This window comes from Oncorhynchus keta, unplaced genomic scaffold, assembly GCF_023373465.1.
Source record: "Oncorhynchus keta strain PuntledgeMale-10-30-2019 unplaced genomic scaffold, Oket_V2 Un_scaffold_15365_pilon_pilon, whole genome shotgun sequence".
Lineage (NCBI taxonomy): Eukaryota > Metazoa > Chordata > Actinopteri > Salmoniformes > Salmonidae > Oncorhynchus > Oncorhynchus keta.
This window is the reverse complement of record NW_026290799.1, coordinates 109,166-181,254: the sequence shown is the minus strand read 5'-3', so window position 1 is coordinate 181,254 and position 72,089 is coordinate 109,166. Positions and strand designations below refer to the sequence as shown.

The 72,089-nt window shown below is 42.6% G+C and overlaps 1 protein-coding gene and 1 long non-coding RNA gene across 5 annotated transcripts; one reads left to right on the top strand and one right to left on the bottom strand.

Annotated features, from left to right (window-relative positions):
* The first annotated feature begins 16,108 nt into the window (after positions 1-16,108).
* On the top strand, positions 16,109-18,221 carry LOC127927583 (uncharacterized). 4 transcript variants are annotated; one of them, XR_008128069.1, is made up of 3 exons: positions 16,109-16,131; positions 17,432-17,528; positions 18,159-18,221. It is a non-coding gene; the product is annotated as an uncharacterized LOC127927583 (long non-coding RNA). The 4 variants fall into 4 exon arrangements; XR_008128068.1 differs by lacking the exon at positions 16,109-16,131 and adding an exon at positions 16,235-16,257; XR_008128067.1 differs by lacking the exon at positions 16,109-16,131 and adding an exon at positions 16,842-16,864.
* A 13,939-nt stretch (positions 18,222-32,160) lies between these two features.
* cxcl12b (chemokine (C-X-C motif) ligand 12b (stromal cell-derived factor 1)) lies at positions 32,161-49,546 on the bottom strand. The gene is made up of 4 exons (XM_052514188.1): positions 49,379-49,546; positions 43,782-43,899; positions 37,244-37,327; positions 32,161-35,459 (listed from the first exon to the last, which is right to left on the bottom strand). Exons 1-4 carry the CDS (start codon positions 49,443-49,445, stop codon positions 35,429-35,431), a joined length of 300 nt encoding a protein of 99 aa, XP_052370148.1. The 5' UTR covers positions 49,446-49,546; the 3' UTR covers positions 32,161-35,428.
* Between the last annotated feature and the right edge of the window lie 22,543 nt (positions 49,547-72,089).

The following is a 72,089-nucleotide window of genomic DNA, read 5'->3' as shown; positions in this document are numbered from 1 at the left end:
CTCCTCCTTCCTCTCTTGCCTCCTTTTGAAAAAGGTCAAAGGTAATCGAGGAGAGGTGGTGAGGAGAGGGAACATGGAGTGCTCTTGTATGAAATGAGACTCATCACCACTCACACGTCATCAGGCAAATGACGTTTACAGGAGTGGAATCCCCAAATAAATGACGTTTACAGGAGTGGAATCCCCAAATAAATGACGTTTACAGGAGTGGAATCCCCAAATAAATGACGTTTACAGGAGTGGAATCCCCAAATAAATGACGTTTACAGGAGTGGAATCCCCAAATAAATGGTTTACAAAATCCCCAAATAAATGACGTTTATAGGAGTGGAATCCCCAAATAAATGATGTTTACAGGAGTGGAATCCCCAAATAAATGATGTTTACAGGAGTGGAATCCCCAAATAAATGAACAGGAGTGGAATCCCCAAATAAATGACGTTTACAGGAGTGGAATCCCCAAATAAATGACGTTTACAGGAGTGGAATCCCCAAATAAATGACATTTACAGGAGTGGAATCCCCAAATAAATGACGTTTACAGGAGTGGAATCCCCAAATAAATGACATTTACAGGAGTGGAATCCCCAAATAAATGACGTTTACAGGAGTGGAATCCCCAAATAAATGACGTTTACAGGAGTGGAATCCCCAAATAAATGACGTTTACAGGAGTGGAATCCCCAAATAAATGACGTTTACAGGAGTGGAATCCCCAAATAAATGTGTAAAGTGATAAAACAAATGTAGTTAGTTTGTGAAAGACATGATCTAAATAAAAGTAGCATATCGTCTTTTAATGTTTGAATGTTTCCTCCTTCCAGAAAACAACTGCTTCAAAGGGAGTAAGACAGACAGGGAGACAGGACGGACAGCTGATCATCCTCGCAGTGGCAGACCACGTGTAACAACACCTGCACAGGATCGGTACATCCGAACATCACACCTGCGGGACAGGTACAGGATGGCAACAACAACTGCCTGAGTTACACCAGGAACGCACAATCCCTCCATCAGTGCTCAGACTGTCCGCAATAGGCTGAGAGGGGCTGGACTGAGGGCTTGTAGGCCTGTTGTAAGGCAGGTCCTCACCAGACATCACCGGCAACAATGTCACCAAAGGGCACAAACCCACCGTCGCTGGTCCAGACAGGACTGGCAAAAAGTGCTCTTCAATGATGAGTCGCAGTTATGTCTCACCAGGGGTGATGGTCGGATTCAAGTTTATCGTCGAGGGAATGAGCGTTACACCGAGGCCTGTACTCTGGAGCAGGATCGATTTGAAGGTGGAGGGTCCGTCATGGTCTGGGGCGGTGTGTCACAGCATCATCGGACTGAGCTTGTTGTCATTAAAGGCAGACATCCTCCTCCCTCATGTGTTACCCTTACTGCAGGCTCATCCTGACATGACCCTCCAGCATGACAATGCCACCAGCCATACTGCTCGTTCTGTGCGTGATTTCCTGCAAGACAGGAATGTCAGTGTTCTGCCATGGCCAGCGAAGAGCCCGGATCTCAATCCCATTGAGCTTGTCTGGGACCTGTCGGATTGGAGGGTGAGGGCTAGGGCCATTCCCCCTAGAAATGTCCAGGAACTTGCAGGTGCCTTGGTGGAAGAGTAGGGTAACATCTCACAGCAAGAACTGGCAAATCTGGTGCAGTCCATGAGGAGGAGGTGTACTGCAGTACTTAATGCAGCTGGTGGCCACGCCAGATACTGACTGTTACTTTTGATTTTGACCCCCCCTTTGTTTAGGGACACATTATTCAATTTCTGTTAGTCACATGTCTGTGGAACTTGTTCAGTTTATGTCTCAGTTGTTGAATCTTGTTATGTTCATACAAATATGTGCACATGTTACGTTTGCTGAAAATAAACACAGTGAGAGGACGTTTATTTTTTTGCTGAGTTTATTTTAAAGTAGCACACTTGAACACAGAACTCTGACTGCATCATAGACCTAAAGGCAGTGGCACGGTAAGTCAATGTGTTAATGTGAAGTAATAACTAAATCATCAAGCACCGGCCTCTCTGACACTTTAACAGCTTGGTAATGTGTTACAGCCATGCGAGCTGAGCTGTTAATGTCTACAGGGAGGTGATGATGTTCTCGACTCAGAAACACCTTGCATGAGGTCTAGTCTACACAGCACCACACACTCTAAGCTGAAGGAGTAGCTCTGTGTTTAGTGTCGTACTTTGACCAAGTGACCTGGACACCTTAACGTGTTACCAGGTGCATTTTGTATTGTCAGTAATGTGTGGTATTTTTAAATGGGGTGTGTGTGACGCCCATAAAGTGACCTCATGCGGTACAGGAAGTAATCCACTTGTTTCACCATGAAGAAAAATGTGTGCAGCAACAAGTGCATTCAATGCAAGAGTCTTACGCCTTTTGACAGCATTGTTGGTTTATAACATGTTCCACTCACTACTTACCTGATGTTGTGGATGGTTAATGAGTACACCTCACATGACTACTGTCCTGTGTCTGACATGATGCCGTAGTATCAGTAACATGTGGTGCACCAGGCAGCCACCAGACCAAGCCTGTCAGATTTACAACCAGAGAAAGTGAACAGCTCCCTGGCCTGCTGGGTTCAGTGGAAGCATTGGCCCTGGGACCGTAAATTCTATGCTTGTAGTTATAGTAGTGTGAGTGTATGTGTGTGTACTGTGTGTGTGTATAGCCTAGTGTATGTGTGTGTATACTGTGTGTGTGTGTGTGCCTCAGTCTCACTCCTCTCTGAGCTATAATTAGAAACAGCCCTAACTCCAGCATTCAGGAAGAAGGCCTGGGTCCGTTCTGTGTGTGCGGTGCGCTGGAGGACTGCACTGACAAAGGGAGGAAAGTGTAGACATCAGGCCGGCATGCAGTGTAATTGTTCTTTAGCGGTCTGGTATTCCAGCCACCGGCTCACCTCGTTAGTATGTACAGGTGTATGAATAGAAGGAATGAATGAGATGTACAAGAGGAAAAGAACACAAGTCGTTATTCCATGTTCTGTTTAGCGCTGCGTAGGCTATAGTACGTGATGGAATTCTGCACTGTTCCGTAGAATCAACAACAGCTCATTACCGTGGCGACCGGAGAAATCCAAATGGCTCTAGAATGCATGAGAATTCCATCTGTTGTCCTGTGAATTCCTGGTGCATTTGATGTGAATGAGGTCATATATAGACTGTGCTCCATGGTAAGAATATTCTAATACCTTAGATATGTTTTATCCATAGAATGGCTATTCATCTATCCGTCTTACTTTGTTTTAATGGGGGTTGTACATAATTCACTTCAATATGTTCAGTGAGTCTGGTTCTACGGTGTGTTCTGTAGATCTCATGAGGTGGATCCTATTCTGCTGAGGTCGGCAAAGTACTGACCCAGTTTGTATCTACGATCCCTTAGCTATGGAAATGTATGTTCAGAGAGCTATGGACTCCTAATGATGTATACTTCATGTAGGATATTTACCAACGTTTCTCAGTACTGACAGGCATTCCATCTAAAAACGTAGTCTAAAGCTGTCCAGCTAGTATTGTGTTGCAGCTTTTGTTTTAAGTTTATAAGCCATAAAGTAAGATGGTGGGACACTTATCTATTATTTTAGATGTCAAAATATGTTTTCTTTACCCATTGAGAAACAACCAGAGGATAAACGATTGGTACAAAATATTATTCTTTGTTAAAAGTTGGATGAACAATCAGTTTTCTTTTGAAATATTCCTGGAAAATATTGGTTCCAAGATTAAAACATTAAGGTATGAAGTTCAATCAGTCTTTGGACAGAAAGGAAGTTGAACGAACTACAAAGCCTGAACAAATTGCCTTGTGATGACAACGAGCAAAACCATTTAAACGAACAAATAAACAGAGGAATCCATCAAATATGGAAAAGCAAGCCGTGCTCTCGACCGTTAGTACCGACAACCCCGAGACTTCCTGTTTATTATAAGGACAGATCATAGTTTGATTTAACTTTTGAAACAAAATGGCTACCGTCATTACCATCAGTTTCCTAGGCGTATACTGTGTGTTCTGAGGCCAAACTTAGACCCATGGCTCTACTCTAGTGAGTCACCCCCAAAAAACAAAGAAATAGAAAGAAAATAATGTTTTGTTCAAAAGAGAAAATCAAGTCTGTAATTCTGAAGGGAGACACACAACTCGTCCTTGGAAGACCCTGAATTTCCGTAAAGGGCAGGTTCTTGGACACTCTTCACGCCATTCCCTGTTTCATCAATTGTTTTTGCGGGCCTCAACTCCCGACGCCGTGGCAACGCCAGCCAAGGGAACACAAAGCGCCTCACTGGAGGATCTGCTTGAAAACAAAAAGAAGCAGCCGATTCATTTGTTCACTGGATGTTTCCTCCAGTCAGGGCAGAGAACATTGCATGTTTCTCTATAACACAGGGAGAGGCTTGAGGGACAACACAATAGACAATGGTCCGATCAGCATTACTACATAACATCCATTGTCTCCAGGGTTAAAATGTCTCCTCATTAGATTTTTCAGAGGCCAAATATTCCTTTCTTTGAACTGACACCAAGATTTCTCCCCAAACATACTTTCACCAGGGAACCCACCCCACTGAGACTCAGATAAATCTAAGTCTATTTTTGCATCACATTACTGTACTCAGAAACGACTGAAAAGAAGATGTCCATTATTATAAGGAAAAATGACCTTGCTATAAAAAAGAGACTACCTTATTTGGACTGAAGTGTACAGTAGCTACATACATCACGGGCGATGCTTTACCCGTATATGGCTAAACAACTGTACAGTCTGGAGTACGCTGACTAAGGCCCAACAGTACTTCAACACAATCAACCTAGGATCAGACCACGTTCTATAGGCCAGAGCAGGTGTAGGTAACCCTGGTCCTGGGGGGCTGCAGGCACAAATGTTTTTCATTTAACCGACCTGGAAGACCAGGAGTGTAGAATTTAGACAATCACTGAACTGATCAATTAGCTCAGCTGGTCAGGTGTGGTGCCTAGTTGGGACATTATCCTGCAGTACCTGTGGCACTCCAGGAACAGGGTGGCCTAAACCTGGGCCAGAAGCTGATACGTGTTTAACCCAGAATTAGCTCAAGTCAATGCATTTAAACCTCCACCCTTCTGTGCGGTACTTTCCCTCTTTAGACAACATAACACAACTAGGCAAGCCTGAATAACCCAGACGTTCTCACAGACCATACAGGGAGCGTGTGTCCAAAATGGCACTCCATTCCCTATGGGCCCTGGTCAAAAGTAGTGCACTACATAGGGAATAGGGTGCTATTTGGGACGCAGGAGGAAAAACCTGGAGGCCACTGGAGTCTGGGGGACGCTGCTGTACATTTGAATTCCTTTGGAGCAGACCCTCTCTCACAGCAGGGGGTTCCCAGCTGAAAGGAATGCGCCCGGTCCCTCTCACCGCTCCCTTCCCAGCCCAGTCGCCTCTCTTTGTGAGGCTGAGACCTCGCCAATACAGGATGGAGGGAGAGGAAGATCATTCCGCTCGTTCCGCTCATAAACCAAAACGGTCCTCATTCCCAATTCCCAAATTGTTCCTGAATGGCGTTGTTCGGAGTTGGACCGTCCGGTCCCCTCATCAAGACAGGTAGCGGATTGGTGGTAGGGTTTACGGAGACGTCTGATTGGTTGTTTGTTTACCTTTGTTCACCTTGGCGCCACTCCCCAGACCGCAGGTCTCTGTTAGACGCTCTGTTACTCCCGAGGGGATAAATACAGTTGTATTGAATTGAAGCTCTATGGGGGGTGATTTCCCTCAAAGCTGATGCCATAGTTCCTCTAACGTGCAACTATACCACATAGGGAAGTGTCAGTGGGAAAGAGGGAGAATTAATGCCAAGGTATATATACCTACCGCTGAATGATTAAACCATCTGATCTTTAGGATTTCCCTCAAGGAGGCCTTAATATGTCACAATTGAATCGCCGTTGGCTGTAGTGAAGATGCCAAGGTATACCCCCCTAACTACCTACCTGCTGCTTAACGACGTCATCTATATGTGTAAATATAAGAGAACTGGCCCATAGGGATTCCTAGAATGAATACCTTGATTACAGTACAATACAATACACACCAGCCTACAGCACAATGAGTGGGACAGGAAGAGACTGTGATGGTGTATTTCTGAAGCTGGCAGGTTGACGGTCTAATCACGATGCCTTCTGGCAGACCTATTGTGTGGAGTACATGTGCTGTAGTGAAGGCTGTTGTAGATGTAGAGTATTATGCTATAATGTGGGAATCAACTAGAGTGAAGCGGAACGTTTTATTCAGAAACAATGAGGGCATAAAATATTGAACAGAAGGCAGTGTAATCCATATGAACAAATATCCCATGAATACAGAAACAGTATTATTACAGGGGGAGTCGTGCATCTCTTCAGACACACAGGCTGCATACCAAGCGTCTTGCAATATGGGCTCGGTCTCCCTTTTTCAATATCCTACCCATGAATTACTCATGTCTCAGGAGTTTAGCCATAGAAGGGCTATACAGCAATGATTCATGTACGTCTTTAATATCTCTTTAAAAGCTGTTCTGGAGCTGAATTAAGTGGAAGATGAATGCGAACCCATAAATTATAATGTCTCTATATTTTTTATTTGACATAGAAATATACAATATGTATTAAAATCCGTGATTATATATATAGGCTGAACATATCTTGATTCCCAGGCCTGCCAAAAACCTCCATGCCATATGAGGTGAAGGTGAACACACACACACACACACACACACACACACACACACACACACACACACACACACACACACACACACACACACACACACACACACACACACACACACACACACACACACACACACCTAAATATATCTCTCTGTATCATACCGCAGGACTCTGTGGCGCTCCATGCTGCCTCCCCCAGGACTACTGAATAATCCCTGCTTGTGTGTGTCACTACTTTTGTCATATTAGTGCATATTATTATACTGAACCACTCGGATTCCCAAATGACACCCTATTTCCTTCATAGTGCATTACTTTTGACCAGAGCCTTAAGGGCCCTATAGGGAACAGGGTGGCATTTGGAACGCACCTCCAGGTCTCAGGTCTCAGGTCTGTCTCAGACTCGGTGGCAGAATGGAAGGTTCCTGTGTTTGTGCCTGTTCTTGTCTCTTCCTGTCTCCCGCTGTCACCGCGCTGCCGTCGCCATTGTTTCCGTAGCGACCGGCCAAGCCTGGTTCGGGGCTCACTCGCTCGCCATTTCCCCCCCCCCGATGGAAGGGAGTGGAGGAGAGGGCAGGGAGGGACAGGACGGAGGGGAGGGAGTGTCAAGCCACAGATACTCACATAAACACACACAGACAGGGAACACACCCACCCCAAACCCCCACCCGAACACAACACAGCCACATGTTATTGTGTTGATAAATCCCTGTGTTGATCCCACAAAACAAGAATAAAGTGGTGATCAGATCAGGATCAGACGGGGTCTCCAGGGACGACCAGGACTACAGAGATCCAGGTAAACAGACTGGCTCTGCCAGATAGGGATGTAGAGAGAGTGTGTGTGTGTGTGTGTGTGTGTGTGTGTGTGTGTGTGTGTGTGTGTGTGTGTGTGTGTGTGTGTGTGTGTGTGTGTGTGTGTGTGTGTGTGTGTGTGTGTGTGTGTGTGTGTGTGTGTGTGTGTGTGTGTGTGTGTGTGTGTGTGTGAGAGAGAGAGAGAGAGAGAGAGAGAGGGATGTGAATCAGAGCCTGATGGAAGTCCCAAAGTCTCAGTGCTCTGACTGGACCTTGGCCTGCTCTGGACAGACTTCCACAGAGTAGCCTTGAAAACGATACTGTCTGTACTTAAGACTACAGTTTGCATGACAGTAGCCCTGTTGGCAGAGTATATGTGTTTTTGAGTATTTTATCTAATTTTGTGTATTTGGTGTGGTTGATATGCAGTGATGTAGGGGGTCTTACGTGGCAAGGTAAAGGGGTTGACAACATCCACATCTTTCACAGCTGCCCATACTGACCACACACAGCTGCCCATACTGACCACACACAGCTGCCCATACTGACCACACACAGCTGCCCATACTGACCACACACAGCTGCCCATACTGACCACACACAGCTGCCCATACTGACCACACACAGCTGCCCATACTGACCACACACAGCTGCCCATACTGACCACACACAGCTGCCCATACTGACCACACACAGCTGCCCATACTGACCACACACAGCTGCCCATACTGACCACACACAGCTGCCCATACTGACCACACACAGCTTTGCAGGGAGTTTTCAAAACAGAAAGTATTCCTTGGTTATTCTACTCATGGAACGTTAATGTCTTGGCAAGACAGCAGGATTCAAACTGGCATGTTTGCGTAGCATTTCCACCACCAACAATTCTTCTACTGGGGTAGTTCAGCACGTCAAATCACCATGACATTATCCTGGCTTATTCACGCTGTTTCAATGTTTATATTATCTCACTGCCTCCCTATAAGGAGGGATTCAGAAAGTGTGAGTTTTGTTAAGAAGCAGACATTTGTTTTAGGGAATGCAGTGGTTCACATAAGTGATTGTTTTCCCAGCGATCATCAGGATAATGATGTTAATTGGCTGTTTAAGGGGTTGTTTGGTTCAAACATGGTTCATTTGGATCCCTGCTGTGTTTCACCATGCCTGCATAAACAGCAATTACTAAATCAGTCAGGATAGTGGTCAGAAAACAATTACACATGCTACTCAGATGTTGGTATTAGTTTATTATTACAGTGAACACAGGCTTCATGTTGTAGTGAATAAGAGGACACATCTATTGATATAGGCGGATATAATCACAAAGATATCAATATAGATTGAACCCGTTCATCCGTCTATACGTCTCTACTATGTAAACAGTGAAAACATACTTAACTCTCTCAATGTCTCCTCCATTTTCCTTTCTCTGACCCGTCGGCTTTCTCCCGCGGCGCTATTTTCTCAGCTGGTTTGTAAAAAGCTATAGGGCCTCCCGCCCCGGGTCCAGAGAGCCTACAGGGCCTCATTGGGTTTAATACAGTATCCTGTTAAATATCTCCAACCTTCCCTCACTTGAAATAACTCATTCCCACTTAAGTCCTCTTCTTATTTATCTTCTCACCTTCAGAAGGTATTAGGCTGACCTCTGCTTTCTGAATGGTGTTTTCATGGCTGACCACAGTCACTGTGTATCCTTAGCGTAGCTAATAATGGATTTTAGGCTTCTGGGGTCAGATGTCTTCATTTAAACATGCCTTGAAGGTGAGTCAACACCAGTGGGGAAAGGTAGAGGGGGAGTAGGGATTTCTTTCATTCAATACGTTTCATTTAGTGACGGTGACAAATACCATCTGTATTGAGTTGTCATCAGTATCTGGTAGCTAACTGCATTAAGGCTTATGTCATACTTTGAATTCCGCAATGTTCCACCTGGGCTCAAACACTTAACTAATGGACTGCGTCATCTGGTTGTGATGAGGTCAGGAAATAGACCCTAAGCCCTGTTACCGGACTGTGTTTTTACGCCAGTTGAGGTGTGTGAGATTTTCCAAACCTATTCATGCTTGGTGAGTAAAGGTAGATTCAAATCATGATAACGCTGTAGACTGTTATGACTGTGACATTAGCAATCTCCTTTTCCTGAAAAATCTAATAAATATTGACACGAACACTTCATCTGGTTATATCAGAGCTCATGGTCATAGATCCAATATTAGCCATCATCTGATTCATTGATGACGTTGGTGTTTAATTAATATTCACCAACAACTGACAAAATAAAACTGGAGAACAAAGACAAAGTATGACCAGATAAATCTTTATTCTCGTATTGTTTGAAAGTCTCCTGACATTTCAGTGGTTCCAGACACAGTTCACCCCTGCAGTCGTGTGCCCAGACCCCAGGTAAGGTTACATCTCTGAGCTCCAACTGAGATGAATTACAAATACAGCCCTCGAGTAAATCTACAATGATGTATGATTTACGGAGGTCCTTAATTATTCTGAAAGACAAATATACAGACCGCTCTCCCTCTTACGACTGTCATGAGTGAAATCATAGAATAACTTTGAACACGGCTATGGTATCAACTCCCTCGATATCACAGTGTGATATGATTAATTTAACAAGGTGTGTGTGTGTGTGTGTGCGTGTGTGCGTGTGTGTGTGTGCGTGTGTGTGTGTGTGTGTGTGTGCGCACGTGCGTGTGTGTGTGTGTGTGTGTGTGTGTGTGTGGACCCCACTCTGCTTCCCCCAGTGAATACACCACTAAAGGAATCGATTACGCCTGACATGATCATTTGGTTCTCCCTCTCTCTGTCTCTCTCTCTCTCTCTCTCTCTGTCTGTGTCTGTGTGGTGTGTCTCTCTCTCTCTCTCTGTGAATACACCACTGGAATCTCTACGCCTGACATGATCTCTCTGTCTCAGGAACAAAGAGTCTATGTGGTCTGTCTCTCGCAAATTAAAACATGACTACTATCTCTCTTGTCTCAAACTGTCTGTTTTGGGATCTCTCTCTCTCTCTCTGGTCTTTATGAGCAGCTCCCTTATTTATGAAACATCTCTCTGTCTCTCTCTCTCTCTAAAATCTCTGTCTCTCTCAAAAGACTGTCTCTCTCTGTCTCTCTCATCTGTCTCTCTCACAGACTTTCTCTCTCTCTGTCTCTCAGACACTCTCTCTTTGTCTCTTTCTGTCTCTCGCTCAGACTCTCTCTCTCTTCTCTCATCATTCTGTCTCTCTGTCTCTCTCTCTCTCTCTCTGACTCTGTCTCAGACTCTCTGTCTCTCTACAGACTGTCTCTCTGGTGTGGGTCAGATGAGCAGCTACAGAAAGACATCTCAACAAAACACTCTCTCATCTCTCTCTCTCTCTGTCTACAGACATGAGCAGCTCACAGACCCCATCTCCCTCTCAGACATTCTCCCTCACAGACATTCTCAGCTAGACACAGACATTATTTATGAGCATCTCTCTCTCTCTCTGGTGTGGGTCATTTATCTTCTCTCATTTCAGCTACAGGACAGACATTCTGCTCATTTATCTCTCAGACTCTCTCTCTGTCTCTCTCCATCTCTCCATTCTGGAGGGTCTTTATGAGCAGCTACAGACCAGACATTCTCTGGTCTCTGTTCATCAGCTCTCTCTCTCACTTCTCTCATTTATGAGCAGCTACTCAGACATTCTCTGTGGGTCATCTCTACTCTGTCTCTCTCTGAGCTCCCATCTCCAGCTAGACACAGACATTCTGGTCTCTTCTCTCCCTCTCTCTCTTTATGAGCTCTCTCTGTCTCTCAAGACATCTCTCTCTCTCTCACAGACATCTCTGTGGGTCTCTCTCTTGGGGTCTCACAGACATCTCATCTCTCTCTGGCTCTCTCAGAACACTTCTGGTGTGGGTCTTTATGAGCTACAGTCTCTGGTGTGGGTCATTTATGAGCCTCCATCTGGTGTGGGTCTCAGCTCTCTTCTGGTGTGGGTCATTTATGAGCAGCTACAGACACAGACATTCTGGTGTGGGTCTTTATGAGCAGCTCAGACACAGACATTCTGGTCTTTATGAGCAGCTCAGACACAGACATTCTCTTTCTCTCAGACACAGACATTCTCTGTGGGTCTTCTCTCTCTCTCTCAGACACAGTCTCTTTTCTCTCTCTCTCCCATCTCCCTCTTCTGGTGTGGGTCTCCCTCTCTCTCACTTTGAGATGTCATTCCTGGATTCTTCCTGTTCACTCCCATCTTTCAACCTGTCTACACTGACACTGCTAACCAGGAACAGAAGCAACACTTAGTTGGAGTATTTAGCATTTTTCAAACACCTGAAACAGCTTTTCCCTGCAGTCTAGAGTCATAATCATTATGCTTGATTCTTTGTAAAAACCGAAGCATAACTAAGCATACCTCTTGAGCTGTCTGTACCCTCCTGACTGGTGGTTGGTTTTTGTAAAGAAACTAAATATGCTTCTCTGCATCTCTGCTAAAATCTGGGTGAAAGATTTAAAGGAATGTGAGTGTTAATCAGCTTTTCTAACTTGACTGATAGGTTGGGAGGTTGGGAACCTACCTGGGATCGCTAAAGCCAACTTCATAGCATTGCTAGGTGGCTAGTAGTATTTAAACAGGACAAATCTGAGGGGGCACGTGCCCCCTATGGGCATGACGCCTATGCTACGACTCATAGTGGAATCACAACTTAGAACAGTGCTATCAACTCCCTTGATATCACAGTGTGTGTGCGTGTGTACATTGACCCCCTCAGTATCTCCCACTTAATACACCACTAAATCTTGTGTAAGGGCCCAATTCAATCTGTAGCGCTGAAGATCCGCTTTATAGCAAGACTGACAATTAAAGGCAATGTTCATGCTGTCAAGGAGACTGCATTCATGGTAAACACTGCATATGTCGGCTCAATCGGAAGTTACCTTTAAAAGTGAGCCGTGCTACAATGCAGATATTCTGCACTACGTATTGAATCGAGCTCTAAATCTGGCGTGATAATTTCTGCTGTCGAACATTGCAGAGAGCAGATTCATTGTTCAGTTGAGGGGCTTTGTTTAAATAGAGTTTGGTTTTGCATTAACTTTAGGGTGCAGTGCTCAGGGGAGATGTCAGGACAAAGAGTACTGTGTGGCCAGGTTGTTTTTGTAAACTGAGAGATGGAAGAGGGAAGGGTGAGGAGAGAGAGAGAGAGGGGGAAGGGGGAGAGAGAGAGAGGAGGGGGAGAGGAGAGAGGGGAAAGAGGGAGAGGGAAGGGAGAGAGAGAGGGAGAGAGAGAGAGAGAGAGAGGGGGAGGGGAGAGAGAGGGAAGAGGGAGAGAGGGAGAGGGGAAGGGGGAGAGAGACAGGAGGGGAGAGATTTCATGGCCCGAGGGGAGAGAGGGAGAGAGAGAGCAGGGAGGGGAGAGAGAGGGAAGGGGAAGAGAGGGAGAGGGAAGGGAGAGAGAGAGAGAGTGGGAAGAGAGTGTTTCTATGATTTTCTATTTCTATGTTTTGGCCGGGTATGGTTCTCTATCAGGGACAGCTCTCTGTCGTTGTCTCTGATTGGGAACCATACTTACCCTTTTTCCCACCTGTGTTTGTGGGAAGTTAACTGTGTTTGATGGCACATATTCTTAAGCGTCACGGTTTGTTTTGTATTTTTTATTGTTTTGTCGGCGTCATTTCGAATAAAAGAGAAAATGTGCGTTCACCACGCTGCACCTTGGTCCAGTTCTTTTAACGGCCGTGACACATATATGATAACAGAGACCCCAGCCTAACAGATAACAGAGACCCCAGCCTAACAGATAACAGAAACCCCAGCCTAACACATAACAGAGACCCCAGCCTAACAGATAACAGAGACCCCAGCCTAACAGATAACAGAGACCCCAGCCTAACAGATAACAGAAACCCCAGCCTAACAGATAACAGAGACCCCAGCCTAACAGATAACAGAGACCCCAGCCTAACAGATAACAGAAACCCCAGCCTAACACATAACAGAGACCCCAGCCTAACAGATAACAGAGACCCCAGCCTAACAGATAACAGAGACCCCAGCCTAACAGATAACAGAGACCCCAGCCTAACAGATAACAGAGACCCCAGCCTAACAGATAACAGAGACCCCAGCCTAACAGATAACAGAGACCCCAGCCTAACAGATAACAGAGACCCCAGCCTAACAGATAACAGAGACCCCAGCCTAACACATAACAGAGACCCCAGCCTAACAGATAACAGAGACCCCAGCCTAACAGATAACAGAGACCCCAGCCTAACAGATAACAGAGACCCCAGCCTAACAGATAACAGAGACCCCAGCCTAACAGATAACAGAGACCCCAGCCTAACAGATAACAGAGACCCCAGCCTAACAGATAACAGAGACCCCAGCCTAACACATAACAGAGACCCCAGCCTAACAGATAACAGAGACCCCAGCCTAACAGATAACAGAGACCCCAGCCTAACAGATAACAGAGACCCCAGCCTAACAGATAACAGAGACCCCAGCCTAACAGATAACAGAGACCCCAGCCTAACAGATAACAGAGACCCCAGCCTAACAGATAACAGAGACCCCAGCCTAACAGATAACAGAGACCCCAGCCTAACAGATAACAGAGACCCCAGTCTAACACATAACAGAGACCCCAGCCTAACAGATAACAGAGACCCCAGCCTAACAGATAACAGAGACCCCAGCCTCCCATTTGTTCCTCTTTATCACTTTTATCTCTCTTGGTGATGTCATTACTGGTTCCTCCATGTTCACTCCCATACCCCCCCTGCCCTGGTTCTCCAGGCCCCAGTCTGGTCAGTCTACAGGGAGAGTCCCGTCTGTCTGTTGACACGGTGGATTGATGAGGCCCAGTAGATGTGAAAACATAAGGGGTTGTATGTCTATGTAGCAGTGCATCTCATCTCTGTGTATCTCAAGCCTGGCATAGAACCTATTGTAGACCAAATACATGTAATATAGAACATTTGTATTGTAGAACCATCCCATGAGAACCAACCCCCGAAGATGAGCAGGGGATGGCTCTTAAAGACCAACCACTTCTCCAGTAGACTCTAAGAGGTGTCTCCTGAACTGACACCTGTTGCTGGGCACATTGACAGACTGGAAGCTGTCTCTGTCGTTCAGGTGAATCACCTGTCTAATCTGTCTGAGAATGTCACAGAGAAGACACCAGTGAATAATGTGTTCCTGGCAGACCTCATTTAAATGATTGACATGCCCTCCTCCAGGACATGAGTGTGTAATTAGTTCATTTTGCCAAATCTTTCTCACCATGAACTGTAATGTGAGGTGAATGAAGAAGTCTGACAAGCCTGACAAGGTTTAACAACGTTGCCGGTGTAAAGTCGTGTGGCTGAAGAGGCAACAGAGGCATTTGGTGTTGCTCATTTGAAATCAAATGACCAAGCCTCGATCGAGAGTCCTCTCTTTTTAACACTCCTCCTCCATTACTCCCACATGCATCCGTAGTGAAAGGCAGTGTCATTCTGTCTAAACTAACTGAACTAATGTGATAATGTGGGTACAGTGTAATGTTGACTAAGCTGTCGACAGAGACATCCAGTACCCGGGCAGAGACCCAACGCATGCCAACTACGCCCTGTCATGCCCTGGCACGGATGCCAAGACAGTGGGTTGTGAAGACATCAGAGGACATGAATCATTGGGTAATTAGCCTGAGAACTACTAATAATGAGAAATAGAGAGAGAGAGAGAGAGAGAGAGAGAGAGAGAGAGAGAGAGAGAGAGAGAGAGAGAGAGAGAGAGAGAGAGAGAGAGAGAGAGAGAGAGAGAGAGAGGTCGTTACAACACTGTATATAGACATAATATGACATTTGTAATGTCTTTATTCTTTTGGAACTTCTGTGAGTGTAATGTTTACTGTTCATTTTTATTGTTTATTTCACTTTTGTACACTATCTACTTCAAATCAAAATCAAATCAAATGTATTTATAAAGCCCTTCTTACATCAGCTGCTGTACAGAAACCCAGCCTAAAACCCCAAACAGCAAGCAATGCAGGTGTAGAAGCATGGTGGCTTGGAAAAACTCCCTAGAAAGTCCAGAATCTAGGAAGAAACCTAAAGAGGAACCAGGCTATGAGGGGTGGCCAGTCCTCTTCTGGCTGTGCCGGGTGGAGATTATAACAGAACATGGCCAAGATGTTCAAATGTTCATAGATGACCAGCAGGGTCAAATAATAATAAACTGGAGCAGAAGCAGGGCCAGGTGGCCTGGGGACAGCAAGGAGTCATCAGGCCAGGTAGTCCTGAGGCATGGTTCTAGGGCCAGGTGGCCTGGGGACAGCAAGGAGTCATCAGGCCAGGTAGTCCTGAGGCATGGTTCTAGGGCCAGGTGGCCTGGGGACAGCAAGGAGTCATCAGGCCAGGTAGTCCTGAGGCATGGTTCTAGGGCCAGGTGGACTGGGGACAGCAAGGAGTCATCAGGCCAGGTAGTCCTGAGGCATGGTTCTAGGGCCAGGTGGCCTGGGGACAGCAAGGAGTCATCAGGCCAGGTAGTCCTGAGGCATGGTTATTGGGCCAGGTGGCCTGGGGACAGCAAGGAGTCATCAGGCCAGGTAATCCTGAGGCATGGTTATTGGGCCAGGTGGACTGGGGACAGCAAGGAGTCATCAGGCCAGGTAATCCTGAGGCATGGTTCTAGGGCCAGGTGGACTGGGGCCAGCAAGGAGTCATTAGGCCAGGTAGTCCTGAGGCATGGTTATTGGGCCAGGTGTCCTGGGGACAGCAAGGAGTCATCAGGCCAGGTAATCCTGAGGCATGGTTCTAGGGCCAGGTGGACTGGGGACAGCAAGGAGTCATCAGGCCAGGTAATCCTGATGCATGGTTCTAGGGCCAGGTGGACTGGGTCCAGCAAGGAGTCATTAGGCCAGGTAGTCCCGAGGCATGGTTCTAGGGCCAGGTGTCCTGGGGACAGCAAGGAGTCATCAGGCCAGGTAATCCTGAGGCATGGTTCAGGGACAGGTGGCCTGGGGAGGTCAAGGCCAGGTCCTGAGGCATGGTTCCAGGGGACTGGGGAGGTCATCAGGCCTGGGGACAGGTAGTCCTGAGGCATGGTTCTAGGGCCAGGTGGAAGGAGTCATCAGGCCAGGTAGTCCTGAGGCATGGTTCCAGGTGGAGGGCCAGGTGGACTGGGGACAGCAAGCAAGGAGTCATCAGGCCAGGTAATCCTGAGGCATGGTTCTAGGGCCAGGTGGACCGGGGACAGCAAGGAGTCATCAGGCCAGGTAATCCTGAGGCATGGTTCTAGGGCCAGGTGGCCTGGGGACAGCAAGGGAGTCATCAGGCCAGGTAGTCCTGAGGCATGGTTATTGGGCCAGGTGTCCTGGGGACAGCAAGGAGTCATCAGGCCAGGTAATCCTGAGACATGGTTCTAGGGCCAGGTGGACTGGGGACAGCAAGGAGCCAGCAGGCCAGGTAATCCTGAGGCATGGTTCTAGGGCCAGGTGGACTGGGTCCAGCAAGGAGTCATTAGGCCAGGTAGTCCTGAGGCATGGTTATTGGGCCAGGTGTCCTGGGGACAGCAAGGAGTCATCAGGCCAGGTAATCCTGAGGCATGGTTCTAGGGCCAGGTGTCCTGGGGACAGCAAGGAGTCATCAGGCCAGGTAATCCTGAGGCATGGTTCCAGGGACAGGTGGCCTGGGGACAGCAAGGAGTCATCAGGCCAGGTAGTCCTGAGGCATGGTTCCAGGGCCAGGTGGACTGGGGACAGCAAGGAGTCATCAGGCCAGGTAGTCCTGAGGCATGGTTCTAGGGCCAGGTGGACTGGGGACAGCAAGGAGTCATCAGGCCAGGTAATCCTGAGGCATGGTTCTAGGGCCAGGTGGACTGGGGACAGCAAGGAGTCATCAGGCCAGGTAATCCTGAGGCATGGTTCTAGGGCCAGGTGGACCGGGGACAGCAAGGAGTCATCAGGCCAGGTAGTCCTGAGGCATGGTTCTAGGGCCAGGTGGCCTGGGGACAGCAAGGAGTCATCAGGCCAGGTAGTCCTGAGGCATGGTTATTGGGCCAGGTGTCCTGGGGACAGCAAGGAGTCATCAGGCCAGGTAATCCTGAGGCATGGTTCTAGGGCCAGGTGGACTGGGGACAGCAAGGAGTCATCAGGCCAGGTAATCCTGAGGCATGGTTCTAGGGCCAGGTGGACTGGGTCCAGCAAGGAGTCATTAGGCCAGGTAGTCCTGAGGCATGGTTATTGGGCCAGGTGTCCTGGGGACAGCAAGGAGTCATCAGGCCAGGTAATCCTGAGGCATGGTTCTAGGGCCAGGTGGCCTGGGGACAGCAAGGAGTCATCAGGCCAGGTAGTCCTGAGGCATGGTTATTGGGCCAGGTGGCCTGGGGACAGCAAGGAGTCATCAGGCCAGGTAATCCTGAGGCATGGTTCTAGGGCCAGGTGGCCTGGGGACAGCAAGGAGTCATCAGGCCAGGTAATCCTGAGGCATGGTTCTAGGGCCAGGTGGCCTGGGTCCAGCAAGGAGTCATTAGGCCAGGTAGTCCTGAGGCATGGTTCTAGGGCCAGGTGTCCTGGGGACAGCAAGGAGTCATCAGGCCAGGTAATCCTGAGGCATGGTTCCAGGGACAGGTGGCCTGGGGAGAGCAAGGAGTCATCAGGCCAGGTAGTCCTGAGGCATGGTTCCAGGGCCAGGTGGACTGGGGACAGCAAGGAGTCATCAGGCCAGGTAGTCCTGAGGCATGGTTCTAGGGCCAGGTGGACTGGGGACAGCAAGGAGTCATCAGGCCAGGTAGTCCTGAGGCATGGTTCTAGGGCCAGGTGGACTGGGGACAGCAAGGAGTCATCAGGCCAGGTAATCCTGAGGCATGGTTCTAGGGCCAGGTGGACTGGGGACAGCAAGGAGTCATCAGGCCAGGTAATCCTGAGGCATGGTTCTAGGGCCAGGTGGACCGGGGACAGCAAGGAGTCATCAGGCCAGGTAATCCTGAGGCATGGTTCTAGGGCCAGGTGGCCTGGGGACAGCAAGGAGTCATCAGGCCAGGTAGTCCTGAGGCATGGTTATTGGGCCAGGTGTCCTGGGGACAGCAAGGAGTCATCAGGCCAGGTAATCCTGAGGCATGGTTCTAGGGCCAGGTGGACTGGGGACAGCAAGGAGCCAGCAGGCCAGGTAATCCTGAGGCATGGTTCTAGGGCCAGGTGGACTGGGTCCAGCAAGGAGTCATTAGGCCAGGTAGTCCTGAGGCATGGTTCTTGGGCCAGGTGTCCTGGGGACAGCAAGGAGTCATCAGGCCAGGTAATCCTGAGGCATGGTTCTAGGGCCAGGTGTCCTGGGGACAGCAAGGAGTCATCAGGCCAGGTAATCCTGAGGCATGGTTCCAGGGACAGGTGGCCTGGGGACAGCAAGGAGTCATCAGGCCAGGTAGTCCTGAGGCATGGTTCTAGGGCCAGGTGGACTGGGGACAGCAAGGAGTCATCAGGCCAGGTAGTCCTGAGGCATGGTTCTAGGGCCAGGTGGACTGGGGACAGCAAGGAGTCATCAGGCCAGGTAATCCTGAGGCATGGTTCTAGGGCCAGGTGGACTGGGGACAGCAAGGAGTCATCAGGCCAGGTAATCCTGAGGCATGGTTCTAGGGCCAGGTGGACCTGGGGACAGCAAGGAGTCATCAGGCCAGGTAGTCCTGAGGCATGGTTATTGGGCCAGGTGGCCTGGGGACAGCAAGGAGTCATCAGGCCAGGTAGTCCTGAGGCATGGTTATTGGGCCAGGTGGCCTGGGGACAGCAAGGAGTCATCAGGCCAGGTAATCCTGAGGCATGGTTCTAGGGCCAGGTGGACTGGGGACAGCAAGGAGTCATCAGGCCAGGTAGTCCTGAGGCATGGTTCTAGGGCCAGGTGGACTGGGGACAGCAAGGAGTCATCAGGCCAGGTAGTCCTGAGGCATGGTTATTGGGCCAGGTGTCCTGGGGACAGCAAGGAGTCATCAGGCCAGGTAATCCTGAGGCATGGTTCTAGGTGGCCTGGGGACAGCAAGGAGTCATCAGGCCAGGTAGTCCTGAGGCATGGTTATTGGGCCAGGTGGCTGGGGACAGCAAGGAGTCATCAGGCCAGGTAGTCCTGAGGCATGGTTATTGGGCCAGGTGGACTGGGGACAGCAAGGAGTCATCAGGCCAGGTAGTCCTGAGGCATGGTTATTGGGCCAGGTGGCCTGGGGACAGCAAGGAGTCATCAGGCCAGGTAGTCCTGAGGCATGGTTATTGGGCCAGGTGTCCTGGGGACAGCAAGGAGTCATCAGGCCAGGTAATCCTGAGGCATGGTTATTGGGCCAGGTGGCCTGGGGACAGCAAGGAGTCATCAGGCCAGGTAGTCCTGAGGCATGGTTCTAGGGCCAGGTGGCCTGGGGACAGCAAGGAGTCATCAGGCCAGGTAGTCCTGAGGCATGGTTCTAGGGCCAGGTGGACTGGGGACAGCAAGGAGTCATCAGGCCAGGTAATCCTGAGGCATGGTTCTAGGGCCAGGTGGACTGGGGACAGCAAGGAGTCATCAGGCCAGGTAATCCTGAGGCATGGTTCTAGGGCCAGGTGGACTGGGGACAGCAAGGAGTCATCAGGCCAGGTAATCCTGAGGCATGGTTCTAGGGCCAGGTGGACTGGGGACAGCAAGGAGTCATCAGGCCAGGTAGTCCTGAGGCATGGTTCTAGGGCCAGGTGGACTGGGGACAGCAAGGAGTCATCAGGCCAGGTAGTCCTGAGGCATGGTTCTAGGGCCAGGTGGACTGGGGACAGCAAGGAGTCATCAGGCCAGGTAGTCCTGAGGCATGGTTCCAGGGCCAGGTGGACTGGGGACAGCAAGGAGTCATCAGGCCAGGTAGTCCTGAGGCATGGTTCTAGGGCCAGGTGGACTGGGGACAGCAAGGAGTCATCAGGCCAGGTAATCCTGAGGCATGGTTCTAGGGCCAGGTGGACTGGGGACAGCAAGGAGTCATTAGGCCAGGTAATCCTGAGGCATGGTTCCAGGGCTCAGGTCCTCCTCCTCCGAGAGAGAGAGAGAGAGAGAGAGAGAGAGAGGGTGGGAAAAAATACCCTTCAATGTGCAGTATCTGGGCGGTGTCATCAAAGATGCCGCTGTCTAAACCAAATAAATGCTAGTCTGTTATTGAGGACTTGTCACTGTTATTAAGTCATCAACAGCATAGCAACTGAATTAGTCAGAAGCCTTGCAGTAAGGCCAGCTACTTGAGATCTGAGAGCTATAACATTTTCACATATTTCCTTGTGAATATTTTAATGGAAATCATAAAGTTCTGCCTGTACATTTCAAATGATGGGGGGGCAGAGAAAGTTCTCAGTCGACGTTACACCGAAGAATGTAGTCGTTTCGTATAGACTTAACATTACTGGGAGCAGACATGACCCTCCTCCATACTCATCCATCACGCAGAACAATATCTTCTAGTGCTTTTCCCAAACAAATGGCACACTTATTACCTATATAGCACGCTACTTTTGACCTGGGCCCATAAGGTTCTGGTCAACACTTTAGCACTACATAGGGAGTAGGGTGCCATTTGGGACGTTCATCTCGTCATCTGCTCTCTGGCTTTATCAAAGAGCTTTATTGGGTCTCTAAAGTCCTGTGGCTCAGTGTGTCTGGTCCCGTTGATGGGCCTACTTAATGTTATGGATCTACCAGCTGTGTGTGTGTGTGTGTGTGTGTGTGTGTGTGTGTGTGTGTGTGTGTGTGTGTGTGTGCGTGCGTGCGTGCGTGCGTGCGTGCGTGCGTGCGTGCGTGCGTGGAGGCTATCTGACCATCTATAAAGCATTAAATAAGGTTGGGGTGGAATGGTGCTTGTTATTTTGGTAATGACCCCCCCATGGCCTCTGTATCCCGTCCACCTCTCTAGACTCTCGCTTCCACCAAGATCATTTATTACTTTAGAGACACACGATGCCCAAGTTATATTCACGTCTCTAGACCGGCAACAAGGCTTGCCAACGAGGGCCACACAGTTAGTCTGACTCCCCCAAATCCCTTGTCTACGTACCCTAACCCCCCTTCCCTCCTCTTTCTCTCTCTAGAGGTTTGTCTCCATCACTATGGGGTCGGCATTTTCCAAATCTAAAGACTCATCAAAACATCTCACCAACTCCTACTTTCCCAGTAAAACACAATGTTTCTTCAAGGAACACATAGTCTATACAGCCTACATTCTGTGTGAATCTGAATTCACTGAGAGGGTACCAGTACTGAGAAATTGTCATTCATTCGTCCTTGTTCTCTCTCACATCCTATAATAGGTTGTTATAGTTCTCTAGAGGGCGATTTAGGAGGGACTAAACTTAACCATACCACCCAAGGTAGTCTTATAACCTTTGACCCTTGCGCCGTCCTTATATGTCAAACCTGCGTCACATGCCCCACACATCAGGAGGGACCGGACCTCGCTACGCCTCAATTCCTGCTCACTGTAGCGTTATACCATCCTCTCTACTGGGTTTATTTGTCTACCAACTAAAACCGGATTATCATCAGCCCCTAGACTACACTAGAAGATGCTGGGACTGTTTGTGTATTTGGGTCTTGGTCCTTGTGGACAGAAAACGGTCCTCTTGAGGAGAATGTTTTCACTAGATGGCTCTGAGAGTTGAGCAGTCGGGGATATTCATCATTTGATATCAGAGAACATTGACAAAAATAGCTCCAGAAAACCATGTGATTGGCTCAAAGCAGGTCTGGTTCTATCCACTGTAGAACAGACAACAGTCCATTGAAACACTGTGGAGAGAAACAATGATGACAATAAGCAGTAGTTTATTTTCTCTGTTTTCCCCTGGACTTATACTGATGAGGGATATTGCCTTTTTGATCCGCCGGTCTGTCACTGCATAAAATAGAGACAGCCAAGGTGTGACCACATCGATACTTAATGCTTGGCTCATTTTTAGAACGTTTATGCCATTTCAAAGGAGCCGTTTCTGTACGTGAGTTTGCAGAAACGTAGTTTGAGAGCAAAAGGAGAAATGTGCAAAATCTTGGCAAACACACTGAGTGACCCGTCCTCCCTCCAGACTGATGAGAATTTGTGCACAGCGTCTTTCCAAACCAACGTATCTAAAGTAGAGGCTTTCTGGCCTAAAGACTAAAACTACTATGTACTGAGTGCCAAGATACAGCACATGTTGAGGATTGTTTTGACACAACTAAACGGCTGCTCTATTTAAGTTGTCAGAATTTATCTCTGGGGAGGGATATTACTTAAATATGTTTGGTGGGACGATTGGATGACTAAACTGATCTATTCCACCCATACGGTAAATCCATACAGTATATCCATACAGTATATCCATACAGTATATCTATACAGTATATCTATACAGTATATCTATACGGTATATCCATACAGTATATCCATACAGTATATCCATACAGTATATCTATACAGTATATCCATACAGTATATATATACGGTATATCCGTACAGTATATCTGTACAGTATATCTATACAGTATATCCATACAGTATATCCATACAGTATATCTATACGGTATATCCGTACAGTATATCCATACAGTATATCCATACAGTATATCTATACAGTATATCCATACAGTATATCCATACAGTATATCTATACAGTATATCTATACGGTATATCCATACAGTATATCCATACAGTATATCCATACAGTATATCTGTACAGTATATCTATACAGTATATCCATACAGTATATCTATACAGTATATCCATACAGTATATCTATACGGTATATCCGTACAGTATATCTGTACAGTATATCTATACAGTATATCCATACAGTATATCCATACAGTATATCCATACAGTATATCCATACAGTATATCTATACAGTATATCTATACGGTATATCCATACAGTATATCCATACAGTATATCCATACAGTATATCCATACAGTATATCCATACAGTATATCTATACAGTATATCCATACAGTATATCTATACAGTATATCCATACAGTATATCTATACAGTATATCCATACAGTATATCCATACAGTATATCCATACAGTATATCCATACAGTATATCTATACAGTATATCCATACAGTATATCCATACAGTATATCTATACGGTATATCTATACGGTATATCCATACAGTATATCCATACAGTATATCTATACAGTATATCCATACAGTATATCTATACAGTATATCTATACAGTATATCTATACAGTATATCCATACAGTATATCTATACAGTATATCCATACAGTATATCCATACAGTATATCCATACAGTATATCTATACGGTATATCCATACAGTATATCCATACAGTATATCCATACAGTATATCTATACAGTATATCCATACAGTATATCTATACAGTATATCTATACAGTATATCCATACAGTATATCTATACAGTATATCCATACAGTATATCTATACAGTATATCCATACAGTATATCCATACAGTATATCTATACAGTATATCCATACAGTATATCCATACAGTATATCCATACAGTATATCTGTACAGTATATCTATACAGTATATCCATACAGTATATCTATACAGTATATCCATACAGTATATCTATACGGTATATCCGTACAGTATATCTGTACAGTATATCTATACAGTATATCCATACAGTATATCCATACAGTATATCTATACAGTATATCCATACAGTATATCTATACAGTATATCCATACAGTATATCCATACAGTATATCCATACAGTATATCTATACGGTATATCCATACAGTATATCCATAAAGTATATCCATACAGTATATCTATACAGTATATCCATACAGTATATCTATACAGTATATCTATACAGTATATCTATACGGTATATCCATACGGTAAATCCATACAGTATATCTATACAGTATATCCATACAGTATATCCATACAGTATATCTATACAGTATATCCATACAGTATATCTGTACGGTATATCCGTACAGTATATCTGTACAGTATATCTATACAGTATATCCATACAGTATATCTATACAGTATATCCATACAGTATATCTATACGGTATATCCGTACAGTATATCTGTACAGTATATCTATACAGTATATCCATACAGTATATCTATACAGTATATCCATACAGTATATCTATACAGTATATCCATACAGTATATCTATACAGTATATCCATACAGTATATCCATACAGTATATCCATACAGTATATCTATACGGTATATCCATACAGTATATCCATACAGTATATCCATTCAGTATATCTATACAGTATATCCATACAGTATATCTATACAGTATATCTATACAGTATATCCATACAGTATATCTATACAGTATATCCATACAGTATATCTATACAGTATATCCATACAGTATATCTATACAGTATATCCATACAGTATATCCATACAGTATATCTATACAGTATATCCATACAGTATATCCATACAGTATATCCATACAGTATATCTGTACAGTATATCTATACAGTATATCCATACAGTATATCTATACAGTATATCCATACAGTATATCTATACGGTATATCCGTACAGTATATCTGTACAGTATATCTATACAGTATATCCATACAGTATATCCATACAGTATATCCATACAGTATATCTATACAGTATATCCATACAGTATATCCATACAGTATATCCATACAGTATATCTATACGGTATATCCGTACAGTATATCTGTACAGTATATCTATACAGTATATCCATACAGTATATCCATACAGTATATCCATACAGTATATCTATACAGTATATCCATACAGTATATCCATACAGTATATCTATACAGTATATCCATACAGTATATCTATACAGTATATCTATACAGTATATCCATACAGTATATCCATACAGTATATCTATACAGTATATCCATACAGTATATCCATACAGTATATCCATACAGTATATCTATACAGTATATCTATACAGTATATCCATACAGTATATCTATACAGTATATCCATACAGTATATCCATACAGTATATCCATACAGTATATCTATACAGTATATCCATACAGTATATCTATACAGTATATCCATACAGTATATCCATACAGTATATCCATACAGTATATCTATACAGTATATCCATACAGTATATCCATACAGTATATCTATACAGTATATCCATACAGTATATCCATACAGTATATCTATACAGTATATCCATACAGTATATCTATACAGTATATCTATACAGTATATCCATACAGTATATCTATACAGTATATCTATACAGTATATCTATACAGTATATCTATACAGTATATCTATACAGTATATCTATACAGTATATCTATACAGTATATCCATACAGTATATCTATACAGTATATCTATACAGTATATCCATACAGTATATCTATACAGTATATCCATACAGTATGTTGCACCTCTAAAACCAAGACATTGCCTTCTTTTTCGCTGTAGACTCTTTCATAACCACTAGTGTTGTTTAGAGATCTCAAGCACCTCTTTGGTGCCAAGAATAAGTTCACATTCTGGGGTTTTCATTCAATTAAAAGTACTGGTCTGAGTTAGAATGAAACGTAATCTCTGTAAAGTCAGCCAGATATGTCCAAGCTATTTCTGGTTGTGGGCTTTTCCAGTAAAACACTAATGGGAATTAACGGGAATTGTCAGAAGGTTGTTTTCTGGTTTGAGTCAAAGCCTCTGGATCGGATCTGAAGAAGCGGGACTAAACGTATCACCTCTATCGTGTTATAAATTCTTTGTCCTCTCTGGTTCGTTGTTAGATGCTTGAATCCATGAAAAGTCTTGTAATGTAGCTGAGAGGGATGTAAATGTAGGAGGACATAGGAAGCCCACCTGGCCAGCCCACCTGACTTAACTTAACCTGTGATTGGACTCTATCACGTCCTATCATCCATTCTCTGGAACCCCTGACTCCTCTGTGACCCTGCCTAGAGAGACCACATCCCTGTAGACCAACAACTCTGATCCCCAAACATCAGACTAAAACATTCAAATGTGCAGACACGAACACCCAGTTTGTTGTCAGCTTTCATGGGTTGGGCCGAGCAGAGGGTCTTAGCTGTCCGGAGTGATCAGTCTTCTCATTTCAGAACTCTGGGAGAATTCACGGCCCGGGTCAACGTCGAGGAAGAAAAATGCCTCCTTCAGGACAAAATAGTTCACAGTTCCTGACACCACCACCTCGTATCCCGCAAGCCCCCTCTCTTTTATTAAATGGTCCGTCCGACATAAGCTTAAAGAGATTCCACGGCATTCTGGAACCTTCTGTGATCCATCATGATTAGGGGGGTAGAATTAGAATGTTTCTCTATCCTTGGGGTTTGAAAGAGGGGTCAATGTCACCTCACAACGCTATAGGAAACAGGTTGATCATTAGCATTTTTTTGCAGAAAGAAAGAAAAGAAAACCATGCCTGTAGACAGGAGAAAAGAGGGAGAGAAAAGAGGGAGAGAAAAGAGGGAGAGGGTGAAAGAGAAACTCGTTATCATCCTTCACAGTTTATTTGCTCTCTGAGAGAGAACGAGAAAGGGAGAATAGAAGAAAAACAATATCATCAATCTCCCGTAATTTGCGATCGGGGGGGTTTTATACAATAGACCACTATTGATTCTGATTTAGTCCTTTCATTCCTGAGATCAATGACAAAGACATTATCGCTTTGTTTCCTGTCAGACCTCTTACTCAGAATCCAGCATACATCATTAACTCAGTATTACCCAGAATCCCCTGCTATTTCCTTTACCAGACAGACCAAACCAGACTCATGCATTGGACGCAATTACACACCAAATAATTCCAAACAAGACCATTCGAGGATTGAGGCCCTCGGACATTACATCTCTGTGAATTCAGATGAAACAGAGTTCAGACTCCCTTTTAAAGACAGTAATAACATAATAATATTCTCCCTTGGGGCTGTATCAACAAGATAAAACTACTGTCTAGATTCTCAACCCCCTATCGTTGTTTACTGATATGAGAGAGTTTGCTACATTAATATCTGTTCTGTTCTGTCGTGTCCTCTTGTTCATGTTTCAACACATCTGGACAACTGCCAGGTGACAGAGGAAGTTAACTTGTTGTTGCTCTTTCATCAAGTGCTTGTTGTTTGTTGTTGAGACCCCTCCAGTGTGACTCCCAGGTCAACCAAGCAATAAATGAGCTATAATGTGGAGAACAGGCCATAATGATTAAGAATGACTGATATGACCATCCCAGAACGGGTTAGGGCATAGCCCAGCTGTACGGTGTGCTTTTGAATAATTTGATTATTTTTCACCTTCTTGCTCAGTATAAATTCCCTACTGTGTGTCGGTCACCTCAGAACTCATGCCAAAGGGATTTACAGTAAGGAACACAAACCCGTTCTGCGTTGCTGTAACACCTTGTTGACTACTGTAAATGTTTCAATATTATATAGAGGAGGGGTGGCAGTGTGTGTGCGTGTGCGTGTGCGCGCGTGCGTGCGTGCGTGCGTGCGTGCGTGCGTGCGTGCGTGCGTGCGTGCGTGCGTGTGTGTGTGTGTGTGTGTGTGTGTGTGTGTGTGTGTGTGTGTGTGTGTGTGTGTGTGTGTGTGTGTGTGTGTGTGTGTGTGTGTGTGTGTGTGTGCGCGCGTGTGTCTCTCTTAGCGACAGAGAGGGATGTCAACCTTGTTGGGTTTAGAATCAGCATGTAATTCCTCATGTCCGTCCAGGAACAGGGCCTCACTGTGTGAAAACACAGCCAGAGGAAGAGGCCATGACACTCTCTGTATCCTGACAGGTATGGAACTGATGATGAGAGTGAAAGGGCCCCTCTCCGGTCTGCACACACACACACACACACACACACACACACACACACACACACACACACACACACACACACACACACACACACACACACACACACACACACACACACACACACAGTCTTGCTTAACTAACCTTATGGGGACACACATAATTCAGTCCTATTCAAAATCCTATTTTCCTTAACCCTAACCCTTACCCTAACTTTAACCATAACCTTAACACCAAAACCTAACCTTAACCCTAACCCTGAACCTAACCATAGCTCCTAACCCTAAACCTAATTCGAAACCTAAACCCCGTAGAAATAGCATTTGCCCTTGTAGGGACTAACAACCCCAGTTGGTAAAGTTTTTGTTTGTTTACAATTCTTGTTGAGACTTCTAGTCCCCACAGGTATAATTAAACACATCTACACACACACACACACACACACACACACACACACACACACACACACACACACACACACACACACACACACACACACACACACACACACACACACACACACACACACACACACACACACACACACACACAGCGTGTTGTTTTCCACCCTACCTGTTTCCTATTAGCTCCTAGTCAATGGGTCTGGCATTAAGTTGTTCAGAGATCGACAGTAAAGACCTCCAAATCACACCGGATTACCCATGATCCTCGGGACTCAATCACTTTGTTGTCCAACTTCGTTATGTTCTCCGTCTCAGGTGATTTGAGTTGAATTGTGTGTGTGTGTGTGTGTGTGTGTGTGTGTGTGTGTGTGTGTGTGTGTGTGTGTGTGTGTGTGTGTGTGTGTGTGTGTGTGTGTGTGTGTGTGTGTGTGTGTGTGTGGGTGGGTGGGTGGGTGGGTGGGTGTGTGTGTGTGTGCGCGCATGCTGAACTGCCCTGATTCTCTTGTGGTTGCTATTTGATTTGAAGCTGGGGAACTTGATAGAGCATCTAAAGAATCTCTCTTTCATTTGATTGTGTCGTTGTGCTCTTTTATCAGTCCAGTGTAATGCCCCTGGCATTGGTTTGTGGTATAGTCAGGGATACTTAGCCAGGTTTCTACAATTAATTCAGAGGGTTTGTTGGACATTACAGCTGTTTTCAATCCTCTGTGAACTAGTCCCAGTGCTTGTTATTCACACAACACAATACATGTTCAAGTACAGTTTGTGAGTCTCCTTGGACCAGGCAAGGCATTCAGCTGGTATGTGTGTGTGTGTGTGTGTGTGTGTGTGTGTGTGTGGGGGGGGGGGGGGGGGGTCATATCACATAAATCCACTAATCATTTCTGAATGTGCCCAAGACCCCAAAACGTAACTTGTGACCCTTTAAACGGTTTGGTCCTTGTCTAAACTAAAAGCCACCAGCTCTTGTTCTTGTCCATTATGTATTAACATCAACATCCAGCCAGAACAGAAAGCCTATGTCCGCATCCCAAATAGCACCCTAATCCCTATATAATGGGCTACATTTAACCAGGACCCACAGGGCTCAGGTCGTAAGTGGTGTAGGGATTAGGGTTCCATTTGGAGCGTGGCCTATAACATGACGTTAATCTGCTCTACATGGTTCTACTTGATTAAAGCAGACAGGTTTATGTATTGGTGCTAAATCCCCTCAGTGCAATGGACGGGTAACGAACCAGGACTAATGAATATATTCAATTACACACACACACACACACACACACACACACACACACACACACACACACACACACACACACACACACACACACACACACACACACACACACACACACACACACACACACACACACACACACACACACACACACACACACACACACACACACACAGAACACTACATGAAGCGGAGGTGTTAAACTCAGACATGGTTGTTAATGGCCCTCTGGCTCGTACCTTTACGTCAAACTCTTTCTGTTTCTTTCTGTTTCTCCACCAAGCTTAAGTTTTAAAGGGGAAATGTCAAGTGACATGGTGCGTCCCAAACGGAACCCAAATTCCCTATTTAGTGCACTGCTTTTGACCTAGAGCCCTATGGGGCTCTAAATGAGAATTAGGGTGCTATTTGTGAAGCACACATAGTCTAGTTGAATTATTCAAACGGCTGGCCACAGATATGTTGTAGTTCTGATGTAAGCTGAGGTTTAGGCTTAAAGGGCAAGTCCGCCACTTTCAACCTCATATTCATTCTCTCCAGCACCACATCAGTGTCTACATCATGTCAACACGGCACGTCTCTATGATCTGTGGTCAAAGACAAAGACAATGAGTGTCTAGCCAGATGGAGGGTCAGACAAAGACAATGAGTGTCTAGCCAGATGGAGGGTCAGACAAAGACAATGAGTGTCTAACCAGATGGAGGGTCAGACAAAGACAATGAGTGTCTAACCAGATGGAGGGTCAGACAAAGACAATGAGTGTCTAGCCAGATGGAGGGTCAGACAAAGACAATGAGTGTCTAGCCAGATGGAGGGTCAGACAAAGACAATGAGTGTCTAGCCAGATGGAGGGTCAGACAAAGACAATGAGTGTCTAACCAGATGGAGGGTCAGACAAAGACAATGAGTGTCTAGCCAGATGGAGGGTCAGACAAAGACAATGAGTGTCTAACCAGATGGAGGGTCAGACAAAGACAATGAGTGTCTAGCCAGATGGAGGGTCAGACAAAGACAATGAGTGTCTAGCCAGATGGAGGGTCAGACAAAGACAATGAGTGTCTAACCAGATGGAGGGTCAGACAAAGACAATGAGTGTCTAGTCAGATGGAGAGTAAGACAAAGACAATGAGTGTCTAGCCAGATGGAGGGTCAGACAAAGACAATGAGTGTCTAGCCAGATGGAGAGTAAGACAAAGACAATGAGTGTCTAGCCAGATGGAGGGTCAGACAAAGACAATGAGTGTCTAACCAGATGGAGGGTCAGACAAAGACAATGAGTGTCTAGCCAGATGGAGGGTCAGACAAAGACAATGAGTGTCTGGCCAGATGGAGGGTCAGACAAAGACAATGAGTGTCTAGCCAGATGGAGGGTCAGACAAAGACAATGAGTGTCTGGCCAGATGGAGGGTAAGACAAAGACAATGTGTGTCTAACCAGATGGAGAGTCACGTCACAGACAATCTCATGGTGTTTGAAAATCACTGTAAAATGGTTTTACTTTTGATGATGTCATCGGGTAGAACATTTTAGCATTGTACTTTTTTCTACACAACGTAGAAATGCGCCATATTCACATATGTTGACGCTGGCATTGTGCTGGAGATAATGAAAATGAGGTTGAAAACAGGTGGAATTGCACTTTAAGTCCTACTGTAGCCTGTGGTTTCAGCAGGTATACTGTAGATACATATGGTGGCTGTCGCCCTGAGCTGCTAACATAGACTTCCCTGGGCCTGGACTCTGTGGAAAACAGAAGGGGTGTGTGTGTGTGTGTGTGTGTGTGTGTGTGTGTGTGTGTGTGTGTGTGTGTGTGTGTGTGTGTGTGTGTGTGTGTGTGTGTGTGTGTGTGTGTGTGTGTGCGTGCGTGCGTTGGTTTTATTCCACCTGTCTAGGTTGTGTGTGTGAGAGTCTGGTATCCAGCATCTATTACCATCAAACTGGTCTGGGTGATTCTAAGTGAAGTTATTTTGAAACAGAAATATCTACATCCTTCAGTCTTATCTAATGTGACATTTTGTGTCAGTAAGTCTGTAGTCATAATGAAACCCAACTGTGATGTTTCTGCACTGCAATGAAGACAGAACAGTAACACTAAAGGAGAAGTGAAACATTCAAATAAAGTGGAGACGATTCCTACCACACTTCTCTATTGATGCCACTTTCAATAAATACACACTTTATCATTTTCTTAAGAAGAAATGAAACATTCCATTTGATTTAATTTGATATGTTTATTGAAAAAGAGGGTGAGTATCATATAGGTCATATTGCCCCTGGGTTTATACAAACAGTGAACATACAGAGTTGAATTAAACAATCCATCGTAGATGAAGGATACTTGTGTCGTAAGCTGCCTCAAAAGAATTGAACGTTGTAACATGTAATTCACATTGTCTGGGGAGAGCACCCATATAGAACACATACACTTCTGACAAAACACATTTCCACTTGGGATGTTATTGCTTTATGTAAGGATTTATTTGCACATGTGGTCCAAATACCAGATATGATGAGTAAAATGGTAACAGCCATGTTGTGTTGTTTGGTTGTGGATCTAACTGCAGCATGGCATTGAACAGAATGCTTCTCATACACTTCAATAATCACCAAATCCCCTTCCTTTATGACAAACCTTACAACGATGTGATACAGATACTTAATAACCTCTGGACCAAAACACCTGCACTTGGTTCACAGACTAAGATGCCTGGAGATTTGAATGGACCTGGAGCTCTATTTTGACAGTAGAAAAACAATGGCAACAGTAAAACAGTATAGAAACCCACATCATTGAGGAATGGCTATATCTGGGAGGGGGGCTTGATTGAAAACATGTGTGGGTCCCCTGGCTCATACTTAAATGTGTTGTTCTCTGTCTTGGCTCAGTGGTACTATTGGCACTTCATATTTTAAACTCTGTGGAACGCTGTCAGGAGGAATAGAACAGAATCCCAACGACATTGTGTTCTAAGGGGTCCTAATGAAGAATTCATTGACGTCTGCCTGAGCTGAATCTGAATTTGAATCGGCCTGAGCTGAGATGTCCTAATGACAACAGTAATGTTTGTTTTAAAGTATCTCAGTACGTTGCGTTACATTCCGGATTTATTAGTTTTGCCCATCTTGCATCAGTGGATGAAAGGCGTCAGATTATTGGTTGACTAGAATAAGCCTCCCCAAGGGAGAATTGAATCAGGGGAAACTATGGCAATGAACCCTGTATCTCTATAATATTCTGTTGTTCAATCTAGACCTGCCGCCACAATTTAATCTGGGGGACTATAAATGTTTATTACATTAACTTCAACATGTTGCAGCTGCACCAAATGAAGTTAATAGACACATAACATGTTTTTTTAATGATATTGCAAATAAACGCTTTTGGAAAAGTGATAAATGTATAAAAATTTGATTGGATAATACAGTAGTACTGCGGTTGGGATACAGTACTCTCTGGTTATGCCTTCATCTAATACTGCTTAAATGTACTTACAAATACTGTGTTACATCTCATTATCTTAGAATATATAAAATATACAAAAATAAAAATCATTACAGTAAAAATACCAATTTAAAAGACTTAAAGTGGCTCAATGATCAAAGTAGAATAACTTTCTTTTGCCCCCAGCTCAGCAACATGCAGTTTCAATGTGATAGTCAATACTGTAGTATAGTAACAGGTATTTCATGTGGCCGTATACTGGCTTTAAAATCCTGCCTCAGGATATGTGGTGGTTTATAACTATGGAGTCGGCCTAAAGTGAGCTCCTATGAAATTGATGAGTGAAATCCAATAATCCGACAATGTGATCCTGTATAGAAATGTATGTAATGAATCTTACTGTACTTAATATAATACAGCAATTATTTTATGCCAGTATTTGTTAGTAAATACCCAGAATATTGAGGTAAATTAATTTCACATCGCTTGTGTTGTTGAAATATGACTTGGTGTCTCATTCAATGCCTTACAGCCTAGACTACAGCAACGGACCACATTACATTCACACAAACTGTATGAAAAGCTGCATTGATATGGGGTTTTATCCCTGTTTTGCATTACAATCTTATCCTACAAGGCCATCGTTCTTACAACCCTTGGCTTTTGCTGAGTTGCTTAAGTTACTTCTAATTGTGTGGGCTTTCCTGTTCGGCACAGGACTGAACTGTAATATAGAATTGTCTGCCTCCAATAAAGGCTGTCGGCTTGTATTACAGGATATAACTTCCCCTTTATTTACAACAGATAACTTCCCCTTTATTACAGCAGGGGTTTTCAAACCTCTCCTCGAGGTCCCCCAGTCGTTCCATGTATTTGATCTATTCCACAGCTAGCACACCTGATTCAACTTGTCAACTAACCAGCCTTGAATAGGTGAATCAGGTGAGTTAGTTCTGGGCTACAACTAAATTGTGAAACGCCTGGTGGTCCCCGAGGAGAGGTTAGAAACCACCGGCCTGTACACATCGTCTGATTCGGCTCTTCACTGGTCTGTTCTTGTGAATGGAAACTCCATGTGATTCAGTGCACAGCCTCGCTTCCTGAAAAGACATGTATCAGTTCAAACTAATGTCTTCTGATCCCCAGAGTTGAAACACCTGAATCGAATGCATGTCCTTTGTTATCGTTTGAGGATCTCCATTGTCTCGGCTAGACTGGAATTCTTGTTAAGGCTTGACATAGAAGTTGCCCCTAACCACAGATCTAAGATTTCCTTCCCTACCATCCTAGACTTAACCATAAGGGATTCAACAACATCTGACCTTGGATCAGTTAAGGGTGACTATCTATTTCCTCTGTTATGAATGTTTGACCAGCCCTGATTGGTCGCCTCTTACAGAGTGGGCTCGATCCATTGGACGGCTCATTCCTGTTCCTATCCTATGACCCCTCAGTCAGAGCCCACCCCTGGTGATACCCACAAGCCCTTGCTGGGCACATTTGAGACGGTGAGCCGGGTGTAAAAACTTTAAATGTCCCTTTACTGCCTCTTATAAAAGTAGGAAAAATACTTTATATACAGACGTACACTTACACACTCAGTTCAGACACACACACACACACACACACACACACACACACACACACACACACACACACACACACACTGAGAACAACCACACCAAATAAAACACACTGCGCTCACACACTCTTTACACACGTACTCACACATTCCGATATAATTAGGTATATGCACTTGGTGCTAACAGCGTGAGGAGAGGTGTCTGCAGTGTGGGGGGCAGGGTGGCTGCGGGGTCAGCAGCAGCAGCAAGGCATCATGGTCTGTCTGGCGGTGAAGTGCTGGTTTTGCAAGCGTTCCAGAATGTTCCAGAGCGTTCCAGAGCGTTCCAGAGTGTTCCAGAGCAGAGACGTGTAGCTACAGAGTTACATATCTGAGTAGTGGAGGAGGAGGAGGAGGAGGAGGAGAGCTGGCCTGGAACTGGGGCACTGCAGGCCGGTCAGGATGGTGTGTCTCCTTTACTGAGCACGTCTTCTGGACTTCTTCACCCTGGAGAGACAGAAAGAGAGGAATAAGACACTGATTGAAGAGGTTTCATGGGTGTAACTTCATTTTTCCGTGTGGCCACTTGACATCACCTGATTAGGAACAACTCTGGGCCCTAATGTCATTTTATGGTAAATACTTAGTACGGTGCTCGTAGTTATATTGAGGCTATGTTCTGCATCATGCAGGGTTTCGAAACATGCATTCTTAGTAAAAGGGTTCCAAAAGGGTACTTTGGCTGTCCCCATAGGATAACATATTTGGTTCCATGTGGAACCCTCTGTGGAAAGGGTTCTACATGCCCCCTTAATACAACTAACAAAACAAAAACAAACAAATGGGTCCTACATGGAACTCAAATGGGTTCTACATGGAATCAAAAGGGTTCTAACTGGAACCAAAACTGGTTCTTCAAAGGGTTCTCCTATGGGAACAGCCAAAGAACCATTTTAGGTTCTGGATGCACCTTTTTCTCTAAGTTGCCAGGTCGCAATTGTAAATGAGAACTTGTTCTCAACTTGCCTACCTGGTTAAATAAAGGTGAAATAAGTGTGTAACATGTCACATAGACCTCCAGTATCTACTGTAGTTGTGTATCTACTGTAGTTGTGTATCTACTGTAGTTGTGTATCTACTGTAGTTGTGTATCTACTGTAGTTTAGCTTGTTATTTTGAGAAAATGCAATCTTTTGTAACTATGCCACATTGGGAAATAACAGCAAGAAAATGCCTAATTTGTGGTAAAATGCTCCTCCATTTTAGATGTATTTACTAAAGGCGTTTTTAAGAGGCAGACATTTTGCATGGTTGGTGAAAACGATCACCAGAGGAATAAGGAATGCACATTGAACACACATTTGAACTGCACAACCCATTCAGATTCATTATAATATTCCGTATATTGTGTCTTTTATCGTTTATTGTAGTTTTATACGGTTTACTCCTTGGCTGTGAAACGTAGTGGAATTGTTTTCCCTTTAGTGGAATGAGTTTCACTATTTGTAGACAAATTAGTCCTGATCATTTTGTGCCTTCAATTTACACGTATTTGTTTATTCATACATAAACTGCTGTCTTTTAGCCATGAAATGAATGAAGTTAGTTCAATTGTGAAAATAACACCTGTTTTTTTGGCCAAAAGTTTTAGGTAATAAATCTGTAATAAAAATAAATAGAAAAATGTGATATCATGACATTCTACTCCATCCCTGATTTCCCAGATAAATTCTGATTGTTTACTGAAAGACCTGGAATGCCCCGAATGCCACGCTTAAATGATCAGAGGGATTGCAAGGCTTGAGCAGAAAGCATTCTTTCACCGTCTTTAATTCATATCTCAGTAGCCATCTGAGTAGCTAGCACGCATAATGAGAAACAAGCACCCAGAAACACCAGTCACTTTCATCTCTTTTAATGAGACACACACATAGCAACAGTTCTAATCATACCGATAAATGAGCGATTTCAGAATGCAATGTGGACAGGTGGCCATAAAATGACACTTATCTGTTGTTACTGTACTTAAGCAGTCCCATTTCTCCCATTTCTCCCATTTCTCCCATTTCATTTGGATTTTGCAGATGAAAACAGCTGCACATTTCATTCCGTGTCTCTCACTGTTACCAGCGAACTAGCCTGGTCCCAGATCTGTTTGTGTTGTCTTGCTAACTCCTATGGTTTGGCGTGACAATAATAAGAGTTGGCAAGTAAGCACAAGCAGATGTGGGACCAGGCTACCCTGCGATCAGCTCTTACTTGTCAAAGAGGGAAGTAAGGTTTCTCCTTACTTGTTAATGGCATTCTTCAGGTACGTCTGCAGCCATTTGGTCTCGGGGTTAATGCAGACCTCCCTGTTGTTCTTCAGCTTGGCACTGTGACCGGGAGAGGGATGAAGGGAGGGATGAAGGGACGGAGAGAGAGAGAGAGAGAGAGAGAGAGAGAGAGAGAGAGAGAGAGAGAGAGAGAGAGAGAGAGAGAGAGAGAGAGAGAGAGAGAGAGAGAGAGAGAGAGAGAGAGAGAGAGAGAGAGAGAGAGAGAGAAAGTGAATTAGGCAGAGACTCATTTCAGTGTTCTCCGAGCATCCACTTTCCCTGTTTTCTTATCTGATTCAAGGATGGAATGATCCGAAAAAAAAGTCCAGTAACCTCTCATGAACTGGCCTAGCGTCTTCTCACTCTGGTGAACATCCAGGGATAGTGTGTTGTGTATCTGTAACACACAGTAACACACATGCCTGATACGTGGCGTCAACTAGGGTGAACTGTGTCCGTGTTTCGGTCAAACTGTAATGAGACTCGTGGGCCTTGGAGTAGCGAGTTGAATAGTACGAGTGGCACATTTTTATTACACTTAAATGATATACCGGTACATAGATAAATACATATAGATCATTTATAGGTTTATTTTGAACTAAGAATTCTGAATGCAACTATTTCAGTTTGACCAGTCTGTCTTTATAGACTCAGATACAGTGTGTAATTATATATTTTTCTATTTCAGTTTGACCAGTCTGTCTTTATAGACTCAGATACAGTGTGTAATTATATATATTACTATTTCAGTTTGACCAGTCTGTCTTTATAGACTCAGATACAGTGTGTAATTATATATTTTTCTATTTCAGTTTGACCAGTCTGTCTTTATAGACTCAGATACAGTGTGTAATTATATATTTTACTATTTCACCTTGACCAGTCTGTCTTTATAGACTCAGATACAGTGTGTAATTATATATTTTACTATTTCAGTTTGACCAGTCTGTCTTTATAGACTCAGATACAGTGTGTAATTATATATTTTTCTATTTCAGTTTGACCAGTCTGTCTTTATAGACTCAGATACAGTGTGTAATTATATATTACTATTTCAGTTTGACCAGTCTGTCTTTATAGACTCAGATACAGTGTGTAATTATATATTTTACTATTTCAGCTTGACCAGTCTGTCTTTATAGACTCAGATACAGTGTGTAATTATATATTTTTCTATTTCAGTTTGACCAGTCTGTCTTTATAGACTCAGATACAGTGTGTAATTATATATTTTTCTATTTCAGTTTGACCAGTCTGTCTTTATAGACTCAGATACAGTGTGTAATCTTATATATTACTATTTCAGCTTGACCAGTCTGTCTTTATAGACTCAGATACAGTGTGTAATCTTATATATTACTATTTCAGCTTGACCAGTCTGTCTTTATAGACTCAGATACAGTGTGTAATCTTATATATTACTATTTCAGTTTGACCAGTCTGTCTTTATAGACTCAGATACAGTGTGTAATCTTATATATTACTATTTCAGCTTGACCAGTCTGTCTTTATAGACTCAGATACAGTGTGTAATTATATATTTTACTATTTCAGTTTGACCAGTCTGTCTTTATAGACTCAGATACAGTGTGTAATTATATATATTACTATTTCAGTTTGACCAGTCTGTCTTTATAGACTCAGATACAGTGTGTAATTATATATATTACTATTTCAGTTTGACCAGTCTGTCTTTATAGACTCAGATACAGTGTGTAATCTTATATATTACTATTTCAGTTTGACCAGTCTGTCTTTATAGACTCAGATACAGTGTGTAATTATATATTTTACTATTTCAGTTTGACCAGTCTGTCTTTATAGACTCAGATACAGTGTGTAATTATATATATTACTATTTCAGTTTGACCAGTCTGTCTTTATAGACTCAGATACAGTGTGTAATTATATATATTACTATTTCAGTTTGACCAGTCTGTCTTTATAGACTCAGATACAGTGTGTAATTATATATATTACTATTTCAGTTTGACCAGTCTGTCTTTATAGACTCAGATACAGTGTGTAATCTTATATATTTGTTTTATTTAAAAAAAAAAACATTTCAAAAGGGTTACATTTGAGGTAATATTTTTGAAGTCATTAATTTCAGTTTGACACAGTTTGTACTGAAATCTAGTCTGTATAATTCATGTATCTGAAGATTGAAGAGACATCTGATGAACTCTGTGTACTGTAATCTAAAAGTAAATGTGTTCCATCATTTCGATATCGTCTATCTGCTCATTCAGGGTCAAAATAAACAAACACATTAAGATAAATGAAGTTCACTTTCCTTTAAACCAACTACTGTACTGGACTGGACTGTACACACAAAACAAACATCACTGATATAAGGCTGCAAAGTCAACAGTAACATAATGTATCTGGAAAAATAAGTTATTTGACCAAAATTATATTTATCAAGCTTATTTATATGTAACTAAATTCCAGGGACATTTGCAAGACACATATGCCAGTGAACAATCAACACATTATTCACATCCCAAACATATATTTTTAAGAAGAACAAACATATTATGAACAAGTTGTAAGAATAACAATTATTCAAACTTGTATTCACAGCATATTTTAACCCACAAAACATGCTTTGCGCCAGTTGTAAGGATCAGAATGCATTAAATCACATCAAGTCCCCCCACCACCTGCCACAGGTGAAAAATCCCATCTCTCTCCTTCCACTTAGACAGCTGTTGCAGTGATAACAAAGCATGGTAACACTGATCTCTTTGTTAAGCCGGTGGTACCACCAATAAGGAGGTTTTGATGTCAGGCCATTTAGCCTGGGATTTACAGACTGTGGGGTGTATATGGGAGTAAGTGGTTCACCTGTAGCGGACTGTAGTGTGTTGATAGAGGGTTGACTTGAGTGTCGACTTGAGAGAGGGGCATTTGTCCCGAGATCGGACACTTTTGTGAGTGTTTCCGATCCATGAGCTTTAGGGGGAGACGGGGTAGTGTGTGTGTGTGTGTGTGGGTAGTGTGTGTGTGTGTGTGTGTGTGTGTGTGTGTGTGTGTGTGTGTGTGTGTGTGTGTGTGTGTGTGTGTGTGTGTGTGTGTGTGTGTGTGTGTGTGTGTGTGTGTGTGTGTGTGTGTGTGTGTGTGTGTGTGTCAGCACTCTCTCCTCTCCTCCCCTCCTTCCCCAAACATATGGTTCTAACACCTCTGTGTCAAAAGGTCGTGTTTGAGAGTTAACAACTCAGGTAGCGCCTCACCACCTCCCCTCCCTCCCTCCTTCTCTCCCTCCTTCTCTTCCTCTCACAGGCCTGTAAATTAATCACATTCCTCTCCACCTCTGAATCTCTCCTTCATCACTCCTTTACCGCTTTTCTGATTCAATTTCACCTTCCCCAAACTCTCCATCCCTATTTAACACCAACCTCTTCAATTGACCAAATGGCCCACCTACACCCTTACCCCAATAAGATGAAAGAACAGCTCAAGCGCATCAAACCCCTTCAAATCTCCCCCAAAACCAACATCCCAATCGTTTAGATAAATAAAAGGCGGTAACTGGATTCCCTGTTTGTTTATCTCTAGGATACCCCCTTCCTCCCTCCCTCCAAACCCCATCCTGTCCTCTTTTATATATTTAGTGCAGATAATCCATTTGACTGTTTTGTTTTGATGTTTCTCCTGGTTTAGGTTTATCCCTCTAGGGTGTGTGTGCGTGCGTGCGTGCGTGCGTGCGTGCGTGCGTGCGTGTGTGTGTGTGTGTGTGTGTGTGTGTGTGTGTGTGTGTGTGTGTGTGTGTGTGTGTGTGTGTGTGTGTGTGTGTGTGTGTGTGGACTATCTAGCGTCTGATTGACTTTGTTGGAATTCGGGGCTCTGGGAGTCTGGAGCTTCTAACCCAGTAGGTAGTAATTACTTCACAGCAAGCTAATGCCAACAAGCAGGAGGAGACAGGGGCGTGTAGGGAGCGGTGGAGGGGGTGAGGGGGGTGTAGTGTTACCCCTGTTGTCTTTCATCCAAGGACAATAGATATATCAGAAGAGATGCGAGCTCTCTGCCCCTCTCTCCCCTGCTGCTCAGTCATAAATAACTTCAGGATGGGCTCTGGAGGGAATAAGAGGGGAAAGTAGAAGCTTTTGGTGGCGTATGTGTGTTCCTTAATGCCTGTTTGTGCAAATGTGTGTTTCTCTTGATGATTGTGCGTCCTGACCAGATTTGTATCCTTACTGACCCCTTGCCATGAGTTAACCCCTTAATGCCCCCCCACCACCCCTTCCCAACCCCCCAAACCCCTCTGGCTTTTTGGCTCTGGCCACCTGGTTTCTATAGGTTACAAATAGGCAAAGCATTTTGGCTTAATGCGTTCCAGGCCATTTAAATTACACTAAATGTGGGCGGCTGGTGAGCGCAGGGAATAAAAGAAAGAAGGATAGAGAGGGTCAGCTGCAACATAAAGGTCATCACATTGACCCCTAATGATTGATTCCTTAACAAGACTAAAATCCCCCCTAGAGCTAGCTTGGAGAGAGACACTCCTCTGTCAGCTTCCTCTCTCCTCTCCTGGCCATTTATTGTGTTGTTCTAATCTAAACATCTCTTTCCATTTGGGGAGAGCCATAGTAACTGCATCTCTTTTCTCCACTCTCTCTCTCTCTCGCTTTCTCTTACCTTCTCTCTCGCTTTCTCTCGCTTTCTCTCTCGCTTTCTCTCTCTCTCTCTCTCTCTTTTTCTCTCGCTTTCTCTCTCTCGCACTTTCTCTCTCACTTTCTCTCGCTTTCTCTCTCTCTCTCGCTTTCTTTCGCTCTCTCTCTCTCGCTTTCTCGTACTTTCTCTCTCGCTTTCTCTCGCTTTCTCTCTCGCATTCTCTCTCTCTCCCTTTCTCTCGCTTTCTCTCTCTCTCTCTCTCTCTCTCTCTCTCTCTCCTGCTGTCTCTCTCTCTCTCCCTTTCTCTCGCTTTCTCTCTCTCTCGCACCTTCTCTCTCACTTTCTCTCGCTTTCTCTCTCTCTCGCTTTCTCTCGCTCTCTCTCTCGCTTTCTCGTACTTTCTCTCTCGCTTTCTCTCGCTTTCTCTCTCGCTTTCTCTCTCGCTTTCTCTCTCTCTCTTTCTCTCTCTCTCTCGCTTTCTCTCGCTTTCTCTCTCTCTCTCTCTCTCTCTCTCTCTCTCTCTCTCTCTCTCTCTCTCTCTCTCTCTCTCTCGCTTTCTCTCTCTCTCTCTCTCTCTCTCTCTCTCTCTTCTCTCTCGCTTTCTCTCACTCTCTCTCACTCTCTCTCCACTTTCTCTCTGTCTTTCCCTCCACTGTGGTCCTCCAACTGCAATCATTAAAACCAGATAATATGGGACTGATGCTTAGCCGAATGGAATGGGACCCAAAGTTAAGCGCCATTTGAATCCACATGGGATCTTATTAACAGAGGGGTCTTACTGGGCTGAATCAGGCTTTTCTGAACAGGTTTTGCCCTAGGAGATGACTATAGGAGTTGGCAAGACCACACAAACAGATCTAGAACCAAGTTAGTTTAGCTGTAGCAGCTGATAATAGGAGTTGGTAAGACAGCACAAACAGATCTAGAACCAAGTTAGTTTTGCTGTAGCAGCTGATAATAGGAGTTGGTAAGACAGCACAAACAGATCTAGAACCAAGTTAGTTTAGCTGTAGCAGCTGATAATAGGAGTTGGTAAGACAGCACAAACAGATCTGGAACCAGGCTAGTTTATCCCTACTTGACTATACGTATCAGGCCAAGGTCCTTCTGGTTTCAGCTGTGTTAAAGTAAAGATGGTAGATAACCGAAGATGTCACATTTCCAGTCTGCTTAAGGGATGGCTCTCCCATAGGCACCAATGCATTAGCAGCTGGGTCTGGTCTGCTTAGTTCATTGACTATATATGAACAAGAAAAAAAGGAGGGAGTGGGATGAGTCGCTTCCTCTTCCACCTCTGGTTAAACTACATTGCAGGGTTCCCGTAGAGCAACATGGACCGTGGCATTGACAGGTGTCTGTCCAGCCCTGAAACAAACACCTGATTCAACAAGTCACCGCCTTGACGATTAGTTGATGAGTTGAATCAGGTGCTTCAGTGCTGCGCCCGGGAAGCGAAGCTAACTCACACACTCAACATGCAGCTGTCTCAGACCAGGGTTGCTTACCACTGCTTTACTAGGCCTGTGTAGTTCTGGTTTATCTCCAGGAAAAGTCTGTCTAAAAATAGTGAATAGCTTCCCCTTCTGTGAGCAGCAACATTGTGTGTGCTGTGTGGGATGTCCAGTGTTGGCCACCATAGTCCTTTCTTATCTGTGCAGTGTAGTGCAGGGCTGAGGAGAACATGGGGTTGTCTCCTACAAAACGTCCCTGTTAGTCCCCAGCCTTGTAATGAAAACATTGACTTTTTGGAGAAGCAATACAGCGATCTAGTTGTTCTTATGAGGGGTGTGGAAGGTTTTTCACATGACAAGCTAAGGAACTTAGCTGTAAGTCTTCTAAAACACAACCCAAAATCAGGGTTAAAAAGCATCCCATAATGCACCAGCAGGTTACTCACATGACTTGGAAAGGGCAGTTGGGTGTGTGAAGGAACTTGAGCTCTCTGATGCTCCTCTGAGGGACGGTGTTCAGAGTGGAGCGACACCAGCACCTCTCTACCAGGCTGATGGGCTTAGCTGAAAACAACAACCAGAGACATAGTAAGATACTGTACCAGGTACCAGGTACCAGGCTGATGGGCTTAGCTGAAAACAACAACCACAGACATAGTAAGATACTGTACCAGGTACCAGGTACCAGGCTGATGGGCTTAGCTGAAAACAACAACCACAGACATAGTAAGATACTGTACCAGGTACCAGGTACCAGGCTGATGGGCTTAGCTGAAAACAACAACCACAGACATAGTAAGATACTGTACCAGGTACCAGGTACCAGGCTGATGGGCTTAGCTGAAAACAACAACCAGAGACATAGTAAGATACTGTACCAGGTACCAGGTACCAGGCTGATGGGCTTAGCTGAAAACAACAACCAGAGACATAGTAAGATACTGTACCAGGTACCAGGTACCAGGTACCGGACACTGAGAGAATGTGAGCTTCGACCATTTCTATGTCTTTAAACTAAAACAACCAAATCCCAGCTCACAACGCATGATGATAGTTAGAGCTGAACCAACAACATGAGCCTCAACGCCTCCAAAATGCAACAACTCACAATCATTGCAGGCAGGAAACGAGGATGAATTTGTTCATTTCATATCAGAGTACTTAGAACAAATATGTTGAATCTACTGTCTCTAACCCCGACAATGCATGGGAAAGTATACTGTACATTTAGCTGACTTTAGTCCCAAACTGGGATGAATTTGTTCATTTCATATCAGAGTACTTAGAACAAATATGTTGAATCTACTGTCTCTAACCCCGACAATGCATGGGAAAGTATACTGTACATTTAGCTGACTTTAGTCCCAAACTGGGATGAATTTGTTCATTTCATATCAGAGTACTTAGAACAAATATGTTGAATCTACTGTCTCTACCCTGACAATGCATGGGAAAGTATACTGTACATTTAGCTGACTTTAGTCCCAAACTGGGATGAATTTGTTCATTTCATATCAGAGTACTTAGAACAAATATGTTGAATCTACTGTCTCAGGTACCCCGTACAATGCATGGGAAAGTGGTACATTTAGCTGACTTTAAACCCAAACAACCATGAATTTGTTCATTTCATATCAGAGTACTTAGAACAAATATGTTGAATCTACTGTCTCTAACCCCGACAATGCATGGGAAAGTATACTGTACATTTAGCTGACTTTAGTCCCAAACTGGGATGAATTTGTTCATTTCATATCAGAGTACTTAGAACAAATATGTTGAATCTACTGTCTCTAACCCCGACAATGCATGGGAAAGTATACTGTACATTTAGCTGACTTTAGTCCCAAACTGGGATGAATTTGTTCATTTCATATCAGAGTACTTAGAACAAATATGTTGAATCTACTGTCTCTAACCCCGACAATGCATGGGAAAGTATACTGTACATTTAGCTGACTTTAGTCCCAAACTGGGATGAATTTGTTCATTTCATATCAGAGTACTTAGAACAAATATGTTGAATCTACTGTCTCTAACCCCGACAATGCATGGGAAAGTATACTGTACATTTAGCTGACTTTAGTCCCAAACTGGGATGAATTTGTTCATTTCATATCAGAGTACTTAGAACAAATATGTTGAATCTACTGTCTCTAACCCCGACAATGCATGGGAAAGTATACTGTACATTTAGCTGACTTTAGTCCCAAACTGGGATGAATTTGTTCATTTCATATCAGAGTACTTAGAACAAATATGTTGAATCTACTGTCTCTAACCCCGACAATGCATGGGAAAGTATACTGTACATTTAGCTGACTTTAGTCCCAAACTGGGATGAATTTGTTCATTTCATATCAGAGTACTTAGAACAAATATGTTGAATCTACTGTCTCTAACCCCGACAATGCATGGGAAAGTATACTGTACATTTAGCTGACTTTAGTCCCAAACTGGGATGAATTTGTTCATTTCATATCAGAGTACTTAGAACAAATATGTTGAATCTACTGTCTCTAACCCCGACAATGCATGGGAAAGTATACTGTACATTTAGCTGACTTTAGTCCCAAACTGGGATGAATTTGTTCATTTCATATCAGAGTACTTAGAACAAATATGTTGAATCTACTGTCTCTAACCCCGACAATGCATGGGAAAGTATACTGTACATTTAGCTGACTTTAGTCCCAAACTGGGATGAATTTGTTCATTTCATATCAGAGTACTTAGAACAAATATGTTGAATCTACTGTCTCTAACCCCGACAATGCATGGGAAAGTATACTGTACATTTAGCTGACTTTAGTCCCAAACTGGGATGAATTTGTTCATTTCATATCAGAGTACTTAGAACAAATATGTTGAATCTACTGTCTCTAACCCCGACAATGCATGGGAAAGTATACTGTACATTTAGCTGACTTTAGTCCCAAACTGGGATGAATTTGTTCATTTCATATTAGAGCTTGTAAGAACAAACAGGATAAAGTAGAAGACAGATTTCTGTTGCAGCTGGACATTGGGGATTAAATCCATCTTCACTGTTACTCCAGGACAGCAACAGCTCCTAGTCAGTGGTGTGTGAGATGGGTTTACGCAGTGTTACAACCAGGTCTCATCAATAGCTCACACACACTCTCACCAAACGTTCACCGTACACACTCAACACTACTCTACTTTTACCTGTTGTTAATCATCTTCACAGTCACTGGGATAAACTCCAGTATTTCTGTTAAATCTGTGTACAAAGACTTTCAACTGGCCTGCGGAGCATGGCAGAGAACTACACTTAAGATAAAACTAGCAAAAAGAAGCATTTGAAGAAGATTACTTGACTATGTTGTTCAGGGTCAAATACCACTTTGAAAGATCTGAGAGGAAAATGCATTTCATTTAAATAATTAAATCAAACTGTTATTAGTTATTTATACATTTCAAATAAAATACCGTTAAGACAAAACAGCACACATGTTCATGTATTTAAATACATACCTCAAATAATCAACACACATGTTCATGTATTTAAATACATACCTCAAATAATTAACACACATTCCCACCAATTACAAAACTACTGTATTTAACCCGGACAATGCATGAGAAAGTACACATTTACCTGCCTTTAGTTCCAAATGCAAGGCAATTAAAAAGAGATTAGTCTGCCACACACACACACACACACACACACAGACACACTCTCAAACCAGCGCTCATTGTCCCATCCGCCGTCATACTGCCTTTTCACTATGAACATTGAAGACACAGCTCTCTATCCCAGGAGAGTCCTTATCGTTCTACTCCACTGGGGCTCCCAATGTTTTCCTCCTTTCTCAAAGCTCCAAGAGCACAAAGCTTAGATTCTTATCAAAAGAGTCCCTTTTAGAAGTAGGCTACATTCTTAGAATGAGTGCATATCACCCCTGGTTCCTACTGGTTCCTGAAACTAAGAATCTTTTTACTAAATAGCACATACTCTGGCTTTTGCCTGAAATGTTCTTAGATTCAGGGATTTCAGAGGGGAAACCCTGCTGGAAATATCACACAAGATTAACATGAAACGTGAAATTGTTGATAACCTGTTTCCAACAATGATTTGTATTGGTTTTTCTTTGAAGATGGGAAGAGGTCCATTGGCTGAACATATATACATGTCTCTTCTCCAGTTGCCTTGTGGTTGTAAAACCTTCATGAAAGACTCTCTCTGATTACTTTAAAACACTTTGATATTTACATTCTTTTCATTTCTCGAATCTTACATCTTAAACGGAGTACAAACGGCTCCCTTGTTTGACTGTGGGATTAAACCGCGATCCCATTAATCCACTGCAAAATAAACAACAACAGGAGAGAGAGAAGTCCGAGAGAAGAGTTGAATTGAAGTTAGCTCAACCTCTGCTGTGTTATGCTAAGCATGTTGTTACTACTCCTAGCCAGGGAGACCCTGACTGCATAGTAAAGACGACAGGATGGCCGGGGTGATGGAGGGGTAACTTGTATATTTATCTGGGTTTTTTTTGTTGCTTTCTTTTAACTAGAAACCAATTAGGGGCAAAACAAGGCGGCTTGTGAAAGAAACGAACTAAATCCCAAATAGAACCCTATTGCCTATTTTGTGCACTTCTTCTGACCAGAGCCCTATGGGTTTCCCTGTGGGCCCTGGTCAAATGTAGTGCGCCGTATAAGGGAATAGGGTTCTATTTGGGAAGCAAAGGTTGTAGCTAGATGCTCACTTGTGGCCGGGTGCTGTAAGCAGTATGCAGAATGAGCCAGTATTAGCATGATAATAGAGCCTGATAAGGTGGAGGGTCATTGCTGTGATAGTGGTTTGGGGGAGACTTAGTCATTTGGGACACTGACTCCCTGACCCATCATCCTCTAAATCCTAAGATCTTTCTTTCTTTATTTGACAAATAGTTTTAAATGTTCATTTGTATGCCGTTAAGATGTAAGATTTGAGGAATTAAAGTGGTTGGAATATCAAAGTGTTAAAAGCAAACAGAAAAGTAGAGTTTTACAACAGAAGGCAACTGTGAAGAAACATAAATAATGTCAATACAAACCCAGACATTTACAGAATAATACAAATCACCATCTACTTACAATCCAACTATACAAACAACAACAATTCAACAAATGTATATATGTTGAGTATAACATCTCCATCACATCACAACAATCACTTACTTATTTGACCAAAACCAGTCAAACATCAAGGAGCCAACAGACAACGTCCACAACCACAAGTCATAACCACAAGTTATTCTGCTGTGTATCCCTTCTCTCAGCAACACCAGCCAAATGTCACAGCCACAAGTCATAACCACAAGTTATTCTGCTGTGTATCCCTTCTCCCAGCAACACCAGCCAAATGTCACAGCCACAAGTCATAACCACAAGTTATTCTGCTGTGTATCCCTTCTCCCAGCAACACCAGCCAAATGTCACAGCCACAAGTCATAACCACAAGTTATTCTGCTGTGTATCCCTTCTCCCAGCAACACCAGCCAAATGTCACAGCCACATCTATTCTAACAACACCTATTCAAATTCAACAAAAATATCAAGACAACCTCCACAACCACCAAAACGTCCTCCTTTTCTAGAACAAATCACACCCCCAGACATTCTAGAACACATACATACATAAAGTCTCTCTTTGCTAAGTTACTAAAATGACTCAAATAAAGAGATAGATAAATAAAGATATATAAAACACTAGAAAGACACACTAACAGTCTTTAAAAAAGGGTTCCAAACGGGTTCTTCGACTGTCCCCATAAGATAACACGTTTTGGTCCCACGTAGAACTCTTTTGGGTTCCATGTAGAACCCTCTGTGTAAAGGGTTCTACATGGATCTCAAAAGGGTTCTTCCTGGAAGCAAAAGGGTTCTACCTGGAACCAAAAAAAGGGTTAAAAATAAAAAATATATATCATTCTTCAAATGATTATCCCTTTTATGTTTGAGATGGCACCTTTTCTTCTAAGAGTGTAGAAGACATGCCCAGACAGAAGAACCATCACCCAGACCAACTCACCCGTAGAGGGAGGTACTTCCATGGCCACAGCCAGTAGGGCCAACACAGCCAGTACTTTGACATCCATGGTGGGCTGTATGTAGTAGGATGGAGTTACAAGAGGCTCAGGGCTCAGCTTCTCACAGCTACTATCCAGCAGGGCTCAGTGTAGACTGACTGTCAGCTCCCCTCTACACACTGTTAAAGCACCACGGCTGAGGGAGAGAGAGAGGGAGGAGAGAGAGAGAGAGGAGGGAGGCTCCTAATTTCTCAGGAGGAAGCAGGGGGGGGTGAGCTGCACTGACTATATGAAAGGCAGAGACTTTCTCGATTGAAAATGTGCTGGCTGACAATCAAGAAGAAATTCTCTTTCTCTTGTAAGTTATTTCTCTATCTATTACTTTCATTCTCTTTCTCGCAATGTCTCTCTTTACGTCTCATGTTCCTTCTCTCTCTCAGGTCTCCTCTATTTTGTTTTCTGTCTCTCTTTCTCTCCCTCCCTTTCACTTTCCCTCCTTCACCTTTCTTTTCCCAAACTCCCAAACTACCCCCCTCTCCATTTTCCCCCCTCTTTTCCCACTCTCTCTGGGGCTGTCAGTCAGTCTATTTGGAGAGCCTGAGCTCCCTGCTGCTAGCCTAATATTGTTCCTATTACAGCTGAATGGCTGGAGTGTTATTGTTTACAGGAACACTGCCTGCTCCCCCACCTCTCTGGCTGGCCTGTGTCTTCCCAGTCATCTGTCTCTGGCTGGCCTGTGTCTTCCCAGTCATCTGTCTCTGGCTGGCCTGTGTCCTCCCAGTCATCTGTCTCTGGCTGGCCTGTGTCTTCCCAGTCATCTGTCTCTGGCTGGCCTGTGTCCTCCCAGTAATCTGTCTCTCTGGCTGGCCTGTGTCTTCCCAGTCATCTGTCTCTGGTTGGCCTGTGTCCTCCCAGTCATCTGTCTCTGGCTGGCCTGTGTCCTCCCAGTTATCTGTCTCTGGCTGGCCTGTGTCTTCCCAGTCATCTGTCTCTCTGGCTGGCCTGTGTCTTCCCAGTCATCTGTCTCTGGCTGGCCTGTGTCTTCCCAGTCATCTGTCTCTGGCTGGCCTGTGTCTTCCCAGTCATCTGTCTCTGGCTGGCCTGTGTCTTCCCAGTCATCTGTCTCTGGCTGGCCTGTGTCCTCCCAGTCATCTATCTCTCTGGCTGGCCTGTGTCTTCCCAGTCATCTGTCTCTGGCTGGCCTGTGTCCTCCCAGTCATCTGTCTCTCTGGCTGGCCTGTGTCTTCCCAGTCATCTGTCTCTGGCTGGCCTGTGTCTTCCCAGTCATCTGTCTCTGGCTGGCCTGTGTCTTCCCAGTCATCTGTCTCTGGCTGGCCTGTGTCTTCCCAGTCATCTATCTCTCTGGCTGGCCTGTGTCTTCCCAGTCATCTGTCTCTCTGGCTGGCCTGTGTCTTCCCAGTCATCTGTCTCTGGCTGGCCTGTGTCTTCCCAGTCATCTGTCTCTGGCTGGCCTGTGTCTTCCCAGTCATCTGTCTCTCTGGCTGGCCTGTGTCTTCCCAGTCATCTGTCTCTGGCTGGCCTGTGTCCTCCCAGCCATCTGTCTCTCTGGCTGGCCTGTGTCTTCCCAGTCATCTGTCTCTGGCTGGCCTGTGTCTTCCCAGTCATCTGTCTCTGGCTGGCCTGTGTCTTCCCAGTCATCTGTCTCTGGCTGGCCTGTGTCTTCCCAGTCATCTGTCTCTGGCTGGCCTGTGTCTTCCCAGTCAGCTGTCTCTGCCTGGCCTGTGTCTTCCCAGTCAGCTGTCTCTGGCTGGCCTGTGTCTTCACAGTCATCTATCTCTCTGGCTGGCCTGTGTCCTCCCAGTCATCTATCTCTCTGGCTGGCCTGTGTCTTCCCAGTCATCTGTCTCTGGCTGGCCTGTGTCTTCCCAGTCATCTATCTCTCTGGCTGGCCTGTGTCTTCCCAGTCATCTATCTCTCTGGCTGGCCTGTGTCTTCCCAGTCATCTATCTCTCTGGCTGGCCTGTGTCCTCCCAGTCATCTATCTCTCTGGCTGGCCTGTGTCTTCCCAGTCATCTATCTCTCTGGCTGGCCTGTGTCCTCCCAGTCATCTATCTCTCTGGCTGGCCTGTGTCTTCCCAGTCATCTATCTCTCTGGCTGGCCTGTGTCTTCCCAGTCATCTATCTCTCTGGCTGGCCTGTGTCCTCCCAGTCATCTATCTCTCTGGCTGGCCTGTGTCTTCCCAGTCATCTATCTCTCTGGCTGGCCTGTGTCTTCCCAGTCATCTATCTCTCTGGCTGGCCTGTGTCTTCCCAGTCATCTGTCTCTCTGGCTGGCCTGTGTCCTCCCAGTCATCTGTCTCTCTGGCTGGCCATTTATCAGTGTTTCTCCGGGTCAGGATACTGTACGTGGTCAGGAAAAACTGGTCAGGAAAATAATAATAATTATTATTAAATCCTAGTTATAGGCTAACTAGGACACGTCATTTCCTCTGGTCAGGTCATATTGCCAGGAAAAACTCTTATAATGATAAAATCGAGAGGATGTAAAAAGCAGCCAAAAATGACATTACAAACAAAACAAAAATGGTTGTACTTTAGAGGGACATTAAGATGTGATGATATGCAGTAATAACTAAATAAATGCTTCAAGTAACAGGTGGGGATTAAATGAAGAAATAACCAATCGAGCCACAGATGTATTTTCTGTACTCACTGGTTCCCAAAGCAATTATCTGGAACCTTCTGATAAAACTAACTTTCCATGAGGGCTAAAAAAAGGGAACTACTAGTGAGGTGCAATCTAACGGGACACAGATGTGTGTGTGTGTGTGTGTGTGTGTGTGTGTGTGTGTGTGTGTGTGTGTGTGTGTGTGTGTGTGTGTGTGTGTGTGTGTGTGTGTGTGTGTGTGTGTGTGTGTGTTTGCAACACAGAGAGAAATATAGTGTTCATTTCACTTTTATTTATTATCTATTTCACTTGCTTTGGCAATGTTAACATATGTTTCCCATGCCAATAAAGCCCTTTGAATTGAATTGAGGGAGAGAGGGAGAGAGGGAGAGAGGGAGAGAGAGAGAGTGAGAGGGAGAGAGGGAGAGAGGGAGAGAGAGTGAGTGAGAGGGAGAGAGGGAGAGAGGGAGAGAGAGTGAGTGAGTGGGAGAGAGGGAGAGAGGGAGAGAGAGAGAGAGAGGGAGAGAGAGAGAGAGAGAGGGAGTGAGAGTGAAAGAGAGTGTGTGTGCACATTTCCTTATAATTGGCTATTACCACACTGTATCTAAACTGGAGGTCTTGCCAGAGCCAGACGTCTGACAAAGCTGTGGGTGTCAGCGAAAGGTAGGTCTACATAGCCTGGTTAAACCAGATTGACGTAAAGTGAAACAATGGTGAGCACAGCATTCAGTGTGGTTTAACCAGGCTAGGTCTACTTGGCCACCATGCAGTAAAACAGTAGATTGTGTAGTTAGAGAACCATTCCTTCTGTTTACTGGCTCATAAACCTCTCCCTCACTGGCTCAATTACCTCTCCCTCAATGTCAACAACACAAAGGAGCTGATGGTGAAGTTCAGGAGACAGCAGAGGGAGCCTGCCCTCATCCACATCGACGGGGCCGCGGTGGAGAAGGTGAAAAGCTTCAAGATCCTCAACATACACATCACTGACAATCTAAAAGGGTCTATCCACACAGACTGTGATGTGAAGAAGGTGCAACAACGCCTCTTCAACCTCAGGACCCTGAAGAAACTTGACTTGGCCCCTAAGACCCTCACAAACTTTTACAGATGCACCATTGAGAGCATCCCGTTGGGCTGTATCACCGCCTGTTACGGCTACTGCACCGTCCACAACCATAGGGCTCTCCAGCGGGTGGTGCGGTCTGCCCAACGCATCAACGGGGGCACACTGCCTGCCCTCCAGGACATCTACAGCACTCAGTGTCACAGGAAGGCCAAGAAGATCATCAAGGACCTCAGCCACCCAGCCTGCTACCATCCAGAAGGAGAGGTCAGTACAGCTGCATCAAAGCTGGGACAGAGAGACTGAAAAACAGCCTCCATCTCCAGGCCACTACTCTGGACTCCGACACTGTTCGTCCTAATATTTCAATATTTCTTAATTCCATTATTTTACTTTTTAGAGTTGTGCATATTGTTGTGTATTGTTGAATATTACTGCACTGTTGGAGCTAGAAACACAAGCATTTCACTACATCCGCAATAACATCTGCTGAATATGTGTCTGCGACCAACAACATTTCATTTGGTCTGAGGCCGTTAGAAGCCATATAAAGCTGTGAGTGTGAATGTGAGTGTGAATGTGAGTGTGAGTGTGAGAGTGTGCGAGTGTGCGAGTGTGTGAGTAGATCTAGCAGGTCTGCGGCCGTTAGCCTCCATATAAAGCCAATAAAGCAGACATGGTGTTTATCTCTAGGAGCAGAGTGGGTTTATATACAGTATGTTTATATGCCACCACTAACAGTAGGGAGATCAAACCATGGCATGAATATTCAGAAGATTCCACTCCTTTTGTTCTGCATAGCCTAATGTATGTGTATGTTTAGTGTTTTAAAGCTAGAATTTTTTATGGAATTAATTGCTAAGTATGTGTACAAAATACACGATTCCTCTGCGTTATAGACATTACCAAAATGCACGATTCCTCTGCGTTATAGACATTACCAAAATGCACGATTCCTCTGCGTTATAGACATTACCAAAATGCACGATTCATCTGCGTTATAGACATTACCAAAATGCACGATTCCTCTGCGTTATAGACATTACCAAAATGCACGATTCCTCTGCGTTATAGACATTACCTCTGCGTTATAGACATTACCAAAATGCACGATTCCTCTGCGTTATAGACATTACCAAAATGCACGATTCCTCTGCGTTATAGACATTACCAAAATGCACGATTCCTCTGCGTTATAGACATTACCAAAATGCACGATTCCTCTGCGTTATAGACATTACCTCTGCGTTATAGACATTACCAAAATGCACGATTCCTCTGCGTTATAGACATTACCTCTGCGTTATAGACATTACCAAAATGCACGATTCCTCTGCGTTATAGACATTACCAAAATGCACGATTCACTGGCTTCATAGACGTTACCAAAATTGTATGCAGACTAAGTGTCATATAAAACACCAGGAGTGATCCATTGGCTGATCCCCAGATGTCCCTCATCATGGCAGGCATTAGTGGTAGGCTGTCAATCAGTCCCCGTCTCAGTACCAAGCCTGAGAGCTCTGTTGGCCCTGTTTCCACGTAACTCTATACAGGGACATGAAACGCTGACCTCTGACCCCATGTGTGATACAAGTGGCAGCGTTGCCACAGAGGTCAGCCCTAACGTGCCGCTAACGCATTCTCAGCCTCTCTTTGCGATTGTTGGACATTATAGGCAAACCGTCAGACACGAAGAGTCCTGCTTTACTGCAGAACATCAGGAGTAGAGTCACTAAACCCATGATGACCTCGGTTTGTAGGCTGAGGTCTGTGAATGGATGTCTGTGATTGTGAATCTAGATATATTTTGATAGGGTGTGTTTAAATGCTGTGTTATTTCTCTATGTTTCATGTCTGACTAATAACACTGACGACATTAGTACAGGCTGAATAACTTTGGTACTGAAAAACAGGAACATTTGGAAAGCCCTAGAGCCCGTTTAGAACAATACACATTCTCAATGTGCTCTATTTGAAGCGTGAGTAATCAAAGAATAATGTATGCATTATACTAGTATATCGATAATCATCTTTTATAAGCAGGTGTGTCATAGCACTCCTAACGTACCCAAACAAACTGACCTTAAATCTTTTAACCCTTTTATAATCCCTTATAAAAGGGAAGGCTGCTTCCTTTTTCCTGTTTAGATCTATACTTTGGTTATGTCCCAAATGGCACTCTATTCCCTATGTAGTGCGCTACTTTTGACCAGCACAACAGTGGTGCACTACATAGGAAATAGGGTGGAATTAAGCGACGCAGACGTTATAATTTCAACAGGATCTAAGCGTTTATTATGTTTGTCTGGTGGCTTTAAGTGTTTGTAAGGTCTGGAGTGGAGTTTATTGTGTGTGTGGGGGAGGAGGGAGGGGCATGTGTGTGTGTGTGTGTGTGTGTGTGTGTGTGTGTGTGTGTGTGTGTGTGTGTGTGTGTGTGTGTGTGTGTGTGTGTGTGTGTGTGTGTGTGTGTGTGTGTGTGTGTGTGTCTTTAAGGACTTTAAGGACTGGAACATGGTTTATTGCAGGGTGGCAGGACATGTTGAGGATGAAAGGTTTCCCTCTGCTGGTCTGTACTGTGGTTAAATAAATAGTAGTACATCATGGTTGGTCTGACAAATCATCCTGTTCCCTTGATTGTGAAATACTTTAGACCAGGTCCCATAGGTTTATGGTCATAGGTAGTGCATTATATAGGGTATACTTTAGACCAGGTCCCATAGGTTTATGGTCATAGGTAGTGCATTATATAGGGTATACTTTAGACCAGGACCCATAGGTTTGTGGTCATAGGTAGTGCACTATATAGGGTATACTTTAGACCAGGTCCCATAGGTTTATGGTCATAGGTAGTGCACTATATAGGGTATACTTTAGACCAGGACCCATAGGTTTATGGTCATAGGTAGTGCACTATATAGGGTATACTTTAGACCAGGTCCCATAGGTTTATGGTCATAGGTAGTGCACTATATAGGGTATACTTTAGACCAGGTCCCATAGGTTTATGGTCATAGGTAGTGCACTATATAGGGTATACTTTAGACCAGAACCCATAGGTTTATGGTCATAGGTAGTGCACTATAAAGGGTATACTTTAGACCAGGGCCCATAGGTTTATGGTCATAGGTAGTGCACTATAAAGGGTATACTTTAGACCAGGGCCCATAGGTTTATGGTCATAGGCAGTGCACTATATAGGGTATACTTTAGACCAGGGCCCATAGATTTATGGCCATAGGCAGTGCACTATATAGGGTATACTTTAGACCAGGGCCCATAGGTTTATGGTCATAGGCAGTGCACTATATAGGGTATACTTTAGACCAGGACCAATAGGTTTATGGTCATAGGTAGTGCACTATAAAGGGTATACGTTTTTCCAGGTCCCATAGGTTTATGGTCATAGGTAGTGCACTATAAAGGGTATACTTTAGACCAGGGCCCATAGGTTTATGGTCATAGGCAGTGCACTATATAGGGTATACTTTAGACCAGGGCCCATATGTTTATGGTCATAGGCAGTGCACTATATAGGGTATACTTTAGACCAGGGCCCATAGGTTTATGGTCATAGGCAGTGCACTATATAGCGTATACTTTAGACCAGGGCCCATAGATTTATGGCCATAGGCAGTGCACTATATAGGGTATACTTTAGACCAGGGCCCATAGGTTTATGGTCATAGGCAGTGCACTATATAGGGTATACTTTAGACCAGGACCAATAGGTTTATGGTCATAGGTAGTGCACTATAAAGGGTATACTTTAGACCAGGACCCATAGGTTTATGGTCATAGGTAGTGCACTATATAGGGTATACTTTAGACCAGGGCCCATAGGTTTATGGTCATAGGCAGTGCACTATATAGGGTATACTTTAGACCAGGGCCCATAGGTTTATGGTCATAGGCAGTGCACTATATAGGGTATACTTTAGACCAGGGCCCATAGGTTTATTGTCATAGGCAGTGCACTATATAGGGTATACTTTAGACCAGGGCCCATAGGTTTATGGTCATAGGCAGTGCACTATATAGGGTATACTTTAGACCAGGGCCCATAGGTTTATGGTCATAGGCAGTGCACTATATAGGGTATACTTTAGACCAGGGCCCATAGGTTTATGGTCATAGGCAGTGCACTATATAGGGTATACTTTAGACCAGGGCCCATAGGTTTATGGTCATAGGCAGTGCACTATATAGGGTATACTTTAGACCAGGGCCCATAGGTTTATGGTCATAGGCAGTGCACTATATAGGGTATACTTTAGACCAGGGCCCATAGGTTTATGGTCATAGGCAGTGCACTATATAGGGTATACTTTAGACCAGGACCCATAGGTTTATGGTCATAGGCAGTGCACTATATAGGGTATACTTTAGACCAGGGCCCATAGGTTTATTGTCATAGGCAGTGCACTATATAGGGTATACTTTAGACCAGAGCCCATAGGTTTATGGTCATAGGCAGTGCACTATAAAGGGAACAGGGTGCCATTTAAGACAGAGACAACCAGTGCTAGCAGACATGACAGGAACATAACCCATAATAAACAGGTATGAATCAACATCTGTTAAAACTGTTACATCTACATTATAGTCTGTTAATACTGTTAAGTCTACATTATAGTCTATTACTACTGTTAAGTCTACAGTATAGTCTAGTAATACTGTTAAGTCTACATTATAGTCTGTTACTACTGTTAAGTCTACAGTATAGTCTGTTACTACTGTTAAGTCTACAGTATAGTCTGTTACTACTGTTAAGTCTACATTATAGTCTGTTAATACTGTTAAGTCTACAGTATAGTCTGTTACTACTGTTAAGTCTACAGTATAGTCTGTTACTACTGTTAAGTCTACATTATAGTCTGTTAATACTGGTAAGTCTACATTATAGTCTGTTACTACTGTTAAGTCTACAGTATAGTCTGTTACTACTGTTAAGTCTACATTATAGTCTGTTACTACTGTTAAGTCTACATTATAGTCTGTTACTACTGTTAAGTCTACAGTATAGTCTGTTACTACTGTTAAGTCTACAGTATAGTCTGTTACTACTGTTAAGTCTACATTATAGTCTGTTAATACTGTTAAGTCTACAGTATAGTCTGTTACTACTGTTAAGTCTACATTATAGTCTGTTAATACTGGTAAGTCTACATTATAGTCTGTTAATACTGTTAAGTCTACAGTATAGTCTGTTACTACTGTTAAGTCTACAGTATAGTCTGTTACTACTGTTAAGTCTACATTATAGTCTGTTAATACTGGTAAGTCTACATTATAGTCTGTTAATACTGTTAAGTCTACAGTATAGTCTGTTACTACTGTTAAGTCTACAGTATAGTCTGTTACTACTGTTAAGTCTACATTATAGTCTGTTAATACTGTTAAGTCTACATTATAGTCTGTTACTACTGTTAAGTCTACAGTATAGTCTGTTACTACTGTTAAGTCTACATTATAGTCTGTTAATACTGGTAAGTCTACATTATAGTCTGTTACTACTGTTAAGTCTACAGTATAGTCTGTTACTACTGTTAAGTCTACAGTATAGTCTGTTACTACTGTTAAGTCTACATTATAGTCTGTTAATACTGTTAAGTCTACAGTATAGTCTGTTACTACTGTTAAGTCTACATTATAGTCTGTTAATACTGGTAAGTCTACATTATAGTCTGTTAATACTGTTAAGTCTACAGTATAGTCTGTTACTACTGTTAAGTCTACAGTATAGTCTGTTACTACTGTTAAGTCTACATTATAGTCTGTTAATACTGTTAAGTCTACAGTATAGTCTGTTACTACTGTTAAGTCTACATTATAGTCTGTTAATACTGGTAAGTCTACATTATAGTCTGTTAATACTGTTAAGTCTACAGTATAGTCTGTTACTACTGTTAAGTCTACAGTATAGTCTGTTAATACTGTTAAGTCTACAGTATAGTCTGTTACTACTGTTAAGTCTACATTATAGTCTGTTAATACTGTTAAGTCTACATTATAGTCTGTTACTACTGTTAAGTCTACAGTATAGTCTGTTACTACTGTTAAGTCTACAGTATAGTCTGTTAATACTGTTAAGTCTACAGTATAGTCTGTTACTACTGTTAAGTCTACAGTATAGTCTGTTACTACTGTTAAGTCTACAGTATAGTCTGTTAATACTGTTAAGTCTACATTATAGTCTGTTAATACTGTTAAGTCTACAGTATAGTCTGTTAATACTGTTAAGTCTACAGTATAGTCTAGTAATACTGTTAAGTCTACAGTATAGTCTGTTAATACTGTTAAGTCTACAGTATAGTCTAGTGATACTGTTAAGTCTACAGTATAGTCTAATAATACTGTTAAGTCTACAGTATAGTCTAGTAATACTGTTAAGTCTACAGTATAGTCTAGTAATACTGTTAAGTCTACAGTATAGTCTAGTGATACTGTTAAGTCTACAGTATAGTCTAGTGATACTGTTAAGTCTACAGTATAGTCTAGTGATACTGTTAAGTCTACAGTATAGTCTAGTAATACTGTTAAGTCTACAGTATAGTCTAGTGATACTGTTAAGTCTACAGTATAGTCTGTTAATACTGGTAAGTCTACAGTATAGTCTTTAATACTGGTAAGTCTACAGTATAGTTTAGTAATACTGTTAAGTCTACAGTATAGTCTAGTAATACTGTTAAGTCTACAGTATAGTCTAGTGATACTGTTAAGTCTACAGTATAGTCTAGTAATACTGGTAAGTCTACAGTATAGTCTGTTAATACTGGTAAGTCTACAGTATAGTCTTTTAATACTGTTAAGTCTACAGTATAGTCTAGTGATACTGTTAAGTTTACAGTATAGTTTAGTGATACTGGTAAGTCTACAGTATAGTCTGTTAATACTGTTAAGTCTACAGTATAGTCTAGTAATACTGTTAAGTCTACAGTATAGTTTAGTAATACTGGTAAGTCTACAGTATAGTCTGTTAATACTGTTAAGTCTACAGTATAGTTTAGTAATACTGGTAAGTCTACAGTATAGTCTAGTAATACTGTTAAGTCTACAGTATAGTCTAGTGATACTGTTAAGTCTACAGTATAGTCTGTTATACTGGTAAGTCTACAGTATAGTCTGTTAATACTGGTAAGTCTACAGTATAGTTTAGTAATACTGTTAAGTCTACAGTATAGTCTAGTAATACTGTTAAGTCTACAGTATAGTCTGTTAATACTGTTAAGTCTACAGTATAGTCTAGTGATACTGTTAAGTCTACAGTATAGTCTGTTAATACTGGTAAGTCTACAGTATAGTCTGTTAATACTGTTAAGTCTACAGTATAGTCTAGTAATACTGTTAAGTCTACAGTATAGTCTAGTGATACTGTTAAGTCTACAGTATAGTCTAGTAATACTGTTAAGTCTACAGTATAGTCTAGTAATACTGTTAAGTCTACAGTATAGTCTAGTAATACTGTTAAGTCTACAGTATAGTCTAGTAATACTGTTAAGTCTACAGTATAGTTTAGTAATACTGTTAAGTCTACAGTATAGTCTGTTAATACTGGTAAGTCTACAGTATAGTCTGTTAATACTGGTAAGTCTACAGTATAGTCTTTTAATACTGTTAAGTCTACAGTATAGTCTGTTAATACTGGTAAGTCTACAGTATAGTCTGTTAATACTGGTAAGTCTACAGTATAGTCTGTTAATACTGTTAAGTCTACAGTATAGTCTGTTACTACTGTTAAGTCTACATACTGTTAAGTCTACAGTATAGTCTGTTAATACTGTTAAGTCTACAGTATAGTCTGTTACTACTGTTAAGTCTACAGTATAGTCTGTTAAGTCTACAGTATAGTCTGTTAATACTGTTAAGTCTACAGTATAGTCTGTTACTACTGTTAAGTCTACAGTATAGTCTGTTACTACTGTTAAGTCTACAGTATAGTCTGTTACTACTGTTAAGTCTACATTATAGTCTGTTAATACTGTTAAGTCTACAGTATAGTCTACTGTTAATCTACATTATAGTCTGTTAATACTGGTAAGTCTACAGTATAGTCTGTTAATACTGTTAAGTCTACAGTATAGTCTGTTACTACTGTTAAGTCTACAGTATAGTCTGTTACTACTGTTAAGTCTACATTATAGTCTGTTAATACTGTTAAGTCTACAGTATAGTCTGTTACTACTGTTAAGTCTACATTATAGTCTGTTAATACTGGTAAGTCTACATTATAGTCTGTTACTACTGTTAAGTCTACAGTATAGTCTGTTACTACTGTTAAGTCTACAGTATAGTCTGTTAATACTGTTAAGTCTACAGTATAGTCTGTTACTACTGTTAAGTCTACAGTATAGTCTGTTAATACTGTTAAGTCTAATACTGTTAAGTCTACAGTATAGTCTGTTAATACTGTTAAGTCTACAGTATAGTCTGTTACTACTGTTAAGTCTACAGTATAGTCTGTTACTACTGTTAAGTCTACAGTATAGTCTGTTAATACTGTTAAGTCTACATTATAGTCTGTTAATACTGTTAAGTCTACAGTATAGTCTGTTACTACTGTTAAGTCTACAGTATAGTCTGGTACTACTGTTAAGTCTACAGTATAGTCTAGTAATACTGTTACGTCTACAGTATAGTCTAGTAATACTGTTAAGTCTACAGTATAGTCTAGTGATACTGTTAAGTCTACAGTATAGTCTAGTGATACTGTTAAGTCTACAGTATAGTCTAGTAATACTGTTAAGTCTACAGTATAGTCTAGTAATACTGTTAAGTCTACAGTATAGTCTAGTATACTGTTAAGTCTACAGTATAGTCTAGTGATACTGTTAAGTCTACAGTATAGTCTAGTGATACTGTTAAGTCTACAGTATAGTCTAGTAATACTGTTAAGTCTACAGTATAGTCTAGTGATACTGTTAAGTCTACAGTATAGTCTGTTAATACTGGTAAGTCTACTATAGTCTTTAATACTGGTAAGTCTACAGTATAGTTTAGTAATACTGTTAAGTCTACAGTATAGTCTAGTAATACTGTTAAGTCTACAGTATAGTCTAGTGATACTGTTAAGTCTACAGTCTAGTCTAGTAATACTGTTAAGTCTACAGTATAGTCTAGTAATACTGTTAAGTCTACAGTATAGTCTAGTAATACTGTTAAGTCTACATTATAGTCTAGTAATACTGTTAAGTCTACAGTATAGTATAGTGATACTGTTAAGTCTACAGTATAGTCTAGTAATACTGTTAAGTCTACAGTATAGTCTAGTAACACTGTTAAGTCTACAGTATAGTCTAGTAATACTTTTAAGTCTACAGTATAGTCTAGTAATACTGTTAAGTCTACAGTATAGTCTAGTAATACTGTTAAGTCTACAGTATAGTCTAGTAATACTGTTAAGTCTACAGTATAGTCTAGTGATAATGTTAAGTCTACAGTATAGTCTGTTAATACTGGTAAGTCTACAGTATAGTCTGTTAATACTGGTAAGTCTACAGTATAGTTTAGTAATACTGTTAAGTCTACAGTATAGTCTAGTAATACTGTTAAGTCTACAGTATAGTCTAGTAATACTGTTAAGTCTACAGTATAGTCTAGTGATACTGTTAAGTCTACAGTATAGTCTGTTAATACTGGTAAGTCTACAGTATAGTCTGTTAATACTGTTAAGTCTACAGTATAGTTTAGTAATACTGTTAAGTCTACAGTATAGTCTAGTGATACTGTTAGGTCTACAGTATAGTCTAGTAATACTGTTAAGTCTACAGTATAGTCTAGTAATACTGTTAAGTCTACAGTATAGTCTAGTAATACTGTTAAGTCTACAGTATAGTCTAGTAATACTGTTAAATCTACAGTATAGTCTAGTGATACTGGTAATTCTACAGTATAGTTTAGTAATACTGGTAAGTCTACAGTATAGTCTGTTACTACTGTTAAGTCTACAGTATAGTCTGTTAATACTGTTAAGTCTACAGTATAGCCTGTTAATACTGGTAAGTCTACATTATAGTCTGTTAATACTGTTAAGTCTACAGTATAGTCTGTTACTACTGTTAAGTCTACAGTATAGTCTGTTACTACTGTTAAGTCTACATTATAGTCTGTTAATACTGTTAAGTCTACAGTATAGTCTGTTACTACTGTTAAGTCTACATTATAGTCTGTTAATACTGGTAAGTCTACATTATAGTCTGTTACTACTGTTAAGTCTACAGTATAGTCTGTTACTACTGTTAAGTCTACAGTATAGTCTGTTAATACTGTTAAGTCTACAGTATAGTCTGTTACTACTGTTAAGTCTACATTATAGTCTGTTAATACTGTTAAGTCTACATTATAGTCTGTTACTACTGTTAAGTCTACAGTATAGTCTGTTACTACTGTTAAGTCTACAGTATAGTCTGTTAATACTGTTAAGTCTACAGTATAGTCTGTTACTACTGTTAAGTCTACAGTATAGTCTAGTAATACTGTTAAGTCTACAGTATAGTCTAGTAATACTGTTAAGTCTACAGTATAGTCTAGTACTACTGTTAAGTCTACAGTATAGTCTAGTAATACTGTTAAGTCTACAGTATAGTCTAGTAATACTGTTAAGTCTACAGTATAGTCTAGTGATACTGTTAAGTCTACAGTATAGTCTAGTGATACTGTTAAGTCTACAGTATAGTCTAGTGATACTGTTAAGTCTACAGTATAGTCTAGTAATACTGTTAAGTCTACAGTATAGTCTAGTGATACTGTTAAGTCTACAGTATAGTCTGTTAATACTGGTAAGTCTACAGTATAGTCTTTAATACTGGTAAGTCTACAGTATAGTCTGTTAATACTGTTAAGTCTACAGTATAGTCTAGTAATACTGTTAAGTCTACAGTATAGTCTAGTGATACTGTTAAGTCTACAGTATAGTCTAGTAATACTGTTAAGTCTACAGTATAGTCTAGTAATACTGTTAAGTCTACAGTATAGTCTAGTTAATACTGTTAAGTCTACAGTATAGTCTAGTAACACTGTTAAGTCTACAGTATAGTCTAGTAATACTGGTAAGTCTACAGTATAGTCTAGTAATACTGTTAAGTCTACAGTATAGTCTAGTAATACTGTTAAGTCTACAGTATAGTCTAGTAATACTGTTAAGTCTACAGTATAGTCTAGTTATACTGTTAAGTCTACAGTATAGTCTGTTAATACTGGTAAGTCTACAGTATAGTCTGTTAATACTGGTAAGTCTACAGTATAGTCTAGTAATACTGTTAAGTCTACAGTATAGTCTAGTAATACTGTTAAGTCTACAGTATAGTCTAGTAATACTGTTAAGTCTACAGTATAGTCTAGTGAATACTGTTAAGTCTACAGTATAGTCTGTTAATACTGTTAAGTCTACAGTATAGTCTGTTAATACTGTTAAGTCTACAGTATAGTTTAGTAATACTGTTAAGTCTACAGTATAGTCTAGTGATACTGTTAAGTCTACAGTATAGTCTAGTAATACTGTTAAGTCTACAGTATAGTCTAGTAATACTGTTAAGTCTACAGTATAGTCTAGTAATACTGTTAAGTCTACAGTATAGTCTAGTAATACTGTTAAATCTACAGTATAGTCTAGTGATACTGTTAAGTCTACAGTATAGTCTGTTAATACTGGTAAGTCTACAGTATAGTCTGTTAATACTGTTAAGTCTACAGTATAGTCTAGTAATACTGTTAAGTCTACAGTATAGTCTAGTGATACTGTTAAGTCTACAGTATAGTCTAGTGATACTGTTAAGTCTACAGTATAGTCTAGTAATACTGTTAAGTCTACAGTATAGTCTAGTGATACTGTTAAGTCTACAGTATAGTCTGTTAATACTGGTAAGTCTACAGTATAGTCTTTAATACTGGTAAGTCTACAGTATAGTTTAGTAATACTGTTAAGTCTACAGTATAGTCTAGTAATACTGTTAAGTCTACAGTATAGTCTAGTGATACTGTTAAGTCTACAGTATAGTCTAGTAATACTGTTAAGTCTACAGTATAGTCTAGTAATACTGTTAAGTCTACAGTATAGTCTAGTAATACTGTTAAGTCTACAGTATAGTCTAGTAATACTGTTAAGTCTACAGTATAGTCTAGTGATACTGTTAAGTCTACAGTATAGTCTAGTAATACTGTTAAGTCTACAGTATAGTCTAGTAATACTGTTAAGTCTACAGTATAGTCTAGTAATACTGTTAAGTCTACAGTATAGTCTAGTAATACTGTTAAGTCTACAGTATAGTCTAGTAATACTGTTAAGTCTACAGTATAGTCTAGTAATACTGTTAAGTCTACAGTATAGTCTAGTAATACTGTTAAGTCTACAGTATAGTCTGTTAATACTGGTAAGTCTACAGTATAGTCTGTTAATACTGGTAAGTCTACAGTATAGTTTAGTAATACTGTTAAGTCTACAGTATAGTCTAGTAATACTGTTAAGTCTACAGTATAGTCTAGTAATACTGTTAAGTCTACAGTATAGTCTAGTGATACTGTTAAGTCTACAGTATAGTCTGTTAATACTGGTAAGTCTACAGTATAGTCTGTTAATACTGTTAAGTCTACAGTATAGTTTAGTAATACTGTTAAGTCTACAGTATAGTCTAGTGAATACTGTTAAGTCTACAGTATAGTCTAGTAATACTGTTAAGTCTACAGTATAGTCTAGTAATACTGTTAAGTCTACAGTATAGTCTAGTAATACTGTTAAGTCTACAGTATAGTCTAGTAATACTGTTAAATCTACAGTATAGTCTAGTGATACTGTTAAGTCTACAGTATAGTCTGTTAATACTGTTAAGTCTACAGTATAGTCTAGTAATACTGTTAAGTCTACAGTATAGTCTAGTAATACTGTTAAGTCTACAGTATAGTCTAGTAATACTGTTAAGTCTACAGTATAGTCTAGTGATACTGTTAAGTCTACAGTATAGTCTAGTAATACTGTTAAGTCTACAGTATAGTCTAGTGATACTGTTAAGTCTACAGTATAGTCTGTTAATACTGGTAAGTCTACAGTATAGTCTTTAATACTGGTAAGTCTACAGTATAGTTTAGTTAATACTGTTAAGTCTACAGTATAGTCTAGTAATACTGTTAAGTCTACAGTATAGTCTAGTGATACTGTTAAGTCTACAGTATAGTCTAGTAATACTGTTAAGTCTACAGTATAGTCTAGTAATACTGTTAAGTCTACAGTATAGTCTAGTAATACTGTTAAGTCTACATTATAGTCTAGTAATACTGTTAAGTCTACAGTATAGTCTAGTGATACTGTTAAGTCTACAGTATAGTCTAGTAATACTGTTAAGTCTACAGTATAGTCTAGTAATACTGTTAAGTCTACAGTATAGTCTAGTAATACTGTTAAGTCTACAGTATAGTCTAGTAATACTGTTAAGTCTACAGTATAGTCTAGTAATACTGTTAAGTCTACAGTATAGTCTAGTAATACTGTTAAGTCTACAGTATAGTCTGTTAATACTGTTAAGTCTACAGTATAGTCTGTTAATACTGGTAAGTCTACAGTATAGTCTGTTAATACTGGTAAGTCTACAGTATAGTTTAGTAATACTGTTAAGTCTACAGTATAGTCTAGTAATACTTTAAGTCTACAGTATAGTCTGTAATACTGTTAAGTCTACAGTATAGTCTAGTGATACTGTTAAGTCTACAGTATAGTCTGTTAATACTGGTAAGTCTACAGTATAGTCTGTTAATACTGTTAAGTCTACAGTATAGTTTAGTAATACTGTTAAGTCTACAGTATAGTCTGTGATACTGTTAAGTCTACAGTATAGTCTAGTATACTGTGGTCTACAGTATAGTCTTAATACTGTTAAGTCTACAGTATAGTCTAGTCATACTGTTAAGTCTACAGTATAGTCTTAGTAATACTGTTAAGTCTACAGTATAGTCTAGTGATACTGTTAAGTCTACAGTATAGTCTGTTAATACTGGTAAGTCTACAGTATAGTCTGTTAATACTGGTAAGTCTACAGTATAGTCTGTTAATACTGTTAAGTCTACAGTATAGTCTAGTAATACTGTTAAGTCTACAGTATAGTCTAGTGATACTGGTAATTCTACAGTATAGTTTAGTAATACTGGTAAGTCTACAGTATAGTCTGTTACTACTGTTAAGTCTACAGTATAGTCTGTTAATACTGTTAAGTCTACAGTATAGCCTGTTAATACTGCTAGTATCAACTTTTGAAGTGATTTGTACAAGAAACCTTTAGAGATGTTGAACACTTGAACGAGAGCTGAATGAGAGCATTATGTGTGTGTTTGTGTTTATGGCTAGGGGGACAGGACTCCTAAGGGGGTTAGATGGGTGGATGGTTAAGGTAGGTGGGTTTAGACAGGGGATAGGTGGTGGTGTGTTTTTTGGGGGTCTGTTGTTATCAGTTAACCCCCCCTCCCGTGCAGGTTTTTCTCAGCTCCAGATGAGGGCCAGAGAGAACATCTGGTGCCCCACAGACACCCCCTACACCCCTATCCTCACCCCCATGGCTACCATATATGTGTATGTGTGTGGGGCGGGGGTGCAGGATGGAGGTGTGTGTGTGTGCATGATGATTCAGCTGAAAACAGAAGAAATTCAAGTCCATGCCACTTTTGGGCTCAGTTTTATGAAGGACTTTGATGTGTCGTATTGCAGTAAGGATTTATTAGCCTGAACCATATGGAAACTATTTTTGAAGGACTTGGTCAGGGGTGGTCGGGATAAGCTTTCCTCTTGTTATCCCATCCATCGTATGGAGAACACACACAACACACACACACAGAGTGAAGAGCCCGGCTGTCATGTTTTAAGAGCTGGATAATACATTGTTGGTGTTGAGAAAGACTCTTACACGCAACTAATGCCTCCACGTTAGGATCCTGAGTGGCCAATAGTGAGAAGACTCTTACACGCAACTAATGCCTCCTCGTTAGGATCCTGAGTGGCCAATAGTGAGAAGACTCTTACACGCAACTAATGCCTCCTCGTTAGGATCCTGAGTGGCCCATAGTGAGAAGACTCTTAAACGCAACTAATGCCTCCTCCTTAGGATCCTGAGTGGCCAATAGTGAGAAGACTCTTAAACGCAACTAATGCCTCCTCGTTAGAATCCTGAGTGGCCAATAGTGAGAAGACTCTTAAACGCAACTAATGCCTCCTCATTAGGATCCTGAGTGGCCAATAGTGAGAAGACTCTTACACGCAACTAATGCCTCCTCGTTAGGATCCTGAGTGCCCAATAGTGAGAAGACTCTTAAACGCAACTAATGCCTCCTCGTTAGGATCCTGAGTGGCCAATAGTGAGAAGACTCTTAAACGCAACTAATGCCTCCTCGTTAGGATCCTGAGTGGCCAATAGTGAGAAGACTCTTAAACGCAACTAATGCCTCCTCGTTAGGATCCTGAGTGGCCAATAGTGAGAAGACTCTTACACGCAACTAATGCCTCCTCGTTAGGATCCTGAGTGGCCCAATAGTGAGAAGACTCTTACACGCAACTAATGCCTCCACGTTAGGATCCTGAGTGGCCAATAGTGAGAAGACTCTTAAACGCAACTAATGCCTCCTCGTTAGGATCCTGAGTGGCCAATAGTGAGAAGACTCTTAAACGCAACTAATGCCTCCTCGTTAGGATCCTGAGTGGCCAATAGTGAGAAGACTCTTACATGCAACTAATGCCTCCTCGTTAGGATCCTGAGTGGCCCATAGTGAGAAGACTCTTAAACGCAACTAATGCCTCCTCCTTAGGATCCTGAGTGGCCAATAGTGAGAAGACTCTTAAACGCAACTAATGCCTCCTCGTTAGGATCCTGAGTGGCCAATAGTGAGAAGACTCTTAAACGCAACTAATGCCTCCTCGTTAGGATCCTGAGTGGCCAATAGTGAGAAGACTCTTAAACGCAACTAATGCCTCCTCGTTAGGATCCTGAGTGGCCCATAGTGAGAAGTGGCCGGATTCACAAAAAAACAGCCATCCAGGTTGGCTCTTGTCCCAAAAATTGAAAGTTTATGAAAACTTTGTACATATCGTGGTATGAACGCTTTCTCTCAATTTAACATTTGAGTCACTTAGCAGAAGCTCTTATCCAGGGCGATTTACAGTAGTGAATGCATACATTTTTGTACTTTTTCAAACTCACACTCCTGGCATTGCAAGTGCCATGCTCTACTAACTGAGGCACACAGGACAGCGGGGGGAGAAGGGGAGAGAATTTTCATCAAATAAGTTATTTGAGTTTGTTGCGACATTGTTAGAAGTTTCGGCAACTTTTTATTTACAGTATATGGTACTGTAACGGGCTTCAAATCAAGGATTATATATCATCTCTGAAAACAAAAAACAATGGCTAAAAAATCCACCTGTTCCTGTAGGCTACTTGACAAAGAGTGTCTGTCGACATCACTGACGTCTCCATGGGACCACAGACCATAGCCCGTGAGGACGGTTGCCAGGTTACGTGCAACATCTACAATGTTCCCGAGACTCAGATTGAGCAACGTTTCAGACCAGTAACTTTGTTTACTTCCAAGAAAGGAACATTTTGTCATGTTTTCCAACAATGGAAAAATATTCTTCAAATTCCCAACATGAACTTAAAAACGGTAAGTCTATAACAGTCCATTAACCTGATAAACAGAAATCCTGCGTCACCTACTAGTCGTACTGGGTCATGAGTCATTTGAGAATTACATAAACATTCGCAATATTTGTAACGCCAATAATACCTTGAGCAGAGCCCCAATCTGCTTCACGGCCAAGAGCCGACTTTAAAACATGAATCTCTTCATCTCCTTGTCTTTCATTCAGAGAGAGGTCAACAATTATTTCAATACAACCACGCTATCCCTATCAGGGGCTAGAAAACCTCAAACAAATGTAATCACCAGCTCTAACAAATGAGTGTACGGCCCGTTACATTAAAAGACTTATCACTGCCTCTGAGAGGAAAGTGCAGAGTGAGATCACCATCTTCTCTGTTGATTTATCTGGCGATGTCCTCTGCTGAGAATAGAGACTAAAGTATAGGATCTTCACGGAGAGCTTCGCTTCTCTGATAAATGGACGCTGCCTGCTTCCAATGTGTGTGTCTGTCTAACTGTCTGATGCTGTGGTATTAATCCTGCTTGGAATTGAACAATCAGGAGAGGAGGTGAGGAGGATGAGGTGAGGGAGCAGAAAGAGGAGGGGAATGGAAAGTGGTAGAGATCGAGGAGATAGAGGAAGGGCAGAAGGAAGTGGAAGGGGAGATTACAAGAAAATAGGGAAAGGGGGAGGAAATGGAGGACAGAAAGAGGAAAAGTAAAACACAAGAGGGACATGGAGGAGAGGAAGTGGGGATGGAGGGAGATGGAAGAGAAGACAGGCTAGAATGAATAAGGGGAGGAAGAGAGTGATAGAAAGAGGACAAGTAAAACACAAGAGGGACATGGAGGAGAGGAAGTGGGGATGGAGGGAGATGGAAGAGAAGACAGGCTAGAATGAATAAGGGGAGGAAGAGAGTGATAGAAAGAGGACAAGTAAAACACAAGAAGGACATGGAGGAGAGGAAGTGGGGATGGAGGGAGATGGAAGAGAAGACAGGCTAGAATGAATAAGGGGAGGAAGAGAGTGATAGAAAGAGGACAAGTAAAACACAAGAAGGACATGGAGGAGAGGAAGTGGGGATGGAGGGAGATGGAAGAGAAGACAGGCTAGAATGAATAAGGGGAGGAAGAGAGTGTGAAAGAGGACAAGTAAAACACAAGAGGGACATGGAGGAGAGGAAGTGGGGATGGAGGGAGATGGAAAGTCAGGCTAGAATGATAAGAGGAAGAGAGTGATAGAAAGAGGACAAGTCACAAGAGGGACATGGAGGAGAGGAAGTGGGGATGGAGGGAGATGGAAGAGAAGACAGGCTCTAATGTCAGAGGAAGAGAGTGATGAAAGGTCTGAAAACCAGAAGGACATGGAGGAGAGGAAGTGGGGATGGAGGGAGATGGAAGAGAAGACAGGCTAGAATGAATAAGGGGAGGAAGAGAGTGATAGAAAGAGGACAAGTAAAACACAAGAAGGACATGGAGGAGAGGAAGTGGGGATGGAGGGAGATGGAGAGAAGACAGGCTAGAATGAATAGGAAGAGAGTGATAGAAAGAGGACAAGTAAAACACAAGAAGGACATGGAGGAGTGGAAGGTCTGGAGGGAGAGGAAGAGGTGAGACAGGCTGAAAATAAGGGGAGGAAGAGAGTGATAGAAATGAGGACAAGTAAAACACAAGAGGGACATGGAGGAGAGGAAGTGGGGATGGAGGGAGATGGAAGAGAAGACAGGCTAGAATGAATAAGGGGAGGAAGAGAGTGATAGAAAGAGGGGGAGGAACACACAAGGGAAAGGAGAGCTGAAAGTCAGGAAGATGAGCTTGAGGACCGTCCCTCTATCATGTCAGAGTGTGAGGTCTGACCAGAGAGGGAGTGGTGAGGAGAGGAGAGCTCACACGGAGTCTGGCCGTCCCATCTGTAGAGGTCACGACCTCAGCCTGGTACTGGGACACGGAACATCTCATCCACGATTGGCCTCGGCACCACCTGGTCCCAGAATGCCGCTGTGCTCGTCCGTGTGTTCCTGTCAGGAGGGCCGCCATGCGAAGCTGTGTGTGTGTGTTCTCTATACGTCTCCACAACCCCATTATAAACCAACAGAGTAGTCCTGATGTGCCAGACACACATCACACAGTCTGCCTCATATCTAAAATACAGGAGAAACACAAAGTTAACTCATAAACCACTCAGGACATCACACAGTCTGCCTCATATCTAAAATACAACTGAAACACAAAGTTAACTCATATACCACTCAGGACATCACACAGTCTGCCTCATATGTAAAATACAACTGAAACACAAAGTTAACTCATATACCACTCAGGACATCACACAGTCTGTCTCATATGTAAAATACAACTGAAACACAAAGTTAACTCATATACCACTCAGGACATCACACAGTCTGTC

Bases quoted from the DNA above. Each gene is read 5' to 3' on its own strand.
- cxcl12b (XM_052514188.1), bottom strand. From the start codon at position 49,445: ATGGATGTCAAAGTACTGGCTGTGTTGGCCCTACTGGCTGTGGCCATG. The intron at 43,900-49,378 runs GTGAGTTGGTCT...TGTTGTTTTCAG, and splicing joins GGAAGTACCTCCCTCTACGG to CTAAGCCCATCAGCCTGGTA. The intron at 35,460-37,243 runs GTAAGGAGAAAC...CTGTCTCTCCAG, and splicing joins CTGAAGAATGCCATTAACAA to GGTGAAGAAGTCCAGAAGAC.